Source organism: Varanus komodoensis, unplaced genomic scaffold, assembly GCF_004798865.1.
Source record: "Varanus komodoensis strain SLA01 unplaced genomic scaffold, ASM479886v1 scaffold9, whole genome shotgun sequence".
NCBI classification, from domain to species: Eukaryota; Metazoa; Chordata; class Lepidosauria; order Squamata; family Varanidae; genus Varanus; species Varanus komodoensis.
The window spans coordinates 7,395,591-7,464,625 of NW_025336598.1; the positions used below are offsets into that span (position 1 = coordinate 7,395,591).

Consider the following 69,035-nt stretch of genomic DNA (forward strand, 5'->3'; position numbering starts at 1 on the left):
GCAAAGGGGACAAAATGGACCCCTGCGGTACTCCATGGCATAGCTGCCATGGCGCAGAGCCATAGTCCCCCAGCACCACCTTCTGGAAACGGTCATTGAGATAAGAGCGGAACCACTGCAGAGCAGTGCCTCCGACCCCCAATCCCGCTAGCCTATCCAGAAGGATACCATGGTTGATGGTATCGAAAGCCGCTGAGAGGTCCAGAAGAACCAACCGGGATGCACTCCCCCTGTCCTTCTCCCTGCACAGGTCATCGTACAGGGTGACCAAGGCAGATTCAGTACTGTATCCGGGTCTGAAGCCGGACTGAAATGGGTCCAGATAATCAGTTTCATCCAAGAGTGCTTGGAGTTGTCCCGCCACCACCCAGTCCAACACCTTGCACAGAAACGGGATGTTGGCCACTGGTCTATAATTAGTGGCCATCTCTGGATGCAGTGACGCTTTCTTCAGGACCGGTCGGACTACCGCCTCCTTTAAAGGGGCAGGTACCCAACCCTCCCTCAGACAAGCATTAACCACTTCCAAGATCCAGATCCCAATCCCGTGCTTGGTGTTATTTATTAACCAAGATGGGCAAGGGTCCAACAGGCAAGTGGTGGGACGTACTTGTCCAAGCACCTTGTCCACATCATCAGGCCACAATAACTGAAATTCATCCATTAATTTTGGACCAGGCGGCGGCATTGGTATCTCCCCAGAAACCTCTGAGTCACTAGTAGTCTAGCTCGTGACGAATCTGAGCGATTTTCTTCCTGAAATGCTTGGCAAAGTCGTCACAGCGGGCCTTCGAGGGTGAAACCAGATCTTTCTTAGGGCCAGGGTGAACCAGGCCATGCACCACTCGAAAAAGCTCTGCCGGACGGCATTTTGAGGAGGCAATGGAAACAGAAAAGAATTTCTTTTTCGCCGCCCTCACCGCCACAGCATAGGCCCGATAGTGGGCTCTTAGGTGTGTTCGGTCAGATTCATCCCTTGATTTCCTCCACCTACGCCCTAGCTGTCTCCCAGCCTGCTTCATCGCCCGTAATTCAGGTGTATACCAAGGGGAAGAGTGGGCTCTGCCTGGTGGGAGAGGGCGCTTAGGAGTGATCGTGTCAACAGCCCTGGTCATCACCCCGTTCCACAGTTCGACCAGAGCCTCGCCAGGAGCACCAGTCTTGTCAGCCGGAAACTCCCCCAGGGCCTTCAGGAATCCATCCGGATCCATCCGGCTCCGAGGGCTGACCCACACAATCGGGTCTGCATCCTTACAGAGGGAGAGGCTGCTCTTGAGCACAAACCTCACCAGGAAGTGATCTTTGCACCATGTGAAGTATCTGGACCGTCTTCAAGGACAGCCCCACCTAGAGCGCGTTACAGTAGTCCAAACGGGAGGTAACCAGTGCATGTGTCACTGTTGCTAGGCAGTTCTCCTCCAGATAAGGACACAGCTGGTGGATCAGCCGGAGCTGAAGGAAAGTGCTCCTCACCACCACTGTCACCTGGGCTTCCAGGGACAGTTCTGGGTCAAGGAGCACTTCTATGTTGTGGACCCTGTCCTTTAGAGGGAGTACAACCCTGTCCAGGGCAGGGCCCAAGTCACTTACCTGGAAACTCAAACCACCTACCAACAGGACCTCTGTCTGAGCTTCAGTTTATTGGCCCTCATCCAGCCCATTACCTCAGCCAGGCACTGGTTCATGACACCCACTGCCTCACCTGGATTAGTTGAAAAAGAGAGGTAGAGTTGGGTGTCATCAGCATACTGATGACTCTGTAGCCCAAACCTCCTGATGATCTCTCCCAGCGGTTTCATGTAGATGTTGAATAGCAAGGGGGACAAAATGGAGCCCTGCGGTACTCCATGGCAGAGTTGTTATGGCGCAGAGCCAAAGTTCCCCAGCACCACCTTCTGGAATAGGCTGACAAGGTAGGAGAGGAACCACTGCAAAGCAGTGTCCCCAACTCCCAATCCTGCCAGCCTATCCAGAAGGATACCATGGTCGATGGTATTGAAAGCCACTGAGAGGACCAGAAGAACCAACAGGGATGAACTCCCCCTGTCCCTTTCCCTGCATAGGTCATCATACAGGGTGACCAAGGCAGAATCAGTACCGTAACCGGGTCTGAAACCGGACTGAAATGGGTCCAGATAATCAGTTTCATCCAAGAGTGCCTAGAATTGTCTCACCACCACCCACTCCAACACCTTGCCCAAAAACAGGATGTTGGCTACTGGTCTATAATTGGCAGCCATCTCTGGATCCAGGGACACCTTCTTTAGGACAGGCCTGATCACCACCTCCTTTAAAGAACAGGGACCTGGCCCTCCCTCAGTGAGGCATTAATAATCTCCTGGATCCAGGAACCAATTCTGTGTTTGGCTTTGGTAAGTAACCATGAAGGGCAAGGGTCCAAGCATCTTGTCCACATCATCAGTCCTCATTAACTGAAATTCATCCAATAATGCTGGACCAGATGGAGTTCTGGACACCTCCCCTAAAGGAACTGTATCAACTGTGGAGTCCAGCTCATGATGAATCTGAGCAATTTTCTCCTTGAAGTGCTGGGCAAAGTCGTCACAGTGGGCGATCAATGGTGGCACAGGATCTTTTTTAGGGCCTGGATGTATCAGCCCACGTACCACTCGGAAAAGCTCTGCTGGACGGCACTGTGGGGAAACAATGGAAGTGGAGAAAAATTTCTTCTTTGCTGCCCTCACTGCCACAGCATAGACTCAATAATGAGCATGTAAGCGTGTTCAGTCACATTCATCCCGTGATTTCCTCCACCTGTGCTCTAGTCATCTCCCACTTCATCGCCTATAATTCAGATGTATACCATGGAGATGAACGGGCTCTGCCTGGCAGGAGAGGGCGCTTAGGAGCGATCATGTCAATAGCTCTGGCCATTTCCCCATTCCACAGCTCAACTGGTCCATCTAATCCACCGTTCTCTACCTTAAAAACCTCTCAGGCAGAGCATTCTGCCAGCCCTGCTACATGAGATATTTGCAGGATATAAATGAATTTATTGCAGCTAGAGCATGACTAGGCAATCTTTACATTATTTTAATTATTTAAAGTGGATTTAGAAATATGATATGGATGTCTGTCATAATTTGTAACAAACTTTTCATTTCCAGAACATGTCACACACCATATGAACTAAGGCATGACATTTGCAATTTATTTGCATCAGTCTTTTTTTCATTCAAAGGGGAAAGCACACAGTGGTTGCTCTTTCCTGTCCCCCAGAAGCCACTTCAAAAGTGAAGACAAGACTGAACTATGTTTCAATATACAATTCTGCCTTTTCAAAAGCATGAGGTTTTGGTCCAGAATCAGATTTGTGTGTGTTTTTCTGCTTATTCTGGCCATAGTTCCTGGCCTATGACCACTCTCTTCCTGCTTTTTTTCCCTTCCAGATCCTGACCACCACTTCTGTGCCTCTGTTACACCATACCACTGTGCTCTGAGATGCTCACAAAATATTCCAGAGCTGATCCCTCCTGTCCTGACTCGTCCCTACCTTTGTTGCACTTTATTCTCAGCTCTGGTTCCACTATTGCTGCTGCCACAGCCTTGATGTCACCAGTTCCTCCTGTCCCACGGAGGCAAGGGTGCGTGGGGGCTGGGGAAAGGCAGCTGCAGGCAGGAAATTGTATAGAGCTTCTCTAATCCCTGATACAGTGGGAACATCCCTATTTCTTTTCTTGGTGACCCTGAACAGAAAAATTCCCACGCAATGTGTCTAGTGCAATGCTTTACTTTTGTATTTGAAACAGGGGGCATGTCCTTCAGGCAAATATCTTAACTGCAGTGGATCAGAAGTGGCCAGAACAGCAGACACACTACAATAAGCCCAATTTTGAGATGAGAATGATAAGAGAGTGGCATTCACAATGGACAGGAAACATGCCCATGATCCCAGTGCTTACAAACTGAGTGCCAGAAACCTTAGCAGCAAGCCTTCAAAGTGAAGATCAGTATTAATGGACTTCCTGAAGGCAATTTCATTCCTATCCTGAGATGAAGGAAGGGCTTACGGGACTGCAAAAAAACTTCTCTGGATTTTGCCCTGAATTCTTAAGGAGCTGTCCGTGGTGCCAGACCTGTTTTGGAGATGGGGTTCAGAAGTGTAAGTAGTTCCTTTAAAGTCTGGTATAAAATCCAGAGCAAATATACAACCCCACTATCATTGGAAGCACAGCTTCCACTCACTTCTACTGACTACCTCTCCCATTAAGAACAGCCACCATCAAACAAACAAACCCTAATGAGAAAAAGTTGCAGATTGTCTTCCGAAATGAATCTCTGTAGAGCTGAGGTTTGTTCTAGGCACACAGCATGATAATGAGGGGTGGCAGGACTTGCCAGTGCCCCCATCCTATGTCCTGCAATCCATAGAGATTTCATACAGAGAAGTTGGTATGGAAAAGGAGTGGGCTAAAAATAAGATTAGTGATCCATCACAAGTAAGTGCCAGGTGATGCGTAGAGGGGGAAGAGCCCTTTCCTAGGCACTCAAACATGTGCTGATGCATTCTGCCCTGGTGGTGACTGGCCAGGAAGGAGATCTTGAGGATGTGGTGTACACTGTATAGCTCAGTGAAAATGTTGGCCTCATGTACCACAGTTATTGAAAGGCAAATTAGGGATACTTAGGAAATGAATTGAAAATAAAATTGATCATCTATCAAAGAGTAAATAAGCCATTTCACCCCAATATTCAGCATCACATGACATTCAAAAATATGTCCTCTTCACCATTGCAACCTGCTTGATCACTGACTTCTTGTTCTGGTCTACAGAACAGTGATGGTAAGAAGGAGAATCAGAAGATGCTTTCAGCTTGTCAAGCAAGCAAGTGATGTCAATTATGAGGAAAAGAATGAGGAACAATAACCAGTATTGACAAAGAGTTGGTAGCTCTTGGGATATCTTACAAAAGTCCACAAAAAACAGGTGGGCATTCTCCAAGGACCCCTCTCTCATTTGCTGTGAACTCATTAATTTATCCATTAAAAAGCATCCCACTGGATCTCTTAAAAGGGACCAATAAGATGCCATGAATGGCATGTATCAAGGCACTTTCTATCTTCTGGAGACCTTTCTACCTACAAATTGTAGCCTTTATCCCTGCACCCACTTTTCTATTGTGTGCTTGTGTAAATGTATATAGATATTTGTTCTGTTTGTCTGTGGAGAGGCTGGCTGAATGCACAATGTGGCATTAAACACAATAATAATAAAGATTTGGAGAGGAAGCAGAAGGTAGTGAGTGGCACTAGGCACTAGAGACTGGTACATGTGTCTGTACCCATGTATAGCTTGCAGTTGGTGAAAGAGCTGTGTAAGCGCCTTCCTTTAGGGAATCTAATTGCCTTCAAGCCATGCAGCTTCTTCAGAACCACCACCACCTCAATATTTGATGCTTCACACATGTCCATGACCTAGTGTTCCATGTATAACCATCCTTGGTTCAGATGCTGAGTAATTTTTGGAGCTATTCCCCCCACATTTGAGATGTTATGCATGGACAGGTATGCTATCCATTGTGCTCTACAAGATGACTATGATAAGGACTATGATCTTATAAGAACTGAGTGCCTTACTATGATTATTGTAAAAGCCTAATTCTTGATGATTGATCTCATATACATTTTGATTTTTGTTGAATAAAATCAGGTTCTCCGGTTTTGAGAGAGCTGTGTGTGTTCATTCTATGTTAATATTAAATGATTCCTTAAATACATGTATTGCTAAATGTGAGGGCATTTGTACACATGCCTGCAGAAGTCACAAATTCCGGTTCCTGACTCTTGGCAGGGCAGGGCAGGGCAGGCTGCCCCAGCTGATCTAGAACCTCTGGGAAACAAGCAGCCAAGCTCCCAGGATGCAAGCAACCAGAGTGAGTGAACAGGGGGAACACATAGGAGTTCGGTGGTGGAGTCTGGCAGGGAAGGTCAAGGAGGAGGTCCCTAACATTTCCCCCCTTTCTTTTCTCTTTTCCCTTTAGTTCCCCCCACCCATTTGTTTTCTTTCTGTCGCACACTACCATTTACCTGCAGGACTGGACTGTCAATCTATAGTACAGACAGAGAAAGCACCAGTTGTCGCAACAGTCCGCCAGGACTGACTCACAAAAGTAGCACAAAGAATGAACCAAGAAGACTCCATAGTGATGGTAACTTGCAACATCTGTGCAATGCTTGTTACCTGAGAGCAGCATGACCTACATGTGCAACAAGTGCAAATTAGTAGCCTTGCTAGAAGAAAAGGTGAGAGCACTAGAACAGACAATGACCACCCTCAAAGTAATAAAAGATGAAGAGTTTTTAAACAGAGTGGTGGAACTGTAATAGATGAGAGTACAACAGAAGCTAGAAGTGCATCAACAAACTGAGGGAGAAGAAGAAATCTCTGAGGGAAGGGAAAATGGGGAAACTCCCAGGAAAAGGGTGACAGATGCAGAAGAACTAGAAGATGATCTGCACCAGTGGTAAAGGTGCAATTCTCAAACTACTTCAAAGTTATTTGAGGAAGAGCTTAGTGAGACACCTGCTTAGTGAAACCTGCTATACAAAACACTGAGCGACTCGGAAAAAGAGACAAAAAGTCAATCAAGTAAGGAAAAGGATACCAAAGCTTGCCACAACAAAAGGAGAAGATTGACAGTTGCTGGAGATTCCCTGTTGTGCAAGATGGAAAAAACGCATGTATTGGGAAGATCCCTGGAATTATCAAGTGTGCTGTCTCCCTGGAACAAAGATCAATGATATAGTTAACAGACCACCAATGCTCATACAACCTACTGATACACAACCCACTGACACACATCCCCTTCTTCTCGTTCATGTGTGAACCAATGACACTGTCAACAGAAGCTCTGAGGAAATTACATCAGACTTTGAAACATTAGGGAGAATAATTAAGAACACTGGGCCCCAGATAGTTTTCTCCTCAATCCTTCCAGTTTGTGGAAGAGAAAAAGACAGGATGAAAAAGATACTCCATGTGAATTCCTGGCTACAGTGGTTGTGCAGTTATGAGAGATTTAGATTCTGGAACCACAGGCTAAGCTTCCGGGCAAGCAATGGACTGCACCTTACAAAGAAAGGAAAGGATGTACTTGGCCACCGTATAAAGACGTATATAAGGAGGGCTTTAAACTGAATTCTATAGGGAAGGGAGATGTACATCTGGGAGCAACATCAACTGACACAGGATTATGTATTGCAACAGTGAAAGAAACTCTAGCTGGGCCTAACACTAGTCTCCCAGAAAATGTAGGAACCAAGCCAGGAAATACTGTAATTAATGTGGCCTTAGATGTCTATACACCAATGTCCAAACTATGGGAAACAACAACATGAGTTTGAACTCTTTGTACAAAAGGGCAAATATGATCTGATAGGCATAATTGAAACTTGTTGGGATGACTCTCATGAATGGAATTCAAAAATTGCAGGATATAACCTGTTCAAAATCAACAGAAGTAACAGAGAAGGAGGCAGAGTTGCACTTTATATTAAAGATACATATCTCTGCAGAGAAATACAGGAAGAAGAGAGCAGTAATCCCATCAAGTGTTCTGGATTAAAATAGATCGAAGCAGGAATAAAAGGAGCAAAGTAGTCAGAGTCTATTATCATCCACCCGGCCAAGGGTGAAACTTTTGAAAAACAAATGGCCAGTATTTCACAGAGGCATGACGGGGGACTTTAAATTCCCTGATAGCCATTGAGAGTCAAACTCTGCCAAACATAGCCCCTCTAAAGGATGTATGTATGTATTTATTTAAAACTTTTCTATCCCAGCCTATACATATAAGTCTCAGGACAGTCCAACAACAAAAGCATAGCATCACATCCATAATTTAAAAAAATAGATAATAAAATAATCTAGACTCAGATGATGATAAAGACCATGGGTCCTCAAACTACGGCCCATGAGATGGATCCGGCACGCCATGCCCATTCATTCAGCCTGCGCCACCACCCGCCGCCCATGCACGTGCTCGCAGCGCAGGCTGGCGGCGGTGGCTTGCTTGCTTGGAGAAGGTTTTGGACTCATTGGGAGATCTCCCTAGCGAGTTCAAAACCATCTCTGAGTGAGCAAGCTGCCGCTGCCTACCTCCCCTGCACATGCGTGGTCGCCGCTGCCTTGCAGCGCGGGCTGGAGGTGGTGGCTTGCTCGCTCAGAGATGGTTTTGAGCTTGCTGGGAGATCTCCGAGCTAGTGAGCCACTGGCGCGCATGCCCAATGCCACCTCGTGCACACCTGATGATGGCTCATCAGCCCACGCGCCCAGCCTCTCCCCCTTACCGGCCCGCATGTGTAGCCACTGCCTTTCAACTGGCCCCCTATTGAACAAGTTTGAGGACCCCTGATAAAGACGATGCACAGGATGCAGCTGATCCAGGGCTGTCAGTGTCAGCAGACCCAAACTTTAGCCCACCGTATGCTCCTCCTGAACCACATCTAATTTCACAGAGTGAACTGAATGACCATTCTTATTGCTATATCACATTTTGCAGAAAAGTTATGGAGGACAATTGCAAACCCCGCTCGTAATTTTGAATTATTTTGATGCAATTTTGATCTGAAGCTGTATCTTGGAAACTGGAGCCAATTAAAATTAAGACTCAATTTTCCTTTATTAGTGACTCAATTCTGGTAAAATTTAGCTACTTTCATTCACGGGGCTTTCTCCTTTTACACCAGTGTTATCTGGGGAAGTTGTGGGCTTTCCCTCACTAGATGTTTTCAGAGTGTTTGGACAGTAATCTAAATGGGATGGTGTAACTTAGTGTCCTCTTCTCTACTATTCTATGATCCTATGATATCACAGTATTAAAATGTGATATATCTATGATGTGACCACATTTGAAATGCTGTGTAGCATTTGAAATGCTGCATCTTAAAAAAAAGTGTGCGTGTGGAGGGTATTACAATGCTGGGAAAAGTACAGAAAAGAGCAATCTGCATGATCAGAAAGCTGGAACAACTCATCTACAAGGAGATATCACCATGTTTGGGTCTTTTTAATGTGCAAAAAGATGAGCAAGTGGGGACGTGGCACAGAGATATAACACTATGCATGGTGGGTAAAGATAATTTTTTCATCTCTCGAAAATTTTCATACTTAAGGTGTCAGCTTAAGGTGGGAGATTCAGGAGACAGAAAGGGGAGTATTGGTTCACTTAGGGCTACTGAAAGATGTGATATTCAGTAGAGCTTTTCATAAATTCTCATGCGTTCCCTGAAGGAAGAGCCTCTAAAAAGCTTAATACATACAAGCTGTGTAACATTGACTGGATGATTGTTTCTGACATTGATCCCGATGTTCCAAATGCTCAGTAACATGTATGCAAGCTGAACTGGTGGTTGGGAATGTACATTCTCATCTGGACCACAAGGGGGATAGGTATTGGTGTATGTTCTGAATTCTAGGGATACTACTGAAGTTTTATTTATTTATTTATTTATTTATTTATATCCTGCCTTTTTCCTACAAAGGGCTCAAGGCAGCTTACATCATCTCTCCTCCTCCATCTTATCCCCACAACAACCCTGTGAGGTAGGTTGGGCTGAGAGTCTGTGACTGGCCCAAAGTCACCCAGTTGGCTCCATGGCTGAGCAGGGACTAGAACCCAGATCGTCTGAGTCCCAGTCCCACGCTCTTAAGCACTACACCACACTGGCTCCATTTTGTCCATTAATAGGCTCGGATTCGCCATCGAAACAAAAAAAGCAGCAAATAAAGGAATTCTTACATTTATTCAAGTTTAATTTTGAGCAAAAAAAACCCCCCGATGGTGGTGATTTAGTTTTTACATATTTTAAAATTAGCCTGACAATGTCTATCTAGCCGTTTACCACACGACCAGTGCGGTTTACGATGTGTGTATAACGGGGAGCTGACGAAGAAGGTCGAAGAAGGTCGGAGACTAAACCAGCCATGCTTAAATTCCCTGTTTTCCGCCATTGCTTTTCATGGGTAGTTCACACGTCCTACCCCAAGATAGACTAAAGCTGGCATCCCAAGTGGACTCGGGAATTTCCGGGAGATGGGATTATTCTCAACGCGTCGAGCTCTATGCGCCCGCGACGCATTGCCAGTGCCCAAGATGGCTCCTCGGTCACTTTCGTCACCACAGCTGGGTGCAGAGGCAGAGATAGGATTACTAGAGTGACTCACTCCACTGATTAGGTTGAAAACGTCCTGGTTCCTTTATGACACAATCCTGTGCATGTTCAGGCATACCCAGCTGGGGAAATTTGAGAGTTGTAAGACTTTTTCTGGATCCTTAGAATGCTTCCCCCCCCCCCCACTTTCCCTTCGGGAAGCAGTAACAAGTGAAGAAACAAACAAACAAACTAGCATGGCTGTAATTGGGCAGTAACGTGTCCTCCCAAAAGTAAAAAAAAGACGCAAAAAGAAGTGTCCTGGTTATTTAATCACGGTCTTATTTTTGAGAATATGCGTGTGAAATCGTTTTAAAATTAAACTAAATTTTCCGGCAAAATTCAGTTCTTCACAAGATTGCAACGTAGAAATAGGCTCACAGGCCAGTCTGAATTTATCGAGAGACAGAAAAAAGACCCCTCCTCTATTCCAGCGCTTTGTTGCACGCAAATGTCTAGTGCTGCGTTAAGTGTTTTTAGCCCCGTTGCACTTTTACAAGCTTTAAAAAGCTAAACGAAACACATCTTTATACAGAACAAGACCAGAGTCACAGGAAGGTATTCTCCAGCTGCTTCCTTAAGCTGCTGCGTGGCCACGTTGCAGCCAAAAACCCCTATATTACAATTTCAGATTTCCTATTAGGCAACTGTTTCTAACGCCCGTGGAGAGGGAAAAAAAAAAGGTCTATGTACAACCCGGAAGTCGGCTGCCTTTGCGAATCTATTGATTAATTCTGCATGGAAAGGCAGACAAACTTCCAAAAACCAAGATGGAGTCCGGCACTGATCGTGACTGGGCAAGATGGCTGGTGGCAGTGCGAAAAGCGTGCCAGTACCCAAGATGGCGCGCACCAGCTCTCCTACAGACATGATCGGCATCATTTCCGTGCCAGCCCCGAACAAAGGTGGCGGTCGGAAGCGCGCCCGGTTACCAATTTCCTTTCCCGTCTCTTTTCCTTCCATCTCCCCGATACGCTAGTCTGAGACTCGAGATGATGGCGACGGCGGCAGCTGAAGTGGAGTACGAGTCAGTGCTGTGTGTGAAACCTGATGTTAGCGTCTTCCGGATCCCCCCGAGGGCCTCGAATCGGGGATACAGGTAGTAGATGAGGGATAGGGATGTTGCCTGGTTACTGCACGCCCCGCCGTTTAGGAACGTTTTTTAACCTCTGTTTCTTACGCACATGCACGTGATACACGTTCTCCTCGCATCTTGTAGAAACAATACGATACAATACAATAGTGCCATGAGATAGAGGCCTACCTTACAGAGCTGTTGGAAGAATTACGTGACTTGGCAATCTGCATAATCTTTATTATCAAACAGTAAGGTTGTAACAACATAGTCAACATAATACACTGTGCTTTATAGCGTTTATAAGAGGAATAAAGAGACACATGTGCCCATGGGTTTATCAACTATTTTGACAGTGGAGGAGATTGCAAAGGTAGGGACAGAAAAGATGAGACAAAAGTAATGAAGGATAGAGATGTGACAGTTGGGAGAAAAAAAATATCCTCTGCCCTTCATATCATTAGTATGAACTGAATGTGACCAAATCCAGTGAGCCACTGAGAACACTCAGAAAAGCACTTACTGCTGTTGATTTCTAAAGTCTTTAAAATCTACTGTATTAAAGCAGTTTTCCATCCATGCAGCCTTCTGTATCTGCAAGGAGAGAGTAGGGTTCTGTTGTGATTGCTTCCAAATACTCCTAAGGCTCCCAAGTCCATTTCCTATAGGTAGGAAGGGGCTATCCATAACTAACCATTCTAGTTATGGATAATTGTTCCCCAATCTTGTCAAATGAGGCCGGCTGTACAACCTGCTTCAGACCCTTCCCTGAAGGCTTCATGGAGCTCAGAATAGGATTTATGTTTCCATTTCCTCACCACAGTCTTATGAAGTCCTTAGTTTGAGAGAGTGATCTGTGGGTTAAGTAGGAGATTTTATTCTGCTCTTCCCAGTCCTAGCCCAGCAGAGTTGTAATACCGTGTGTGAATGCTATCTTCCTCATTAATAATCTTTCAGTTCCCATTGTTTTAATCCCCCATGTTCAGGCATCAACTTGGAGCAGTCCCTCTTGTCACCAGTCTTTTACTGGCCAGTATCATACAGCTCAGAGGATTATGGGCATCCTATTGCAGATGGAAGGGGAACAGAGGTGACAGTCTCCTCCCCACTTCTTCTGCCTCATGAAACATTTAGATCTCTGATTTGGGCCTTTTAGGCATTTGCATTAGCTTCTCAGGAGGATGGATTGAGGGTTGGCCAGGATATACTGTGGGCCAGTGGAACCTCACTCCCCCTTCCCCATTCTCCTGGAAACTTCACTCAGCACTGACCCTAAGGTTGATCTTCCCATCTTGGAGCCACAGCTGGTATGAAAAGAATCATGCTGACTGCAAGGGAGTGGGGAAGGCGCATCAAGTTTGTGCTTGAGTGGTCACCCTGGAACACATTTCTGAAATCAGCTGGTCTGATCTTTTCTATGGCTGTCTAGACAGTGTCTAGTGTAGGATTGCTCCTTTAGTGTTGTTGGAGGAAAGCAAATGCCAAGGAACTTGACAGGACAAAGGATGCTTAAAAGAGGACTATCACAAATCAGATGCTTTCTGCTTTTTGATAGCTTCTCTCCTTTGTTCAAGGTAGCTGCACAGATGGATTCACTCTCTTTTGCTGATGTTAGATTCTTGAGCAGGATTTCCTCCCCTCTCCAAGCTTCTCTGTTTCCTTGCTGTGTATGTGTGAATGCATGCATAAACTGAGCTATCCTGCTACAGTGACAAATTCACTCTTCCACCTTTTATCCTGTTGCTAATGGTCACGGAAGAAGCTGGATTATTTTCAAGTGTATTCATCAGCGCTGACTCTCTTGGTCTGGTAAACACAGATGACCAGACAGTAGATACTCCAACACAGTAATGCTTGTTTCTACTGGCCCTTCCAGCATATGCACTTTGTGAGTTTGACATAGTTTTCCTTTGCTTGTTGAGGGAGTGGAGTGATCGCAATGATATCTTGCAGCATACTTTCCATTAGAAGACTCTGTTTCTTCCTGAGTTCAAGGCTGAAATATTCTGGTGTCCCCTTTGCACAATTAAAAGCCATTATTGCCAACACTTCTGGAGAAGGCATGGGAGAGTCCCACTGTAAAACAATGCAAGATGGAGACAAATTGGAAAATAAAGCACCTTATTTGTCTGTCTCTCAGAATTCTGTGAGATATTTATAAAGTTGGGTTTTAAAATTAAAAACAAGTAATCCACTCAAGATAATATTAGACAAGCAGTTTCAAAAATTTGAGGAATACAGATTGTCTTGTATAATAAAGATAATCTTTATTTGGTCTAAATAGGAATCTGTGCAACATATTGCTTTCCAATATGGTGGCCACATCATTACAATGCAGCCTCTGATTCTCTTTGCTACATGATTGCCTCAGATTGATGTGTCTTCTACATCAGGTTAAATAAATTGATGAATGGTTGAAAAGATATACATGCTAAAATATTGAAGAATGGAGAAGATTCTCCAAATGCACATTTATCTCCTATTTACTGCAATATATGAAGATCAGAATAAAAGTTCCAAATCAGAAATTAGGAATCCTTCAGAGGCTGATTAAAATCAGTAATAACTTTTACTTTTATTTTTTCTAGTTATACTATTACTTTATGAATATATTACTTATTGAGATGCATCATGATATAAAGACCCAAGATAGCTCATTTCCTATGCTGCTTTTAGCCCTGCTCTTACGCATATTCTTCAGAAGCAAGTCCAACTATATATAGTATGGCCTACTCCCAATTATTTATTCATTTGATTCATGTACTGTTGAGAATGCTTAAAATTACAGCTTTACTGGGTTTCATTCGCTCCAATGACAAACCATCATTTTCATTATGAGAATGTGAAGGCATGAGCCTGGGGAAGGTGGATTCCATCCTCACCTAGAGATTAGAATTTTAAGTTTGTGCTTCTCCAAAAACCAGAGGTGGCTGTTTCATATGAACACATCACACCATAGTTTGCTTTTACAACAGGGTTACAAGTTGTATTCTGTGTATGGTAATAGTATGCCAAGAACTAAACATACTGGCATGGAATTATATTCTGGGCCTTTTCCTTAAAAATAAGGCATGATGGAGAACCTACATTCTATTTCAGCCCAGGTACTAAAAACTTCCTTTTGTTTACTACAATGTTGATGACAGTGTTGATTTTCAAATTTCATTTCTCCCATTTTCTTAACGGGCTAAGGCAGGGGTCTCAACTTACCTGGGGGCCGCTGGAAGTAGAGTCTGGGTGAGGCTGGGCCGCATCAAGTATTCCACCACCGCGGGGGTGGTGGGCCGCTCAACCCGTGGCCGGCCCGGGTGCCGCCGGCGCTTTGAAGGCCACATGGCCCCTCCCTCGTGCCCCGCCCACCCCAGCAATTGGCCCGCGGGCCGCGAGTTTGAGACCCCTGGGCTAAGGGAATGATCAAATACCTCTAGATCAGTGGTTTTCATTTCTCTGTGGAGGGGGGCACATCCTGCTTGCCATGGACTGGCATGGGGGCTGGCTGTGCTCTACCACTTCTTCCTTGATCTGACATTGCGTTTGTGGGGGGTGCACCGGTGCTGCTGGTGGGGCCAGAAAGGGGAGAGGTCACTTTTTGTTTCTGCCTCAGCGGTCCCCTCAAGGTGGTTTTCCTGTTTCTGCCGGTCCCCAGCTGTGGAAAGGTTGAAATCACTGCTCTACACAGTGTTTGAGCAGCCATAAGATAGTTGAGATACCTGGGGCATGCAATTGGAGCTCCACTGCTCCTCCCATACCCCTTCATGGCTATCATGGCAAGAACCACACTGGTTGTTCTCTGATTTCAAAAAAGTGGTTTCATAGGTATTGGTTCAAGGGAAGGGAGGACATTGGAGCAGCCAAGATGCTAACATCATTTCTCCCTCCTGCATACTGAACCATCCCAACAAGACAGGTGAAAAAGCCTCTCTAGGAAAATTCAGCTACAGAGGGGTGGCAATTGCTTCTGCTTCTCTTCCCACTCTGCACTGGGTGCCTGTAAGTCATTTATTTCAGGGGCATACAGGCATCGCAATAGGACCGAGAGCACACTCGAAAGTCCCAGCTCTAATGCAAGGGAAGCTTGTAATTATTGTTTTGGGCAAAATCCTCCTGGGGTGATACTCTTAAATATACCAAATGATACATTTTTAATTGCTGTGTTTATGTAGGGTCCATTTTCATGATAACTAAGTTGACACTTGACATGAAGATAAGTTTTACACTTATTTGTGGAAGATGCAGACAAGCAGAAGAAAAATGTCCCACCCTCCAGTACTTGGACATTTTATATCACTGAACACCATTGTTAATGAGCCTCACTAGATTATTGATCCTTCTTACTGTCATTTATCACTGAACAAATTTCACAACCAGCTTAGGCAATCCCACAGAGGATCCAGATAAATACTCCTTCCTAGACAAGAATTCATGCAGTTTTCAAAACTATTGTTTCCTCAAGAAAATCTTAGTTGGGCTTAACAGCTTACTGCTTCTAAGTAACCAAGGGCCATCTCAGCAGTTTATCATTCTCAATGCGGATGCAGTCTGGCTGTCTGGATGCATTCATGGGGTGAGTCCAAGTACTCAGCTGTGAATACTAGTACAATATTCTGGAATTTGTTTGAAATAATACATTCATAGAAATCATTCTGGGAAGGCCCCCATTGTATTTCTGTGGAGGAAGTGTGCCACACTTTGGATTCCCTTGCAAATATATGTTTGCTCAATGTTGAGCTCACCAAATGGAAAATAATATCAATTCTTAAAACTTACAATCCACTATCTTAAAAAAGCGAGTTACAATCAAATTCCAATTAAACATACCAATAAAAATGATACCGTTGTAACTCTATAACTAATCGAATCCTCAGGCAAGAGCAGCAGCAACTTCTATAATAAGAACACCCTAAAATGTTGGCTCAGCCTGCTCTAACCCTTTGGTGTCTGCACCATAAAGCCTCTGTTGTGGGCAATCAGTAGACCCATTCTCTGTAGAGATGGATTGAATTGTATGGCCTTGGCAGGTGTAGGACCCCACTCAAATATTTCAACTCAAAAGCTTCTGGCTATAAGTATAAATAACATGTTTAGATTGGTTATTTACTGAATGCAAATAATGAAAACTTTCTAAATTAGGTCTCTCTAAGTCATTTAAACATTATTCAAAGTAAATTGATCTTTTTCCTATGCAAATTATCCAAAACAAACAGAAAATTTTCCAATGCAAATGGACCTACTTTGCATTGCAAACATTTCCTAGATTTCAGTTCAAATTTCTTCCTTGAAAACCAACATCACTGAACAGACTTATTTTTAAAACTTTTGTGCCACATGCTGGTTTTTAAGTGCTACAGAAAGACTAAATATTGCATTAACAGCAATGATGCCATTTGCTTTGAAATGAGAGTAACTGGGGCCAGTATATAATAACCAAAACATGAAACATGGTGGGATAATTCTCACAGTTGGAATTCAAAAATAGATGGATACAACCTCTTCAAGAAAAATAGAAGGGATAAAAGGGGCAGGGAGTTGCACTATAGGTTAAGAATACAGTGGTACCTTGGCTCAAGAACTTGCTCCGTTCCATGACTCTGGTTGTGACCCAAATTGGTTGTGACCCAAGTCAAATTTCCCCATAAGATTCAATGTAAATAAGGTTAATCCGTTCTGTAACTATTTCTTTAATCAGAAAAATTTGAATCAAAGTGACAAAGAACAACAAAGTGACAAAGAACAACAGAGTACTGTACAGTACAGTGGAGAACACTAACCTAGGAGGGGGGAGGTTATTGTTTTGAGGGAGAGTCCCCCTCCATAAGGACACTGGGGAGATCTCTTTCAGGGGTTTCCTCTTTTCTTTGTCTCTTAGCTGCAGGGTCAATTTTGGTGAAAAATCTGTCTATAGTCACTTGTTTTTTCCTGCACTGCATAACCCTCCGGAAATGAGAGACCACATTATCGTTCATCAGATTCAACGCTCTGTTCATTACAGTTATATTGGGGTGGTGCTTCTCAAAGAAATCCTGGCACTCCTTCCATTTTTCCATAATGGATTGTATCACATCACTGCTAACCTCCTCCCTGTCTTCCTATTCCTCAGTGGAATCCTCCTCAGCAAGTGCCTTCTGCTGCTCATGCTGGAGTTCAGCAAGTTCTTCTGTCATCAGCTCCTCTATGTCTGCCCTGCATGAACGCAACTGCGATCGTGGCCATCTCTCTACTCGGGGTGGTGGGGGGAGATGGCTGTGATCTTGGTTGCCACCCAATGCGGAGTTTGCGACCCAAGTCAAAATTTTCGTGCAATTTTTGTTTGTGACCCAATTTGGTTATGAACCAAGGCATTTGTGAGCTGAGGCACCACTGCACTTATATCTATGGTGCATTACAGGAGGAGGAGCCAAAAAGCCACATTGAGTGCATCTGGGTCAACTTAAGAGAAGCAAAAAACAATAGCAACTTAGCCATCGGCATCTACTACTGCCCACCAAATTAAAGAAAAGAGGAAGACATTATCTTTGAAAAACAATTAGCCAATGTGGCAACAAGACATCATGGGCAATCTCAGCCTCCCTGAGATTTGCTGGGAGACACCTTCAGCCAGACATGCCTCCTGAAGAGGTTCCTCACATGTGCAGCAGAAAGTGGAGGAAATGGATGAGGGGAACAGGTGCATTAGACTTAATACTGACTAACAAAGATGATCTGGTAGATCGAGTATCAACCATGGGTTTTCTGGGTGAAAGTAACCACACCATTCTTGAATTCTCTATTAAAGGGATGACAAATGTCTGCTGCAGCCAACTTCAGAAGGGCCAATTTTAAGACATTCAAGTCAACAATATGAAAAAATCACTTGGCAACTCACTCTAAAGGAGAGGGGAGTCAAGGAAGGATGGGATATCTTGAAAAAAAATTCCTAAAGCACAGTAACAACTCATCCCAACAAAAAAAAAAAAAAAAAAAAAAAAAAAGCATAGAAGATTTCAAAGGAAATCCTCATGGCTCTCTAAAATGTTAGGAGACAACTTTAAAGCTAAGGTGATAATGTAGAGGAAGTGGAAAGGAGGTCAAGCCTCAAAAGAGGAACATAAACAGATAGCAAAAACTTTCATGGACAGAGTCAGTAAGGCTAAAGCAAGTTCCAAACTGAGACTAGCAAGGCATGCTAAAAATAATAAAGCCTTCTACAGCTATGTACAGAATAAAAGACAAAAGAGAGAGGCATGCAGCAGCTCAACAAGGATGTCAAAAAGATAACGGGTGACAAAGCAAAAGCAGAGGTGCTCATCTCCTACTTCAGCTCAGTCTTCTCCTGCAAAATAAAATGTAATCTGCTTAAAGAGGAGGCAATGCAAAATGAAAGGGAAGGATGGCAACCTAAGATCAACAGACAAATAGTCAAGGAGCTGCTTGAAGAGCTGGATATATTCAAATTTCCAGGATCTGAAAGTCTTCATTCTAGAGTATTAAAGGAATTGGCACAAGAGCTTTCTGAGCCACTATATATCATATTTGAGAAACCTTGAAGAATGGGAAGGTGCCAGATGACTGGAGGAGTATAGATGTGGTGCCCATCTACAAGAAAGGGAAGAAATATGAACTGTGGAACTGTAGACCAGTTAGTCTAACTTCAGTCCTGGGAAGTTACTGGAGCAAATTATAAAAAATCAGTCTGTATTCACCTTGAATAAAATGTAGTGATAAGCAGTAGCCAATGCAGATTTCCTAAGAAAAAGTTATGCCAAACCAACCTAACCTCATTCTTCCACTGGGTAACCACCAAATTGGACACGGGAAATGCAGTGAATGTTTTCTACATAGACCATAGCAAAGTCTTTGACAAAGTTCCACATGACATCCTAATAAATAAATTAGCAAAATGTGGACTTGATAGTACTACTACTAGGTGGAACCAGAACTGGCTTCAAGACAGGTCACAGAGAGTGTTAATCAACAATAGTTTCTCAACCTGGGGAGAGGTCACTAGTGGGGTACCACAGGGCTCAGTCCTGGAACCAGAGTTCTTCAACATCTGTATTAATGATCTTGATGAAGAAATCCAGAAAAAGATAATGAAGTTTTTGGACAATACTAAACGGGGTGGAATATCTAACAGCCTGGAAGACACAAGACCTAGGGAGACCTAGACAAGCTTGAAAGCTGGGCAGAAAACAATAGAATAGACATTCAACAGGGACAGATGCCAAGTTCTCCACCTAGGCGAGATATATCAGCTTCATTGATAGAAGATGGGAGATACTTGGCTCAACAGCACTGAGAGTGAAAGGGACCTTTTAGTCGTAGTAGACAGTAGGCTAAATATGAGCCAGTAGTGTGAAGCAGCTGCAAAAAAGTTAAACACTATTTTGGGATGTATAAATAGAGATATCACTACTAGAAATAGAGAAGGTACTCATTCCCCTCTGCTCTGCCTTAATCTGACCTACCTGTACCCAGATCCAAAAAGGATGCAGATAATCTGGAGAAGGTTCAGAGGAGGGCAGCAGAGATGATACAGGGCCTGGAAAATATGTCTTATGATGAGAGGCTGAAAGAACTGGGCCTGTTCAGCCTTGAGAAAAGAAGACTACAAGGTGACATGATAGCACTCTACAGCAACCTCAAAGGCTGTCACAAAGAAGAAAGAAAAGAGGTATTCTCACTCATCCCAGATTGCAGGACACTAGACAATGAACTTAAACTGCAGTACACCAGGTGCAGGCTAAACACAAGGAAGAATTTCCTGCCTGTGAGAGCTGTATGACAGTGGAACCAGCTGCCAAGAGAGGTTGTGTGCTCTTCTCCACTAGAAACATTTAAAAAGTAATTGGTTATCTGACTGGGATGGTGTAACTGGCATCCTGCAGTAGCACGGAGTTGGACTCAATGGCCTTCTTGGACCTTCTGACTCAACCATTGTAGGAATGAATTCTATGAAAAAGGTCCCTTTCCTCTTGCTTCTGAAGCTTGCTCTACAGCAGGAAGGCAACCACAGTGGTACCTTGGCTCACGAACTTAATCCGTTCCGTGACTCTGGTCGTGACCCAAATTGGTCGTGACCCAAGTCAAATTTCCCCATAAGATTCAATGTAAATAAGGTTAATCTGTTCTGTAATCATTTTTTAATCACAAAAATTTGAAACAAAGTGACAACAACAAAGATCACGGCCATCTCCCCCCTCCCTCCCCCCCACAAGCACGACCGTGGCCATCTCCCCCCTTGAGCACGACCGCGATCATGCCCTTGCAGGGAAGACGGGCACGATCACGATCGCCACTCGATGCAGAATTCATGACCTGAGGCACAATTTTTCTGAAATTTCTGTTCGCAACCTGATCTGGTTGTGAACTGAGGCCTTCATGAGCGGAGGTACCACTGTAGATGAGTGTATTAGTGAAGAAACAGGCTGAGATGCTCAACAGCTGCATTCTGCCCTGATATCTAGGAAAACCTAAAGCTAAAGAAACCATCTCTGGGTGAACATGTGGGGCTATTGCCTCAGGTAGGTCTGCTGTCCTCTTATCAATTAATATTCCCATATTTGTTTACTGTGCAGGGCCTCTGACTGGAAACTGGACCAGCCAGACTGGACAGGACGCCTCCGCATTACCTCTAAAGGCAAAATTGCTTACATAAAACTTGAGGATAAAGTTTCAGGTGCGGAAATTATTGGGTTTTGTTGGGTATTATTTGGTCCTGAAGACATTGTTTTCTTGATAATGAAAGCTCTATGGGTTGTAATCAAGTAATTTTGAACTACTGCAGTGCTGTTGGAGGTACTTTGCTTTATTGCCATTCCTGCATCATAATCTTCTTTTCCTTCAGTGGCGTGAGTGAGGCTGCTGTGCACATTTTTTCTGGGGTAATTAACCTACTGGATGGTGGTTTAGATTAGCACTGTTGTGAATTATTGGGTGAACACAGATCTAGGTTAACAGAACATTTCAAACAACTTTTGTGGTAACCTATGTCACCCCATTTCTTTTTTTCTTTCTTTTTTACCCCTTTTTCTTCTTTAATACAGAAAAAAACACAGATGCAAACATCACAGTATGAAAAATATGACATACAAAAGCTCAACTAATAATTGAAAAAGTAAATAATACAGTACCCTACCACCCCAGAGACCAATAATACCTCCACTTTCATTCATATATCATAACAATTAATAATATATAATATACTTCAATTAAAGCGCTCCTTCAGGTAACCAGGACCCAAGCCGTTTAGGGCTTTATAGGTCATCACCAACACCTTGAATTGGGCCCGGACTTCAATGGGAAGCCAGTGAAGCTGACGGAGAACTGGAGTCATGTGGACATAATGCCCAGTCCTCGTCAGCAGCCTGGCAGCTCTATTTGAACCAATTGAAGTTTCCGGACCGTCTTCAAGGGTAGCCCCACGTAGAGTGCATTACAGAAGTCAAGACGGGAAGTCACCAATCCCTTTCCCACATCTCCAACATATATTAGAGTATTTACCATCAATCATCACCCCATTTCTTGGAAATGTTACAGTTCTGATTTACAAGCAAAAATCTGTGCTTGAAGTGTTATGGTAAGCCTGATTTCAGGTGGTTTAAAAGGTATATAATGCAGTCTACACACTAATCTTCTTGCTATGTTACATGATGACAGTTACCCACAGTTATACTCATTTGTATTTGGGATCAAAATATACTAACTGAACAAATGGTGAGGCTCCTGCTAGCATGTTACTGGCTTTTAAACTGACTGAAATACACACACACTGGGTAAATTTATTTATTTTAAGTATCTAATCTTGTGAATTAAGGGTTAGCAATAAAAGCTGGTGTAACTGTGATGTTGATTAGATGTGGATGATTCATACCCAAAATGACTGTTTTGATGTCTCCAGAAACTGAGCCAATGACAAGCCACCAATTAACTGAAACTTACCTCTCCAAGTTTCTTTGTTTTGCAGAATGCTACATGTAAATTAGCATGTGGCCCTTCCAACTCTATTATTCTATAATGTTGAATAAGTTGGTTGTTTCTGTATTTGAGGAAAGCAAGAGTATCCAGTATCTCTCTAGGGAGAAATTGGTTTTGGTCTTGAACATGGTGCTTCTCTTATGTACTCTTAGGTGAACTTTTTGCCCAAGCTCCGATAGAACAATACCCTGGGATTGCTGTGGAGACTGTGACTGATTCCAGCCGGTACTTTGTCATCCGGATTCAAGATGGGAACGGTGAGAAGGGATTTATTCTCCTTCAGCTTAATTAGAATGAATGGAATGGTCATAAGGAGTCTCTTATCCAGCCACCTTCTGAGTGATATGGTTGAGTGGTGAGGAGTGTTTTTGGTGTGTGATTGTAAAAGATGGTCCTATGTCACATTAAGTGGGTCACAGTAACCTTGGCACATACCTAGATAACTATCTGCAGCCCTCTCCTGTGTGCCTAACATCAAGCAGTAGTACTGAATATTGTAAGCTGTCCCAAGACAGTCTGTAGGGGACGGGATGGAAAGGCTTTTCATAAATAATTAATACATAAAATAAACCCTGGTAAAGCAAAAGTGCCATATAAAGAATGTAAGAGATTAAAAGAAAGGGCCATTGAAAATGGAAGATTGAGCCAGAATGAACTTTACATCAGGCATATATAAATGTTCAACATTTCTCTCTCTCTCTCTCTTTAGGCTTAAGGCAGAGACTAATTAAGGGTGTGGTCCCTCTGCAATGTCCATAAGCCCCTAAATATGGAGGCTTATAGTCATCCAGTAGACTGGGAGGAACAGCAGAGGTGCTGTTAGGTTCCCTGTCCTCCTGACCTACACTTTCCAGTAGACAGACCTTTGTTGCCCATGTAGCTGATACATTTTGGAGGGAGCGGAAGGAGACTGGGGTGGCTGCAAGATACCTTGTATTCTTCCCAATCTCCTCTGCCTCCCATCCCCACCAAAGGCTCCCTTTTACCCTTCTCTGAGTTTTCTTTCCTGATTTCAGAGAGCAGCTGGCCCAGTTCTTTCCGTGCCAGCTGCAAGGGGTTGGTGCTCCCATTCCCAGAATTGGGAGTAGGGAGATGTTTTGGAGCACAGCTCACATCAGTCCCAGCTAACATGATCATTAGCAAGGGATTACAGGAGTTGAAATACCAAGTTGCCTACCCCTGAATTTAGAATAAGGTCCCTTTAAATTAAAGTCTGTATTCCATTGTTTAAAGTAGGACAGGTGCCACATCCCATAACTTCAATAAACTAATTTTGCCTCAGAGCAGCCATCAATATTAATCTAGTGCTGCAGAGCTAAGTACTCATCTCCTGTACAAGAAGGTTAGTACTCACCTTTTGAATTCATAAACATTTGGATAAACAGGAAAACAATGTAAATCAAGGCAAGAGAAAAGGGCACCTGTTGAATGGATATATGTTAACAAAAGAAAGTCTATAGCTTCACAGACAGATTCAAATTCTGCCATGGGACTGCCATGCCACTTATACCCAACTCCCCAAGATAGTCTGGGGATGCTAAATTGTTGGGAGCTTTGTTACCACTAGTTATGCCACTGACGTGTTGCTCTATCTTCCCTGTCAGGGCGAAGTGCCTTCATTGGTATCGGCTTTGGAGACAGGGGGGATGCCTTTGACTTCAATGTTGCCCTGCAAGATCATTTCAAGTAAGTGCTCCTTTCTGCTCTGGCATTTGATCTTCTAAGGGTCACTTCTCTTCCATACGAGTCAGAGCCCTGGTTCATCTAGCCCAGGACAGGGCACACAGGGCTTGGGGGCCATATCTGATCCTCCTGAGGTCCCTAATCTGACCTCTGGGAGTCCTTTTCTCCTGGCCCTGCCCAACTTCCTCCCATCTCTGATGGCTGCTTTGTTTCCTGACGTTTGTGCGGTTTTTCTCTATCCTAAAAGGTTGAGGAGTTTCTCCTAAACCTTACTCACTGGCAGTAAGAACTTTAAGCTACAGTGTGCTGATATTGTTTATGCTTTGGCTCCAGCCCTCTTGCTTTTGGCCTTGGTTTCCTTGCCATTAGAATGTAGCCCTCAATAGCATCTCCAAAACTGAAGTTGGCCCTTGGGTTGAATGACCTTCCTCACCTGATCCCCTTTCTTGGTCCTGCTGCTAAAATCCTCGTGACCCTAATGCAGAATGTTCCAGATTCAAAGCATGTGCTTGGCCTCTTAATTGTTGCTCAGTAGCTGGGAACCATTCTCATTCAAACTTCTCAGCTGTTGATTCTAAAGGGAGACACTTTTAGTTGGCAAAGGGCTATCTGATGTAGAGAGGTAGGAACTGATGGGATGAGTCAAGCTTTTGAAGACAAGCAGAAGAAATTACTCTGTCTTCTGGTTACTTCTTCAATGTGTTTTATGTGGAACTGTCCTTTAAAATAGTAGTGCAGATTTCAACTGGCTGTCTCATAACAGAAATGGCTCTAGAAACATATTACCCATAATTATTGATGTGCTTTACTGGCTTTCAGAGTGCTTCTGGGCCCTATTTACAGTATGGATTGCATCTATAAAGTCCAAAATTATTTGTGCCTTGCGTGTTTCTAGGACATCTTCTCCCAATATGATCCTTGTGATCCCACCCACGTGATCTTTAGGAAGTGAGAACTTGTTTTCTCGTCTGAGGGCTTTCTGAGAACTGGCACTGCAATTATAAGTACCCTCCCCAGCTTTAGCTTGTTTTTTAAACTTTGTTTTTGAGTTTAGTGTCATGGATGAATTTCTACATCTGCAAGCATGTTTAAAATAGTTTAATGTGCAGTTTTAAAGCTGTATATACCACAAGGTACTTGCCAGAAAGGTGATTCACAGTGTAAACTAGTTAAAAATAGAGAAGGAGTATGTTCGTCTGCAGTAACAGCAGTGCTGCAAATGTTTCTGAGGTGAGGTGAGGAAGCCATCCCAAGATGTGGATATTAAGCACTCTGCTGCAGAAAGTTGCAAATATTGACTGAAATGCCCATTCATGTGATGATGAAGGCATTAGTGGAAACTGCTAGATCAGCTGTCGATGGCAGATTTGGCTTAGATTGAGAAAATATATAATGCAGGGGATGGCAATCTGAACTTCTTGCCTAATTTTAAGAAAAGCCCGCATGCAGTCAGTTCAGACTTCTGTCAAAAGTGAGCTCTCTGGTGGCCTGGATGAGAAGAGGAGAGAGAAAAGGGATGGCACCCCCTCATTTCAGCGTTGGTTCCACCTAATGCTTGCTCTGGTCTCCCAGTAGGTTATATACAAGGAATAGAGAACTCTTTCCTTCCCAGCAACCTGAGCCACCCTCTGTTTCATACACACACAGCTTCATCCCCACAGCATTGCTGCTCTTTCCCTCACTTTCCCTCTTTTATCGCTTTCCTTCCTCACTTCCCTCCCTGGTGCAGCAGCAATGCTTTTAGAACTAATTGCCTTCTTGGGTAGAGGGGGTTTTTGGTCAGAGAGTCACAGCATGTGACAAGTTTTAAGACTGCCTTCCTCAGCTGTGATACCCACACACCTTGAAATTGCCCCCCATACCACAGTTGGACTTTTACGCAGCTTCCAGTGGTGCCTCTTTTCAAAGGATAGGTGGCTGCTGGTTCTCCATCTATGGGTTAGACCAATCTTCCCCAACCTAGAATTCTGTTTTGGTCTTCAACTCCCAGCATCCCTGACCATTAGTCATGCTGGCTGGGGCTTATGGGAGTTGAAGCTCAAAACAGCTGGAGGACACTAGATTGGGGGAGGTTAGAGTCTGAGTGTTAGACTTCAACCAGGGTGATCTGGGTTTAAATACCTGCATTGTTAGGAAGATCACTGGATGGTCTTAGCCCAAGCATTCACGTGACTGTAAGGACAGAACAAGGTAAGACTGAGCAAGCCACTCCTCAATCCTTTGAAGGAAGGGTACGATACAGAGTAAGAATTGTGTACATGCCTTATACAACCCCTTGTGGGTAGGATACTCATGGAGAGAAGCCAAAGTACATGCTGTAGAATACTTGTTTGAGTTCTCTTTGCATCTTCTTTGTCTTTGCAATCAGTCTTTCTGCTTCCTGTATGTTTTATTTCTTTCTTCACTCTACAATATAGGTGGGTGAAACAAGAGACAGAAATTTCCAAGGAGTCCCAGGAAACAGATAGCCGTCCCAAGCTTGACCTAGGGTTCAAGGAAGGGCAGACCATTAAATTGAACATTGGGGTGAGAACCTTATGGATCTTGACTGTTTCCTAGCCTGTTCAGGGGTTTCTCTGGTAAACTTCTGTTACTTTGAGATATTTCCCTTGATACTGTGTGTCTCTTTTCAGAACATGCCAACAAAGAAAAGTGGGTCAACCAAACCACGTCCAGCTGGATCAGGGGGACTAAGCCTACTCCCACCACCACCTGGGGGCAAAATTGCCCTCCCTCCTATCCCCCCTCCTTCCTCGGCTGCCATTTCTAATCATGTTACCCCACCACCGGTGCTGAAATCCAGCAATGTGGGCAACACAGGTAACTGCCACATATGCAAGAAACGATAATCTGGGATGAACATTTTGTCCTGAATATACAGAAAGCAGGGGCTGGCAAAGACACTGAGCTATAAAGCAGAATCCCTGGTTTACATCTAATTTTTCTCATGCTCATACTAGGTAGCCAAATGGAAGTCACTTTCTCTTGCCCCTCTCTATAATATGAGGAAAATATTTGCACCCCCTCCCAGTGCAAATATTGTGAGGAACACAGTGAGAGAATGAATGAAAAGTGCTATGAACTCCCCCCTTGTTGCTGAGCACTGGAGCACAACCAGAACTATGTGGCTGATGGCCAAGACCATTGCAGCATTTGAATGCCCAACTCTATACTCCTCACTGTTTGGGAGACAATGGGATTCCAAGGCCATGCTTCATGGGGTCAGTGTGCATGCCTATTATGTGTAGTAAGAAATCACTGTAAGTGTTAATGCCCGTAATACCCAACACCTCTCCTCTCAAGGGAAGCAAGAGGAAGGACATGCTGCCCTCTGATAATTACTGTTGCAGAGATTGAAGAGGCCTCATATACTATGTATTTTCTATTGTAAACCTGTAATGACACCTGATGCCTCTGCCTATCAAAGAACTGCACACTCCAGGAAGCGAGGATTGCCTGCATCTCCTGACTGTGCAAATAGGTGGTAGCAGATTGCTGTCATGTAATATGTGAAGCAGGCCTAAGACTTGACTCTCTGGAGTGGACAGCAGGCACCTGTCTTCTTTTTTGTAATAAGAGGATGTGTATCTTTCCATTGCCCAGGACTGTGAAACTTGATATCTAAGAATTGGCATGCATACTAAGGAGACCATGGCAATAGCCACTGCAAACCTAGTTTGTTTCTAAACTCTGTTTGTTCGTTTTCATATGTCCATGTCTTTTAAGCCTGTACTAACATCTTCAGCCACTAAGGGCAAGTGTCTAATCAGCTTTGCAGTCCATACAGTTTGAAGCCAGGGAAGATTAGGAGACCAAGGGGCAGGGCTCTACACTTGCTCCCTCCCTCTGCTGTGGAGCTGCTCTCCCTCTTCAGGGGAATAGATTGGATAGAACCCTTCTTCTGAGACTCACGTAGATGGACCTTGACAGGGAGTGGGTTAGGTTTTCCAGATGGGGTGAGCACTTTCTACTAAAGTTCCCTTTTAAGTCACTTGATGGGGAGAAAGATGTTTCTCAATATTCAAAGGAGGCACAGCAGTATTTGTTTCAGCTGTGCTGCTAACAGCAGCAGATTTTGTAAGCTGTTGAAGGAAAGACTACTAGGGAATTGGATGTGTGCTGTTCTAAGTGTGGTATATAAAAGTTTTAAGATGCTTTGCAATGTGTAACAGAGGTGGCTGGTGAAACTTGTTTGTAAAAGTTCCAGCTGGCCTATGGAAATTTCACTTAACTCTTCTTAGTTCCCTCTCTTCAGTTTCTGCTTGGGCTAGCAGTGGCTAACCATAGGCACACAGAAGCTGCCCTACCAAACCAGACTGGCCCAGTATAGTTAGCACTGACTGGCAGAAATGGCTCTTTAGGGCTTCAGTCTTTCCCAGCCACCCCTGGAAATTTTAAGTTTTGAAGCTGGGACCTTTTGCGTGCAAAAGCATGGATGCTGCCATGGATCCTAGTTGTAGTTATGGTTTCCCAACAATATCTTGCTCTATATAACCTTATTAGCTATTGGGAGCCAAGTGATTTAGTTTAGCGTAGGTCTCTAGTCTCTCTTAGAAGTTGTACAAGACTTTTTGATACACCAAGAAATGAGAGGCAAGGAGAAGAAGGTTTGCTTCACCTGGACATGAGGTATAAAATCATCAGGATAGGAAGGCGAACTAAGCCATGGAAAGGGCATGTTCTAATGGTTCTGATATTGCTAATAAGAATTGGGAAATTGATTGAAATATGTGCTCCCCCTCTAGTGTCAATACTATAGTTTTAGCAATAAACACAATATTCCAAACTCTTTGAAATATGAGTGGGAACTCTTCCTCTCCTCAGTTTTCATAGAGAAGGGGCTTGGAAGGGTGCAAAAGGAAAATGTAAGGTAAGAGAAGAACCTTCCCTCCTGCTCCTTCTCTTTTGCAAATTTTCCATCTGTACCAGAGGTGTGTGCTTTCAGGGGCCACATAGCCCCTCTGGATTCAGCTGGCAGCCTCCCTCCCACTTGCAGAAACCAAAAGAAACCAGCCAAGCATTGATACATGGGGAATACATGGCTTAACAGAACTGAAAAAGAAAGACCTCGGAGTTATTGTGGATAACTGACTAAATAGGAGCCAGCAATGTGATGCAGCTGCAAAAGGGGCAAGTGCTATTTTGGGATGCATCAATAGAAGTATTACTTCCAAATCATGAGAAGTAATAGTTCTATCCTCTTTACTAGTTAGACCTCATCTAGAATAATGTGTCTTTTTCTGGACACCAAGATTTGAGAAAGATGCAGAAAAACTAGAAAGGGGCAGAAGAAGGCAACAAAAATGATCCAGGCTTTGGAAACACTGTCCTATGAGAAGAGACTGAGAGAACTGGGCATGTTCAGCCTTGAGAAGAGAAGACTGAGGGGGCACATGATATCCCTCTATAAGTACCTCAAAGGTTGTCACAAAGAGGAAGGTCAAGATCTCCTCTCTCACACCAGGGTGCAGGACACGGAATAATAAACTCAAGTTGTGACAACCCAGATTGAGGCTTCAATTCAGTGGAACCAGTTGCCTAGAAAGGTCATGAGCTCTCCCACACTAGAGACTTTCAAGATGAAACTGGATAGTCATCTGAGTGCGATGGTGCAAATTGATGTCCTGCAACAGCAAGGGGTTGGACCTGATGGACTTCTTGACCCCTTCCAGTTCTACTATTCAAAGATTCTATGCTGCCACACAGCTGAAAAAAGCAAAATCACTTTTTGTTTGAAAAAACTGTATGCAGAGTATGTACCTTGCTTTAAAGCAAAAATGCTGTGTTCTTCACTACTGCATTGCTGAATTCAGTCTCCAATTTCAGAGATATGGGAACCACAGAATTGCTGGGGGTGGGGGGACATGTAGTCTCTGTTACCTGTCCCAGAGTTACACTGTGCAGATCCCCTCTTTGTGCGGCAAGAACTGAGCTGGAAATCTTAATGCTGTAGCAGCATTAAGACTAGGCAGGTGTGCCGTTGATCAATACTTTGATGGAAGGACGACATGGGAAATCTGTGAATTGCATTTATGCATTATTTATGCAATTTCTATATTTGCCCAGTAACCAAAGAACACTCTAATACAGAAGCGTAATGAATGTTTGCTTCTTTTGACCTGCAGATATTTTGCTTGACTTGGACTTGCCACCTGCTGTTTCAAAAGTACCTGCGCCTGCTGTGGTTCCAGCTACCACAGACCTCTGGGGAGACTTTAACACTGCATCTAGGTAGGTAGTCAAGAAAAGGATGTGGGAGACTGTTAGCCTGGGAAGTTGTGAGGAGTGTGCCTGCCAGAGGTGGGTCTCCAGGTAACTAACAAGCAACAACAAGCAAATTAGGTTTTTTTTAAAATAAAGTACTTCACCAAAAATTGCTAAAACAGCATGAAAAGGAACACAACTTCCTGGATTTCAGGATGGCTGAATTAGTTAACTGTCCAGCCTGCCCCGCTTTTCCTTCCTTAAACAGCAGGGATCAGAAATGTAGCTGTCTCCTCTGTTCCCATAACCTTGTCAGGCAGAGGCCTTGTTTCTGCCAGTTGCTGTTCAGTACTAGGATTCCAGAGTGAAGATCTTGATAAAGAGCTGTGAAGTGGTGCATGCTAGAGTGTGCAGGTCCCAGTGTTTCCATGCCCATAGCAGTACCATGAGCTGGGGCCAACGACTGCCGTTCTCTTATTTGCTAACACTCTTCTGCCTTTTTTCACTCCCAGCACTGTTCCCAGCCAGTCTCCCCAGCCACCCAACTGGGTCCAGTTCTGAAGAATCTGAGCTGGTGATATAGGCATGGACCAATTACCAAGGATCCTCAGGCTTCAAGTGGGATGGGAGTGAGCTGATGACCTTGGCTTTTCAGTCAGAACATGATTTCTGGATGATCCTCCTGTTTTTGTTCATGTTTCCATTTGCATTGCATTGACACATTTTCTCTTGTGAAGCAAACCTACAAAAGCTTTGGGGAATGCTTCAGGCCACTAACCTGAAGTAAATTAGAAGTGTGGGAACAAAAAGTTGTGACTGGCTTCCATAAATCTATTCACCTTCATGGTGCCGCTGCAGAGGAAATCTAGACTGATACTGCGTGGAATAGGAGAACACTGAGCAGATGTGGCATTCATTTCGTTTTGCTAGCCAAGTATAGTCCCCTTTCTCTTCTCAAGATCTCCCATAGCAATTACAAGCCAGCACAAGTAGATCTGCACAATATATTTGACACTAGTATTGATATAGCAACCAAGGTGAAAAGCAAAAGCCATTTTTAAAGAACTCATCTTAGAGCTATCCTCTCTATCTAGGACAGGTTGCTTTTTCATAGTATCTTTAGGATGGAACTAATTCAGCCCTTTCTCAAATATTCTTTCTCCCCTTATATCTATGGTAGGGGAGGTTTAGAGTTAGAGTCTGTGCATAAACCTAGGTGTGGTGCAATTCGACTTGCATCGTCTTTATTTTCTATTGAGTGAGCACCAACAAATCTCACTGACTATTCCCCCCTTCCTGGCTCATGTCCCTAGCACTGACTATACTGCAGAACATTTTAAAACTGGAAATGTGTAAAAACAGCAGCAACTACAAGAAACTACTCTCCCTCTTTACAGGGAACAATAGCAAGTCCATCCACACATCAGACAGCAGCAATCCTGGTTCTTCTAGGGATCCTGTATCTAGAAAAGACAGCTCAGCTCTGACCCGAGCTTGGTGTAGCTTCTGCACTGTGGGAATGTCAGCTGATGTGCAAGGCCAAGCATTTCACTGATTACTTATGGCCAATGGAAGGTGCTGTCACCTAACTGGCCAAAGCAGCAGAAATGCATCTGATGCATACTGCCAAAAATGAATGTCAAAGTTTCAAGGAGTTTACATTTGGACTGTCTGGCCAGTGTGATTTAACTTCTTGTATGCTAATAGTATCTCCTCAGCAAATATTAGTGGACCATGAAGCCTTTCCAGACATTGTCTCTTCCTCTTCCACATTCTTTTCTAAGATTTTTATTTTATGGGCACCCAATCCTTTCCTTCCATGAGCTGCTCAGGTTATTGTGCAGACTTACCTTTGTCCTCCCTGCTTGCACTTTAGGGCCAGAAATGGCCAATAAAGTCTGTAGTAGCAAGGCCTCTTCATTTTGGAGCACCAGAGTGGTACAATTAATGTGGGCACTTCTTGCGATACAGTCTCAGATGGAGGCCTGTACATGTGCACACAGATGGTATCTTCTGCAGTCACATGGTTTTGTGCTCTTAGATGTGTATGATTGAATGAGGGCACATCTTCCTGATGTTTATCCCTTGCTCATGGCCCTGACAGCTCTCAAATCCAACAGATTACTTAAATCCTAGAGCAGCAGTGGGGAACCTGGTCCATTAATAACCAGAAAGGAAATACCTTTAAACACTTCTGCAATGTTATATGCACATCTCACTTATGGAAAAGGGGAGCTGGTGTCTGCTTTCTAAGGCTGTACATACGTTAAATGCCCAGTTATTCATCACTTCTCCCACTGCCATCTTATTTTTATACTTACCTGTTTCTACAACTACATTATCTCTCCATCTGCTTTATTTCACTACTGGTTGGTTGTAAACACTTCCCGTCTTCTTTAAGCTCTTTCCTTGTGGTATAAGCCAGCCCAAGAATCCTAGAACCTGGCTGAATATTCCATATCAGTGACAGGTCCTGTCATTTCAATAATTCTGTGTCCAGACATGAAGAGACTTATCAGGAACTTCTCCCTGTTGTGATTCTGTTTCTGTCTGTTTGTTTTTTAAAATAGTATTATCAAGATAATATATAATGTATTGGCACAAACTGAAGTAAAACTTCGTGTGCATGTATATAAAGCATAAGATGCACTGGTTCAATAATAGCAAATAAATTCAAGAATAAAATTGGACAAAGCATGTATTTCTGCTGTGCATGCCTGGCATGTTTCTATCCCATTCTAAAGAGTCTGGTGGCTTCTGTGCTGTCAGGACCTCCTCATGCTGCAGTCAGGGTGATGCTAGGATGCCTCCTGATTCACATTTAGTGTGTCGTGCACAGGGACAGGGACAGGGCCACAGAACATACACAAACAGTTGTTCCCGATAGTTTTGTTGGGAAAGCAAGCTCTGGCAGCGAGGACAAAATGCTTGCGGAGCCTCAACAAGCTCCAGTATCAGGTCAAGGTGAGGGAATGACTGGGGAGCAGGGAAGGAGGTTGTTAGTCCAGGATGCCAAGGGTGATGGCCAACTGGCCCATGAGAATGAAGAGATAGCTGCATGGGAGGGGCCACTGACAGGAGACCCAGTCTATACCAGTAGCAGACCTGCAGGAGGAGATGGGGCTGGATGGGTCTCACAGTAGGAGTTGAGCAGCTGGTCTGACACAGCGATCCCTCCTCTTGAGGAGGTGACACCTTGCTAGGAGGCAGCATTGGCTGGAAATTCAGTTAACAGTGAAGTAAGAAGATCACAAAAGGAGTAGGTTTCTGAGTGCTCTGCCTGTGGGGATGTGCAGGTGGTGCGCTTATAAAGAAGAGGAAGACTAAGGGAGCTTAGAAAGGACTCCAGATTTCACTCTGGATGACCTCAGAAATATGTGACAATACAGACTTGTGGAAAAGGTACTCTGGAGTCCTGTGTTTACTCAGGAGGAGAGCTATGCCTCCCAACATAGTGCTGGTCTCAGCTTCACTTCTTTAAAAATGTGCCTCTGTATTAGCCATCCGGGGGAAGGTGAAGGCAGTCCAGAGCCACATGATTAGTGTACTGAAAACTCATGGATTCTGCTGTGAAGGATACATTCCTCATATCCTACCTTTTTTAAAAAAATCTGAAAAAATAGCTAGGAGTGGGCTACTTGGCATGGACACTTGTCTAGTTGGATACAGTTTACAGGCAACTTTGTAGCCCATTGCTAGCTTTTTTACAAAGTGCATGCAAAGTACTTTTTTTCTTCTTGCAGCAGAACTCTCTGGGGTTTGGGGAACGCTTATGTGGCTCTGAGGTGCCCTCACTTTACCAAGAGGCACAAGGGTCCTCCTCATATCCTACCCAAGCACCTGTACAAAAGAGTGTTTTGGACAACATCACTTCAGTTCTCTCTGTCTTCCAAGCAAAATTGCTGCATGGAGTTTCCCAAATTTTTACACAAACACACACTGCTAGCAGTGGAGAAGCAGTGTCAACACTTTTTTGGGTGGGGAGAATCTCAGGGCAGCAGACCTCTTCATTGAAACTTGGGATCATGCTGCAAAATCAGGTAACCACCTGATCATACTTGGAAAGGTTGTCTTCCTTGCAAAGGGGAATGGGATACTTGAAAAATTGCAGAGACGGTGTCAGGAAGGCTGGTGAATGAACTGGGGCTAGGAATGATCTAAGGCTAGTGAGGGATGGTAAAAGCAACAAAAAAGGCTTCTTCAGATATGTCTAAAGTAAAAGTGAAAAAACATGGGAGTTCAACTACTCAGTGCTGATGGCAAAATGATAACAAATGACAAGTGCTCAATTCCTGCTTTGATTCAGTCCTTTCCCAAAAGAAGATCTTTGGCCTTCCTGATGAAGGGGAAGTACAAGCTGAAGGAGCAGGATGACAGCTCAAGATTGATAGCCAACTGGTGAAGGATTATCTAACTGGGCTGAATTTCAAATCTCCAGTGTCTGATGAACTCCATGCTAGAATCATAAAGGAGCTGGTGAGAGAACTCTCAGAACCACTGTTGATTGAGAAATAATGGATGGTGGGTAGTGCCAGATAACTGGAGAAGGTCTAACGTTGTCCCCATCGTCAAGGAAGGTAAAAAAGAAGAACCTGGAAACTACAGATCAGTTGGTCTGATATCCCTTGGAAAATTCTGGAGCAGATTGTAAAGCAATCAGTCTGCAAACACCTTGAAAACAATGCAGGGTTTACTAGAAGCTAAGATGAATTTGTCAAGAACAAATCCTGCCAGATTAATCTGACTTCATTTTTGATTGGGTAACTTCCCTGTGGGAATGCTGTGGACATAGTATATTTTGACTTCAGCAAAGTTTTTGATAAAGTACCTCATGATAGCCTGACTAGCAAAATAGCTAAAAGTGAGTTTGGTGGAATAACTGTCAGATGGATCCACAGTTGGCTACAAAATTGGACTCAAAGAGTGCTCATCAATGGCACCTTCTCAAACTGGGGAGAGGTAACAAGTAGGGTACCACAGGGTTCAGTCCTGAGCCTAGTACTCCTTGGCATTTTTATTAAAGATTTGGATTAAGAAGTGCAGGGAGCAATTGTCAAATCTGCTGATGACACAAACTGGGTAGGATAGCTAATACCCTGGAGCACAGAAAGAAGATTCAAGGTGATCTTGATAGGTTGGAGCACTGGGCTGAAAACAATGAAATTCAATCAGAAAAATGCCAAGTTCTGCACCTAGGAAAAGAAACCAAATGCATCATTACAAAATAGGGAATACTTAGCTTAACAGTACTGCAAGTGAGAAGGATCTTGGAATTGTCGTAGATCACAAGTTGAATATGAGTCAGCAATGTGGTATAGCTGCATTAATAGAAGTATCCCTTCCAAATCCTGTGAAGTACTTTTTTGTCTTTACTGAGCACCGGGTAGGCCTTCTCTGGAGCGCTGGGTCCATTTCTGGGGACCACACTTAAAGAAGATGCAGACAGGCTGGAAAGGGATCAGAGGGGGCAACAGGGATGATGCCTGCACTGGAAGCAAAGCCCTATGAGGAGGGATTGAAAGAAATGGGCAATTCAGCCTCACGAAAAGTGAAAGGAGATATGATAGCACTCTTGAAGGGCTGTCACAAAGAGGAGGGACAGGATCATCCCAAAGTGCAGGACATGAAGTAACCTTGTATATGTAATGCAAATACCCCAGGAACCTGTGTACTGGCCATTAACCCACTGCCCACAGGTGCCTGCTTGCTGCTCAAGGATGAGGCGGGACTTCCAGGTTTGCTAGCTGGGGTCGTTCTTAACTCAGGTATTCATAACTGGAGACTGGGTGTAATTTGGGGTGGTTGACTGGGTGTAATCTGGTGGGCAAGTATGATACAGTTGCTCTGCTTAGATACCATAGCAGGAAAAGTTATGAAAGGAAAATAAGCTGGAAAGTAATAAACTGCATCACCATGGCAGTTTACAACTTGCCAAGATGCCTAGCCAATGTGTGTACTACAACATTCTTGTGCTGGATCATATTTCTGTGACCCCAAGTGGCCAAATTATGCCATAGCTAATATGAAAGAGCAATTGGGCTACCAGGAGTTGGGAGGGGAGGGAAGAGATCTTTGGGGGACAGCCATATTGCTTTCCTCTCAATTAGTACACACCCCTCTTAAAACAACAGCAATAACCAGAAAGGGCTGCTTGGATCCAAGGGGCTGTGAACTGTCTCCACAGGCCTTTCAGAAGCACACATTGCTGGGCATTGGTATATGATGTGGAAGATCGGTAATTTTGGAGTACATGAATGCTACTTCTTGACTGTATGGACAAGAAGCTTGGTCAGAACTGATTAATCACTTGTGGTGTCTTCCTGGCAAGGAGGGGGTGTCTGTCAGGGTGTAGAAAGTTGTAAATGCTACCTTCTTAAAAAGAAACCTAATCCCACCCGTCCAGAAAAAGCCTAGCGTAGATTCAGATGGCATTGGGTGCTTCCAGAGAAGGCTGTAACTGTGCCATCACCCTGCCTCACTCATGTAACTGCACATAGCATCCTGATATTGTCATCTTCATCTTCTGCCATGTTTCACCGTAGTTTCTGTCTGTCTCCTTACTGAAAAAAGATGGCATTGCTGTGCCATTGTTAACACTACGAAAACCTTCACCCATTCACATCTATAGAGCAGTGGCTAGTGCTTGCTTCCTGAGCAAAGTGATTGAGAGAGTAGTGGGTGGGCAACTCCTCAGAGGTAGCTTGAAGTACAGTTTGTGACTACCAGCCAGATGGTCTTCTCAGTAGTGGCTCCCTAGTTATGGAACAGCCTTTGCAGATATATTTGCTGTGCACCAGCCTTGCAGTCTTCTCAGCACCAAGTGTGTTGCAAATCTTACACACGAAATAGGGCATACTAGCTTGCCAGGTAACTTACAGAAAGAAATTACTAATTGGGTGGGTTCAAATGTAACAACAAGCCATGCCCCTGTGGTTTCATGACGTCTTGTTACATCTGAACCCAGCATTCATGGTGAAGCATGGCACATTTAGTCTCTGTGGAACCACACAAAGAAACAATGCCTTGTGGTGAGGGTTCCATGCTTCAGCATGGCTCGTTTCCCTGTCAGAGCCCACTTGCTTTGTTTCCGACCCTGAGCTTTGTGGCAAAAGCAACCACAGCTGCAGCAGATGCTCGGGGCTGCATTTTCCACTATCCCAATTTGCCTGGTAACTGCTGTGTTGGAGCGTGCCATGCTCTGACAGGTGTTCCATGCTCCATTTTTTCTCTGTCCAGCACTGCCTTCCCAACGCCCGGCTTCAGCTTTGGACTCTCCAGCAGCAACAACCATGGAGACAGCACGCTCAGTGCCCCAGGCTGGCTGCTGCACTTTACTGGAGCGTGTGCTTGCGCTACTCCGGGAGCCAGCAGCCTTTTCTTGTGGAGGCTGATTTACACATGAGGAGCACAGAGGCTGTGCATGGGCCTTGCATCAGGGCACTCACTCTGAGAAGCCCACATCTCCCACTCTGTATCCTGCCCTCTCCTCTACTCCCGTCTTGTCCCTGACAATCCCCAGGGCTTGCAATAAGCCCCACTCTCCCCTATCCCCCTGCCATAGGTGTGGGACAAGATGGGCAGCATCAGGAGAGTCTGCTTAGCAGAACACATTCCCTCTGTCCCTGGCACAGTTGCCCGCAGGGATGCCCTCTGAGTGCCTGGCTGTGAGAGGAGGCAGCCTCTGGCAACACGTGCAAAGCTTGTGCACAGGGGAGTGTGGCCACGTGTGCACGGAGGGGTGGGGAAGGTGCAGGTGGGTGCACTTGCACGTTGACACATTGCAAAGTAGTAGTGGGAGGGCTCCTGTAGTTCACTGGAGGGACAGTGCTTCTCTAGGGAGTAGGCAGTTGCACTGCTGAGCAGTAGGAAAAGCACGAAAGTAGGCAGCTGGCTGCAGCCGCACCCAGGGAAGTGTGTGGGCCGGTGAGGGTGAGACAGGCACAAGGAGTGCGCGCTGGGATTGATTTTCAGCTGCAGGGTCTGATGGGGTACTTGCTGCCATGAGGAGGAAAGATGGAGAACTACAGGAACCATGCATGCATGGGAACAAAGCACCTGTCTGAACCCAGGAACATAAGATGCCATGATGTGCAGTTATCACATGGCACGGCTTCGTGTTAGGTGTGAATGCATACAGCATTTGATACAGAAATGAAACAATGTCAGTTGTTCAGCCCCAGCTCTGAGTGGGTGCCTCTTTGACTGTGATTATGGCACAGTGGTTAAATAGGTTACTATTTTGCAACTGCATATACACCTTTATTCTTGGTTGTGGCAGGTCTTCACTTTTCAGCATCTTCAAAAAGTAGAACACCTTGGAATAGATCCCAGAAACGTTCCCTTGTTTTTCTTGGCCCTTGTTGGGCCCTGTTGGATTGTTGATGTTGCTGTCCATCACACTTCTTGTTGTCATTCTTGGTGCGTATAAAGGTGGCAAGAGTTGTTGAAATGAGCACGTATGAAAAGCAGGACCTGTTCCTTTCCGAGCTTGGCCCTGCCCACTGCTGACATATATCCCCCAACATTTTACCCATGAGAGAATGCAGCTCTCAGCAGAAAGAAGTTTTGTCCACCCCTGGTTGCCCCCGAGAACTGGGCAGAGGTCCAGTAATAGATTTATCTACTGTTCACCCCTGCTATGGATAACTCTTAATGAAAGAATTCAGTGGCAGGTGGAGAAAGCCACTGGACCTGAAGCACTTTAAAATATTGTACATTTTTTAAAAACTTTGTCAAGAACAGTATTTCTGAATCTGAGAAAAGTGGTTTTTATGTGAATGAGCCTGAAAGACAATCAGGCTCAGCATGTTGACTTTCCTCCCATCTGCCTCTCAGTCCTCCAGGGGACATCCTTGCTTTGAGAGCTGTGGTCCCAAGCCAAGTTTGGTTCACCAGGGCAGCCAAGCCATCTCTGCCACACAAACAGGGCTCATGCCCTGAGGCGCAGCAGAAAGGGCAAGGTCAGGCTCAAGCAGGAGAGCGTGCCCAATCCGTGCTCAAGGGGAAGAGGGGGAACCCACTGGGCAGCACTGCAGAAAGGAGCGGCACTGTTCAGTTGGTTCCCTCTGCCCCTTGGCACATGCAGAGTGCTGCTGCTTGCACATGTGAATGAACAGCAGCAGGGGGGAGTGCCCAGTTGGGACTGCATTCCACGGTGCGTTCTGCTGCTCCTGACTTGCCAGGGAGGCTTCATGGGCGGCAGCTTGGGAATGCCTCGTTGGCAAGCTGAGACAAGAGAGGGGAACCACTTGCTGCCCCTCGCCCCGCCACATGCTTGGCGCAGCAGCACTCTGGGGCATGCAAAGGGGCCGAGCGGCATCAGTTGAGAGGTGCGCTCTGCTCCGCAGCACTGCTCAGCAGGTTCTTGCCTGGTGCTGGCTTGCGTGCAGCTGCACAAGGAGCTTTGCTCTGGCGAGCAAGAGGGCCATCACAGGGGAATCCTCTCTAGTGCACGGCTCCGGCTGCGTGCCGCTGCTGCCACCCAACTGCTTCTCACCCTCCTGCTGCTGGGAGGGGCTGTCATGGGACAATCCACTGTGTTGCACAGCCCCTGCCAGGCACTCCTGCCCAGTGGAGTCTCGCTGTTTCTACTTGTAAGGGAGCAGTGGCGGGGGAAATGATGGAGTGGCACCGCTCTGCTCCCAGCACTGGCCAGCTGTTCACCCATTCCTGGGCCAGAGCAGACCTTTAGGGCAGGAGGAGAGGGGATGCCTTGGTCAGTTGCACTGAAAAGCAGCTGCCTGGGGTGCTCTCTGGTTAGTCACTTGGCAAGAGTGGCAATGGGCCACTCTTGGTTCTGGCCTCAGTACTACCATGAGCTGCGTTTTCCAGTTTGGCTGACATAATGAGCAACTGTGGTTCCAAGAAACGGTAGAGCAGTCTGTTGCAACCACTTTTGGTTCATAAGCAGCACTGAGACCTATGCAAAAAGCTTCTCTCTTCCTCCTTTTCCACTTTGCAGCCTCTACATTGAGATTTGCTATAGCAGAACCGTGCAAATGCACTGGGAGAGAGCACTGGTTTTCCCACTGTAATTTGCAACGTTGGTTTTCCTGTTTCCGTTTTTATGTATTTGTATTTGTATTGATATTTATTTGTTGGAAACTGCCCCAAGGCGTGTGCGAATGGGGAGGCATACAGCATACAAGAATTCCAAATAAACAAACAAACAAACAAACTGGGGAAGTGCTCTGAATAAGCGGAAGTGAAACTGGAGGTCATGGTGTCATCCAAAGAGCCTGAATAAGGAATCACAAGTGCGCAGTAAGTACCTTGTGCAGAACAGCCCTCTGCCCTCATGACACTTAGGATTTGCCTGCTCTGAAAGGCACTCCACACAGACACTGGTTGTGCCCAATGTGTGTGTGTGTGTGGGGGGGGGACTCATGATTGTGTGCACTGTTTGGGTCCTACAGAATATCTGGCTTTGACATTACTAGTGCTTCTCCAAAAATACAGCCTTCAAGGCTGGTGCCTGGGATCCAATCGGTACTAGAAAGACCAGGGCAGCAATAAGCCAAGACGCAGGGGAGAAGCAAGGGCTCCCTTGGATCAGCAGAGTCAGGTGGGGCAAATGTAGCAGGATCAGTTCCACAGGCCAGTGTCAGACCAAAAGAGGCGGCCAACTGTGTAGCATCCAGGGTCCCTGCTGCCTGGCCCACAAGCACCAGGGGCCACCCAGACAGTGGAGCTCACTCATTTTGGTTGGGGAGGGAGGAGAAGGGTCTCATTTGGAATCAGCTTCTTTGCAAAAAGCTCCTAATGGATGGAACTCTAACTTTGCTGATCTCTTTTGTTAATGACTTCTGCAGTATTTCTTGTTTGTATCGTCAGGAAATCTCAGCTTAGCAGCTGCAAGAATGTATGCTTGGATCTACAGGGAGACACTGTCATCTTGAACCTCAGCAGTTTTATTGGTGAGAACAACCCAGGTCAACCCCTATGCAGAGTACAAACCTACAACAGTGCTGCCAGAAAGAGGTGCACCAACCAACTACAAGTTTCTTGAACATAAACAGAGCATTTTATAGACTTCTAGTCACGTACAGAGGAACAGGGCAGATGATGACAAAATAATGGGTACATAATGTATTAATAGACAATAGACAAAGCAATGTGAGAGATCTGCAGAGGTGGACATAATACAAAGGTACACCAAATGTCAGTGATTAGAGAGTATTGCCATGACAATCAGTAAGGCACATGAATCATTATAGATCTTGGGTATGAAGCAGGGGAACCGTCAGGCCAGGTTGCTGCTGCTAGCAGATTAACAAAATATTAAAGCCTCAATGCAGTGAAATGCTTACCATGTAACAAGTTTAACTTTGCAACTAAATGTAGCATCCACCTCAGGCTGGAGGAGAGTCCAAGTCTCTCAAAGGAACAAATGAATAACAACACTCCAGGGAACGGAAAAGGGAGCCTGGTGTGGAATTCCAGTTCTCTCTGGGCAAGAGGATCAGGGATACTGCAGGCTTGATTTTATGGCACAGAGGCACATCTAAGCAACCTTTCTCTATAAAGATTTATTTGGATTTACCCAGCAGTATCACAAAGTCAGCAGTTTAACACAATAACAACTGCAGTTGGAAACCTTCTGTCCTGTTCTGCTTAGAAGTGTGAATGGGGCATCGGGGGGGGGGGTTGAAAGGAGGCTGACCAACATCTGCTATTTGGGGGCACCTTCCTCTTTTATATTATTCTATGATTTTAATGATATGAAATTTGGTTCTGATGTTTCTACAAGAGTTCCTTATGCAGCACATCCCAGAGGGTTTGAAAAGTGGAAATCTGTGTATTGGCTTCACTGATCAAAATGAAAGAGGTCAATGGCTTTGGCTGGATTATACTCCTACTACCTGTGAAGTACTGTGAGTATAATACCACCAGCAGTAATATTAAGCATCGATGCTGTGCATTTCCATGTTATCATAGGAATCCTTTCAACCATCTGTGGCAGGCTTGTGTTCTCACCTCCACATTGCCGGTAGGGCTGGTTGAGAGGATAGTAATTTGCACTGGGCTATTGACTGTGTGCTCAGGGAGCCTTCATTCTGGAGCTGTTTATATAGCCTCTCACAAAAGAGATGAGACATGCGGAGAGCAGAATGGCATAACTGCCGTTCTATGGTTCACAACATTCAGGAATGGGCCAGCTTGGGTATGTTATGCAAAAAGCTACAAAAATACTTCTCCTCAAGTTAAATAACCAGGACTACCAACCAACTGAGGTGTTATAAGCAATACTTGTGTGCTGACATGGAGTTGAAAAAGAGGGACAGAGGATTATCTGCACTCTATGTATTTGAAACAGCATGCTGTTCAACCCTCAGGGCTAGTTTATATTTAGAATTGGTTAAAAAAAAACCCATGTCAAAACCTATGAGGAAATCTGGAGATAGAAGAACAGGGAAGGGCTAGTCCAGTGCCTGGGGAAGATGAGGGAGTGTTAACATGTGGCAGAGAGAAGTTGCTAGAGAAATAAAGAGTTGCTGGAGAACACCTAGCTACTTTAAAGAAATCTTCAAGTCCAAATGGGCTTTCATCTCAAGCTTCTGAAAGTGCTTGTAGATGTCATTTGAAAGGTTCTGTCTGTCATCCCTGACAGAGAACTTAAGGAGAATAAGCAAAGGCCAGAAGCCTTGGAATAGGTAGGTTCAAGCATTGTCTCTGTTCTCATCTCCATACTGAAAAGGTGGAAAGGCAGATCTGGCAAATCTCAGACCTATCGGCTTGACGTGGACCAGGCAAAACTCTCATGGTCAAGATTAAGTGGTTAGTTTGTCAGCATCTAGAAAGTAATGTGTGGATTACCAGGAGCCAACCTGGATTTATCCAGATTAAGTTGTGCCAGTTCAACCCTTTCTCTGTTCTGTGATAGAATTACTAGCTTGGTAGATCAGAAAAATGACACAGACATAATATATCTTGAGTTCAGCCCCATGTGACATGCTGGTGAGTCAGGAATTACACTAAATGCCAAGTCTTGATTCCACTCTACTCTGCATTGATCAGATTTCATCTGGTGCAGTGTGTCTGGTTCTGGTCATCACATTGACAAAACTGAAGCTTATCCAGAAGAAGGTGACTAGGATGGTGATGGGTCCAGAAGTCAGAAATTGCTGAGAGCTAAGTATGTTTAGTCTGAAGTACAGCAAATTAAGAGCAGACATAGCATCTTCCCTCAAATAGCTGAAGGGCTCTCCTGTAGAAGATGGAACAGACTTGTACTTTGCTACATATGTAGAAGGAAAGTACTAGAAAGGCTAAACGATAAGAGCAACATCCTAATGGTAAGAGCTGCCGTGGGAAACAGTCTGTTGGGGACACTATCACTGCATTCTGCATTGAGCATGCATTGAGCTAGATGGCCACCAAAGTCCCTCCCAACCATGTGGTTGTCATTTATTTATTTATAACATTTGAATGCTGCCCAATTGTGCCACAGCACCATCATTGCAAGTGATGTTGTCATCACATAAAAAATAGGCTTATCTTGCTATTTGGGAATCTCTTACACATCAGGTCTGGTCACCCTTCAGGTCCCATGAATTGGGTGAAATCAGGTTGCTCATGAAACAATGAATAATCTGATCTGTGGTCATTTTAGCAATTCAGGTTTGTTAAAGGGAGACATGAGGGCCAGAAAATTATACCCCTCTCTCTCTCTGCAGACATTTTAAAGCTAACTTACCTCCAAACACATGTGGGAAATGATGCTGTGCCACCTAGCCTCAGCTCTGGTGACAAATGTGACATCAGTGCATGGGTACAAAAGCACGGAGCACATCTTTAGATCAGGGAGGCCTATGCATGATCAGCTGTTGTACATACAAAGGCCTCCCTGTCCAGGTATTTATGTTCTGCGTGCAAATGTCTGGGTGGCTGCTCCACACCATACATGCATGCAGAAGGGAGGTGTTTTAGAACGCCCAGACAGGACTTCTCTCTCCCACTCACTTCCCGTTCCTCTTTTGCTTACCTTTTTTTTTTTTTTTTTGGCCTGGCATCATTTTCTGTTAAGTTTCCCTTTTTCAGATTCTGGAGAAAGGGTCTACCCAGGGTAAACCCAGGATGTGGGAACTGTGTTCTCATGCATATAAATACACAGGAAGAACTCAGGAAGAACGGCAACTGGAAGGATGCCAGATGTGATGGAGGCCTCTCGTTACTGCATTTGTGACTCCGTGAGCATGGAGAAAGAAACTGCTCAGGTTGCAAGAGAAATGGGATCAAGGCACCAGCCCATTTCTTCATCCTGTGTATCAGGAGTCCTGACTGGAGGTCCCAGACCTCTACTGGACTAAGGCTGTATGTACGAGGTTGTATGTACGAAGGCAGTGCCTCCCAGTTGCGTGCCTTTCACTGCTCAGTAGCTCTTGCAAGGCTCCGTCTTCTTCCAAACACAGAAGCACTTTCGCACATATGCAAGACTAAGACTTTATAATGAAAAGAAATCATTAAAGTGCCTCGCCCTTAAAATATTTCTTGCATTCAACAAAGGTGGCAAGCTGGTGACAGCTCCTCCAACGGTGTATGAAAAGTGCTCTTCAACATAAACAAATAAATAAATGGAGTAAAATGGAGAAAAGCCCCAGTGAGTGCAAAACAGCTCATGAGTGCAGCAGAAAAAGGAAACACAGCAGCTTTAGTCACCCTTCACATTAGTGCAGTTAAGTTATTTGTTTAGTCTTTCATAAAATAGTTTATTTGCATTTAATGTTAATGGTTCAAAGAATGTCAGGTTGAATGGTTAGCCCCACACATTTTCACCTCACCAAATCTGGCCCTCCATGCAAAAAGTTTGGACACCCCTGACTTAACCAAGCTCACTGATTAACTACCGCCTCCTTTAAAGGGGCAGGTACCCAACCCTCCCTCAGAGAACTGTTAACCACTTCCAAGATCCAGATCCCAATCCCATGCTTGGTGTTGTTTATTAACCAAGATGGGCAAAGGTCCAATAGGCAAGTGGTGGGACGTACTAGTCCAAGCACCTTGTCCACATCATCAGGCCACAATAACTGAAATTCATCCATTAATTTTAGACCAGACGGCAACATTGGTATCTCCCCAGAAACCTCTGAATCACTAGTAGAGTCTAGCTTGTGACGAATCTGAGTGATATTCTCCCTGAAATGCTTGGCAAAGTCGTCACAGTGGGCCTTCAAGGGTGGAACCAGATCTTTCTTAGGGCCAGGGTGAACCAGGCCTTGTACCACTCGAAAAAGCTCCGCTGGACGGCATTTTGAGGAGGCAATGGAAACGGAAAAGAATTACTTTTTCGCCGCCCTCACCACCACAGCATAGGCCCGATAGTGGGCTCTTAGGTGTGTTCGGTCAGATTCATCCCGTGATCTCCTCCACCTACGCCCTAGCCGTCTCCCAGCTTGCTACATTGCCCGCAATTCAGGTGTATACCAGGGGGAAGAGTGGGCTCTGCCCGGCAGGAGAGGACGCTTAGGAGTGATCGTGTCATCAGCCCTGGTCATCTCCCCGTTCCACAGTTCGACCAGAGCATAATGATAATGAGCCCTTACTTTTGGAAATAGCTTCCCTAGGAAGCTTGTGTGGGTCTGCTTTTGGATTTGCTTGGCATTCGAGTGATGGTTTTGTGCTGGCTTTTCTATTTTAATTGCTGGTACTTTATCTGTTCCTGTATTGCCTTTGCTTTGTAGTTTGATACAAGGACTTATTGACCTTTTTTTTAGCCCCCTTGGGATTATTTTCCCATAGTAGGCAAGAAACCCAAGAACATTAAGCAAATGCAAATCCTGGAAAACTCAGTTGATGAGATGCCAAATATGTCATAGACTCCATTGTAATCCAGTGAGGAGCTTGTTCCATAACTGGGGTGCACCTCAGAAAAATACTTCTCCTTGTTGCCACCAATTAAGCCTCCCTTGGAGGTGGCAATCAGAGACAAGCCCCAGATTTTGATCACAGAGTCCAGGTACACTGCAGCTGGGAGAGGTTCTCCATCAGGTATTATGGTCCCAAGCCATGAACTTTGAATTGGGCTCAGAAGCATATAGACAGCCAATGCAAACAGGCTGGAACTGGTCTTGTGTGTTCAGACCCACAGGTCCCAGTTATCAATTTGGTTGCTGAATTCTGCATGAGCTGTAGCTTCTGAACCATCTTCAAAGGGAGCCCTATGTACAGTCCATTCCAGTAATTTAATTTAGAGATTGGCAGAATGCAGATCACTGAAACCAGGCTAACCCTATCCAGATAGTGGTTGAGCGCTGCCACTAGCTGAAGCTGGTAGACGACACCCCAAGCCACCAAGACCAGCTGAGCTTCTAGTGGCGATGATGGATTATGCAGCTACAAACTTGTTCCTTCCTTCTAGGTGAGTGCAACCCCACCTAGAACAGGTTGAGCACCCCATCCATTCAAACCAACCACTGACTGGCAGCATTTCAGTTTTGCTTGGTCTGAGGCTTGGTTTGTTAGCCCTCATCCAGTGCATTGTCACGGCCAGGCACCAGCTTAGCACTTCCACAGCCTCACCCACTGAAGATGAAAAAGGGAAACAGAGCTGCATGTCGTCATGGTGGGCATGTCATGAGCAGAGCCGGCTGGGGCCAGGGATCAGACTAGATGGCCCAGGAGACCCTTTCTGACTTGCTCTGTTTCTATCATTGTACTGATGATAACACAGGCCAAAATTCCGGATGAACCCATTCAGTGGTTTCATGTAGATGTTAAATAGAATGGCTGTAGTATTTGGTGAAGGGAGAAGAACATCACCCCTCCCTCACAAGGTGCCATGGTATAGTGTCCAAAAAACAACTCTGGTTCTGCCAATACTTTGGTTCATTGGGGAATTAGCTCTTGGTCAGCAGTTGGCAATGTTTCCACCCCAGTGGGCTCACTGACCATATCAGGAGAGGCAAACTCGCAGAGTGCATTGGTTCTGTCTAGGGCAGGGAGTGACGTCCCTCTGACATTCCCCTCACGGCCTCCCGCCCCCAGAAGGGTTGGGCGCCCGTCTTGCCTCTTCCCCCGCCGTTCCTTTCCCACTTGAGGAGGGAGCACCGACAAACACTCCTCCCGGCTCTGTAGCAGCTCTGGCGAGCGCCTTAAAAATCTTGCCGGGTAAAGCACCGCTCTGGCGCAGCAGCAGCAGCCGCCGTCCTGTGGCGCCAGCGCCGCCAGCCCGGGGCAGTGCCCCAGCTTTCGCCTCCTCAGCTTCTGCCGCCAGCAGCCACGAGCCCGCACCTTCCACCCGCGTCTCTGCCACGTCCCGCTCCCGCACCTCCGCGCGACCCCCAAGCCTTCTCCCAGCCTCCCTTTATCCTCCCGCCTTTTCCACGCCCCCGCCCAGGTGCTTCGCATTGCGCTCCGTCCGCTCTGTGGCGAGGCTGCAGCCAGCATCCCTCCCTCCGAAGCCTCTCCGAGGGAAAGCAATCGTCCCCATCCTGTCTTGAGCTGCTTGTTTCACCCTTACCTGCTTGCTGGGCGCCGAGTGGGAGGCGGCGAGCCCAACGACCACTCACAATCGGGCATAAGACTGACCCTTGAGGAACCCCATGCTGGAGAGTCCCGAGGGACAGAGCAGTATCCGCAAAGCAACACCTTCTGGAGCTCGCCCCCCGAGTCGGAGCAGAACCACTACAGTGCAGTCCCTCTCACTCCCGATTCAGATGGTCACCCCAGAGGGATACCATGGCCGATGCTACTAAAAGCTGCTGAGAGGTCCAGAACTACCAACAGTGTTAAGCTCCCTCTGTCTCTCTCCCAGCGTGGCTCATCATGCTGGACAAGCAATGTTATTTCCGTGGCACAACCTGACCTGAAATCCAACTGAAATGGTTACAGATAATCTGTGTCATTCAGCCTCCATCTTAATGGGTCCCCTACCTCTGTAGAGAGGAACACTTGCTATTAGTCTAAATCTCAGCAGGCAGTGATCTACCCATGACAAAGAGATTGCTTCAAAGTCCCCCACCTTAAGATCACCGTCCCTACATGTAGCTGGAAAAACAAAACTTATTTTATTTTGTTACTTATTTTATATTGTTATTTTTTTGTATTTTAACTTTATGTTGTGAGCCGCCCCGAGGCTTCGGCGAATGTGGCGGCATAGAAATGTTTTAATAAATAAAAAATAAATAAAATAAAACAGTGTATCCTGCCACATGCTTTGGGCCAAGGATATGCTGGGACAGTCCCATGGTTGTCATGGAGTCCATGAAATCCTGAGCTGCCCCAGATATGGATGGGGACATCAGCATGGATGTTAACATCCCTCAAGGTGTCTCAGAAGCTATTTTCTCTCCATCATTCTAAAGATTTGTGTTCCTTATCCCCTTAGAAATAAAAGGGCACTTTGTTGAATGGTCTCCAAATGGTAAGCCATTTATGGGAACCATGGATGGAAGCGTCTTGCTGCACTCCCGTCATGGCATGAGTTTCCTGTGGGCATAATGGGCATTGTGGGAACAAAATGCCGGGTAGAGGGGTCCTTGGCCTGAGGTAGCGTGGCTCTTCTCACTTTTCCTGGACTTTTCTAGAATGGCATGCAGTGATGGGAAAAGTGCCACCCATTGCCATTCTGTCTGCAAGACAGTGACTGCTTTTTCTGTGGGTCAATATCCCTTCATAAGAAAAATGATTTCCAACTAGCCTCATACTTTGGACCAAAGAGGTCCAATAGGGATAAGATGTCACCTGGCCTGGCCAGTTTTCCATGCAATAGAGATATATGTTGTGTCTCTATGTACAGTAATTTGCATCTATATACAATTATGGACATAGGCAAATTTAATGGACTTCTAAACTGCTTTTGTGGGTTTAGCAAAGAGTTCAATCCACATACATTGTACTAAGTCCAGAAATGATTTTGGCACCTAAATCTGCCTTCATACCCTGTAGGATGTAAAAATAAGACACAGAACCTGAATGAAAACTACCAGAAAAGCTCTTCTTTCTGAAATAACAACATCTTAATTTGTGACAATGACAATAACTGTTGCAAGTCAGAGTCTACAGAACTCTGGGTAAGTATTAGATGGGGGTAGATATGAAATGTATAGGAATTTCCATGAATTCATCAAAGACCATAAATAATTATACATAAAACATGTAAAAGAGCAGCCATATATTGGGGCAGGGAAGAAAAAGACTCAACCATAAATGGAGCCGCTCCAACAAACATTCCTAGCAAGTGGTTGTGTGGTCAAATGTATTTATGCATACTGTTATGAATATTATGTGACCGTGCAATACTGGTTTTCTCCCTAAGCAATACAGTTCCAGTTCATCCACTCGCATGTGGACTATTCTCTCCAGTTCATTTCAGAACTTTTGAGAAAAGATCGAACGGGAGGAAGATACTTGCAATATTAGCAAAAAGAAGAGACCACTGCCCTCTTGTGGATACTACTCAGGATTAACTTGAGGACATGTTTTTGTTTTTCCTCTCACTTAGGCTGCACTTATCTAGAAAAAAATCCGATAGAACTCAGTGGGGCTTACTTCTAAGTAGATATGCATAGGACAGTAATATTTGATCATTGCTTAAAAATAAGGTTACAATAATGCCGCTGGTGATTCCTCCCAGGACTCAGGACTTCACTATTGTTATCCGCAAAGACGCTCCAGCTTTGGGGAGGCGCCCTGGCAATATTCCTCTTGGGCGCCACTTTGAGATATTGCTGCTACTATCTCAGGAAGCAAACACAACCCCCCACTTCCTCCCACCCAGTACATGGGTGCAGATGCAGAGTTTGCTGGATGCCCACAACTACCATCCCCAGCCTGCTGGGCAAGTGACCAGCGGCAAGAGCAACACTAGTCACACCGTTGTCCTCTTCCGCTCCTGGGTGGTGATGGAGGATCCCTCCAGGGCAAAGAGCAATTGCAGCAAGGACAGCAGCCCTCCCCCATTCAGCTGCCTTCTCCTGGGCAGTTGCTTCTAGCCAGCCTTGACATGTGCTTGGCTGCATTAGGAATCCATGAAGCTGGATTCCTAATGCAGAAGCCACCAAGGCTGTTGCAGTCAAACCCTTTCCATGTGCACAGACTTATGGGATATTTCCTTCCATGTTATTCACTTTCCAAGTTACAGGTGCAGACTAATTTGCATTCCATGTTACTCACTTTCCATGTATATTGCCCATTTTAGTATCTCCCACTCACAGAATCATAGAATAGTAGAGTTGGAAGGGGCCATGAAGGCCATCAGGTCCTACCCCCTGTGTTGCAGGTGTCAGAATCCCGGAATCTCAATTTGAGAAGAGGAAATAAAACTTGGGGTAATAGGAAAGATGAATTGTTATGAACCTCACGATAAAGCAATTACCAGGCTAGCAGAGATGAACTCGCTGCAAAGCTTCAATACCATTACAGGGCATTTATAGGTACACAGGTACAGGGCAATTGATGACAGAATGCAGAGATTACAATAAGATTCTGAGGTCATCACATACAGAACAGATAAAGAAATGTCAGTCAATCACACTGTAACAATGAGATTAGTATTGACACTTTAGTTGAGTAACTTGAACCCATCTCCAGGTCTGCTCAGACATGCAAATTCAAGCCACTAGAAACTATTCATGATAAGCTCAGACCCCTATCTCAACTCTAAACATTCTGCATGATCAGGGCACATGAAGCCCTCTGGGCTATCAAAAGATTATTGTAAACTGAATTCCAACAATGACTATTTATAATGGATATCGGGGCTAAAATGGCCTACTGTAGCCTACAGCTAAAGGTGAGAGAAAGGAGTGGGGGAATGCCATTTTAAACAGTGACAGCTTGGTTTTGAGAAGAAAGACAGGATTTGATCCCACAATGCAAAGGCACACAGGAGTAATGCTTTTCAGACAGGATTTACCCAAATTTTCCCAACACAGGACACCAATTTACACCATCCCACTCAGACAGCTGTCCAGTTTTGCCTTGAATGTCTCCAGAGCAGGAAAGCCCACAACCTCTTTGGGCAACTGGTTTCATTGTTGTATTGCTCTGACAGAGAGGAAAATTTTCCTGGTATCTAGCCTGAATCTGGGTTGTTGCAGATCAATGAGAAGAGAGCTTGACCTTCTCTGTGACAGCCTTTGAGGTACTTATAGAGGGATCCCCCCTAAGTCTTCTCTTCTCAAAGCTGAAAATGCCCACTTCTCTCAGCCTTTCCTCATACGACAATGTTTCCAAACCCTGGATCATTTTTGTCGCCCTCCTCTGTGCCCTTTCTAGTGTTCCTACATCTTTCTTATTCTTGGTGCCCAGAACTGGGCACAGTATTCCAGATGAGGTCTGACTAGTGAGGAGAATAGAGGAGCTGCTACTTCTTGTGATTTAGAAGTAATACTTCTATTAATGCATTTGCTCTTTTTGCATCGCATTGTTGGTTCATATAAAGCCTGCTGCCCACAGCAACTCCAAGGTCTTTTTCTTTTTCAGTTCTGTTGAGCCACATATTCTGCCAACTTGTATTGATGCATTTTTATTTCTCCTAACAGGGCTACTAGCTTGCACTAGTTGCTTCTATAGGCCATGTTGCTCTCAGGTAAGAAAACAAGCATGGCACAGTTGTTGCAGGTCATTGTGCCATTCTTTGTGCCTCTTTGTGCCATTCTTTGTGCCACTTTTGTGATTCTGGTGGTCTGTTGTGACAACTGGCGCTTTCTCCTGTCTTCACTAAAGGTTAACAACACAGTCCTACCAGTAAATGGGAGTATGTTACAAGGAGAAAAACAAATGTATGTGTGTGGTGTGGTGTGTGTGTGTGTGTGTGTGGGCGGGGGGGGGACTAAGAGGAAAGAAAGAAGAGAAAATAAGGGGGGGGGAATGTTAGGGACCTCCCCTGCTGAACCCTTCCACCAAACTCCTGTTTGCTCTCCCTGTTCACTCGCTCAGTGGGAGCTTGGCTGCTTGTGTCCCCAGGCCAGTGGGGGCAGCTTGCTCTGTTCTGCTCTGTTCTGCTAGGAGTCAAGAACCAGAAATGGCCTGTCTCATGTAAGTGTATCTCCCAGTGACTTTCACCGTATGATTGTAATCTGTTCAGAGGGCCCTTGAGCCAATTTAGCAGAAAATAAGTTAAATAAATAAATAGTTTATTTCGAGGTTTCGGCAAGGGGCGGCATAGAAATGTTATAATAATAATAATAATAATAACAATAATAAATAAATAGTTCTGTAGCTCAAAATAATGTCAGTTCAGTGGTGCCCCTTGGAGCTATGCATGTTGCTAATTTTGCTGTCTTTTAGGTGCCAGGCAACCCATTTTTATTTGAGCAGGCATCTTGAAACTTTCTACACTATCACAGGCTATAATTTTATACTCCCTTGTTGTTGCTGTTGTTGTGTGCTGCCATGTTGTCTCTGATTTATGCTAACCCTGTGCATGAGAGTCCTCCAAAATTTCCTAACCATGATAGTCCTGCTCAGCTCTTGCAAGCTCAAGGCTGTGGTTTCCATTATGGAATCAATCCATCTCCTAGTTGATCTTCCTGCTTCTTCTGCCTTCGACACTCCCTAGCACAATTGTCTTCCCCAGGTAGTCTTGCCTTCTCATGATGCATTCAATGTATGGCTGCCTTAGTTTTGTCATATTGTCTTTCAGGGGCCTTGATTTGGTTTAGGATCCACTTGTTCCTCTTTCTGTCAGTCCAGGGTATTTGCAAAGCTCTCTTCCAGAACCATGTTTCTGACACATCAATTTTCTTCTTGTTAGCTTTCTTCACTGTCCAGCTGTCACACTCGTACGTAGTGTTTGCAAGTACCATAGTGTGGATGATCCTGGAGCTGGTTTTCAATGAAGTGTCCTTATACGCCAAGTGCTAGTCTTCTTCAAATTTCTTGGCTGCAGTCTCTGTTTGAATTGATGACTGAACCAAGATAGGCAGACTCATACTTTCAATTTCTTCATTCTTTGCCTTAAAGTTGGGCAATTCTGTAGTTGCGTTTTTTTCCCCTTAATATTCAGCCACGGTTCTGCTTTTGCACTTTCTTCTTTCACTCTCACCATGAGTCCTTTCAATTTAATGCCACTTTCCACCTACATTATGCTCCCTTACTTCAGAGTAAATTCCACTGAGCTCACCTGGACTTCCTTTAGAGTACATATAGTATAGTGTTCCATATTGCAAACTCTCCACTAATTTCATTGTATTTTATCGTGTTGTAAGCCGCCCCAAGGTTTCGGCAAGGGGCGGCATAGAAATGTTATAATAATAATAATAATAATAATAATAGTTGTGCTTTTATTTGCTGCTTTCTTTTGGCTAGTGTTGATTGTTTTATTTTTTGCAAGCCATCATGAACTCTGATGAAATGCAGGATATGCCTGTTTTCAAGAAGAGACCAAGGGTAGAGGACAGTGCCTGCTGCCGCTCCTCTCCTCCGCAGAGTCCAAGGGTGGATTTGCCTAACAAATGTCTCCCCTGCCCCTGCTGACATTCTACCACAGGCACGAGGAAACCTTCTCTTGGCGGCCTGGGATGCGCTTGGGCTGAGGACAGAGCTTGCTAGCACATAGCCCACGGTTGGCACCTAGCCTGTACTGCTCAGCTGTCATGATTTTTAGGGTTCATAGTCAGCCAGACGTGTGGGCCATTGTAACAGCCTCTCCCCTCTTTTTTGCTTTGGTCATTGTGCTGGAGTCTGTTCTGCCAATGACTTTGCTTTATAGATTGGATTCTGCTTGCATGTCACTTTTGTCTGGGGAGTCTATGGCTCTTTCTCCCCCATGGGGACTCACGGATGACTGACCAGTTACCAAAGTTATCCTGGAATCTTTTGCTCAGATGGTGTTCTTCAGCCAGCACAGTGCAACTCTCTTGGTTACAGCTCTGTCCCTGTTCACTATCTGTGACACCCTCTTGGACCCTACACTCTCCACAGTGGCCCTTTGCCAGTCTCTCACATGTGGTCTTGTTGCCTGTACCTGCACCTCTTCTGCGCTGCTCAGAGGCCTCAGGTCATTGGCTTTTTTCTTATCATGTGTTACTTGGGAATGTTGCATTTTTAATTGCTTCCATGCACTGTCGATCTATAGAAACATAAAAACAGAGTGAGAAGTCAGAAGGGGTATCCTGGGCCATCTAGTCTGACCCCCGGCTCCAATGGCTCCGCTCATGACATGCCTACTGTGTGCATGTCTAGTCTATCCTTGAACACCCTCACTGATGGGGCTCAACCACCTCCCATGGAAGCCCATTCTATATGCTAGGGGTCCTAACCATCAGGAAGTACTTCCTGGCATCCACCTACAATCTTGGTTCCCTGACCTTTGCTCCATTGGGATGCATCCTACCCTCCTCTGCAGGGGAAAAAGGGTTACGGCCCACCTCTACATGCACCTATATGTTCCCACAGTCAGTTCCCAGTCAGTTCCCTGGGAGACTCAGTTCCCACAGTCTCTCCTCATATGGCTTCCCCTGAAAACCAGCCACCATCCTTGTGTCCCATTGCTGTACCAATTCCAACCTTGCTTTAGCCCTCTTGTAATGGGAGCCCCAGAACTGAACACAGTACTCCATGTGAAGAATCCTGCAATGGGCCTCCCTCTCCCAGTATACCCCTTTGTGTATTTGCCCCAGTGCCCATTTCCTGCAGAGGTTCCTCTTATGCCTAATGCCTCTTAGAGAGAACACTTCTCTTCTCATCTACAGCAGCATCCCTTCTCACCTTGCTAACTAACAGTATCGTCAACACTTGCACCTCCAAGACCTCCCTTTTTAGCACCATCCACCCCTCCTGAACTCCCTTGCCTTCCAGTACCCTCTCCCAGAAGACTTTCCCCAGTCTGGCCTTCAACTGACCAGAGTCATCTCTTGTGAAGTTCCAGCTAGTAATACTTGACCTTCCAGTCATTCCCATTCCCCTGATCTCAAAGCAAAGGATGGAGTGAACATTCGCATTCAGAGCTCCCCTGATCTGCACCCCATCTATCAGCACCTCCATGTTGGTCAAAACCAAGTCAAGAATATTTCCTCCCACCTCTCGTCACCTCCCAGACCACCTGCATGAAAAACCCTCACTTTATAGCATCTAGGAAGCGACATGACCTGGCCATCATTGCTGAGTGAGTCTCTGAACTAATATCTGGGAGACTGAAATCTCCCATAATTACCATGTCCATCCCCTGATATATCCTTTGAATCTGGTCTGTCAGGACATCATCCAGGGTCTCAAGTTGTTGTTGTTGTTGTTGTTGTTGTTGTTGTTGTTGTTGTTGTTATAACATTTCTATGCCGCCCCTTGCCGAAGCCTCAGGGTGGCTTACAACACTTGGTGGGTGATAACATGCCTCCACTGTCAGGTCACTCCACTTGTTGAAACCCTTTAGTTTTACCCAGACCACCTCTACCTAATCCCCATCTGTGCCACCTCCTATCTCATTGCATCCTATCCCTTCCCTGACATATAACACGATACCCCCTCCCCTCTTTCCCTTCCTGTCCTTTCTAAACAGGCAATACCCCTCCATGTTTACATTCCAGTCTTGCCTTTCACCCCTCCAAGTTTCCGTGATCCCCATCAGGTCATACCTTCCTATTCCCAGGAGAGCCCCAAGCTCTTCCTGCTTATTACCCACGCTCCTAGCATTGGTATACATGCATCTTAGCTCCTCCCCACAGATTCCTTTCTTTGGGTCCTCTGGCCTTCTCCTTCCTCCCATATTTCCCTGATACCAGCCCCCTCTCCATAGGAGTCCTGCCAGCCCCAATCAGGACAAGTTTCTGGGGGGCTGAACTCCCCCCCCCCCCCCGGTTCAGTTTAAAGCCTTCCAGACAAAGCTCACTAGAGCATTTCTGAAGGACCTTTCCCCCATCCTCACGAGGTGCACCCTGGCCCTAGACAGAAGTCTGTTGGCAAGAAACTGGGTGCTGTGGTTGAGGAACCTGAAGTGTTCCTTCTGACACCACACCCTAAGCAAGTCGTTCACCTTGGCAACCCTCCTTTTCCTGGCTGGCCCAAATCCCCGGACAGGCAAGATAGAGGAAAAGGCCACCTGGGCCATTAGGTCCCTAAGTCTCTTGCCCAGAGCTTCAAAGTCTCTCTTGATCCCACCTACCCCCTGCCTGGCTGTGTTGTTCGCCCCACATGGATCACCAGAAGTGGCTGGTGACCCTCCCAAGAGAAGATGCTCTCCTCTATCTGTCACATGCCAGATGCAAGCACCTGGCAGGCAACAGACCTCTCTTGTCTCAAGGTCAGGGCAGCACAACAAACTAGGGAAGTGGTCTGAATAAGCGGAAGTGAAACTGGAGGTCATGGTGTCATCTAAAGAGCCTGAATAAGGAATCACAAGTGCGCAGTAAGTACCTTGTGCAGAAAAGCCGTCTGCCCTCATGACACTTAGGATTTGCCTGCTCTGAAAGGCACTCCACACAGACACTGGTTGTGCCCAATGTGTGTGTGTGTGTGTGGGGGGGGAACTCATGATTGTGTGCGCTGTTTGGGTCCTACAGAATATCTGGCTTTGACCTTACTAGTGCTTCTCCTAAAATACAGCCTTCAAGGCTGGTGCCTGGGATCCAATTGGTACTGCAAAGACCAGGGCAGCGATAAGCCAAGAGGCAGGGGAGAAGCAAGGGCTCCCTTGGATCAGCAGAGTCAGGTGCGGCAAATGTAGCAGGATCAGTTCCACAGGCCAGTGTCAGACCAAAAGAGGTGGCCAACTGAGTAGCATCCAGGGTCCCTGCTGCCTGGCCCGCAAGCATCAGGGGCCACCCAGACAGTGGAGCTCACTCGTTTTGGTTGGGGAGGGAGGAGAAGGGTTTCATTTGGAATCAGCTTCTTTGCAATAAGCTCCTAACAGATGGAACTCTAACTTTGCTGATCTCTTTTGTTAATGACTTCTGCAGTATTTCTTGTTTGTATTGTCAGGAAATCTCAGCTTAGCAGCTGCAAGAATGTATGCTTGGATCTACAGGGAGACACTGTCATCTTGAACCTCAGCAGTTTTATTGGTGAGAACAACCCAGGTCAACCCCTATGCAGAGTACAAACCTACAACAGTGCTGCCAGATAGAGGTGCACCAACCAACTACAAGTTTCTTGAACATAAACAGAGCATTTTATAGACTTCTAGTCACGTACAGAGGAACAGGGCAGATGATGACAAAATAATGGGTACATAATGTATTAATAGACAATAGACAAAGCAATGCGAGAGATCTGCAGAGGTGGACATAATACAATAGTACACCAAATGTCAGTGATTAGAGAGTATTGCCATGACAATCAGTAAGGCACATGAATCATTATAGATCTTGGGTATGAAGCAGGGACACCGTCAGGCCAGGTTGCTGCTGCTAGCAGATTAACAAAATATTAAAGCCTCAATGCAGTGAAATGCTTACCATGTAACAAGTTTAACTTTGCAACTAAATGTAGCATCCACCTCAGGCTGGAGGAGAGTCCCAGTCTCTCAAAGGAACAATGAATAATAACAGTCCAGGGAACAGAAAAGGGAGCCTGGTATGGAATTCCAGTTCTCTCTGGGCAAGAGGATCAGGGATACTGCAGGCTTGATTTTATGGCACAGAGGCACACCTAAGCAACCTTTCTCTATAAAGATTTATTTGAATTTACCCAATAGTATCACAAAGTCAGCAGTTTAACACAATAACAACTGCAGTTGGAAACCTTCTGTCCTGTTCTGCTTAGAAGTGTGAATGGGGCATCGGGGGGTTGAAAGGAGGCTGACCAACATCTGCTATTTGGGGGCACCTTCCTCTTTTATATTATTCTATGATTTTAATGTTATGAAATTTGGTTCTGATGTTTCTACAAGAGTTCCTTATCCAACACATCCCAGAGGGTTTGAAAAGTGGAAATCTGTGTATTGGCCTCACCGAGCAAAATGAAAGAGGTCAATGGCTTTGGCTGGATTATTCTCCTACTACCTGTGAAGTACTGTGAGTAATAATAGCACCAGCAGTAATATTCAGCATCGATGCTGTGCATTTCCATGTTATCATAGGAATCCTTTCAACCATCTATGGCAGGCTTGTGTTCTGACCTCCACATTGCCGGTAGGGCTGGTTGAGAGGATAGCAATTTGCACTGGGCTATTGACTGTGTGCTCAGGGAGCCTTCATTCTGGAGCGGTTTATATGGCCTCTCACAAAAGAGATGAGACATGGGGAGAGCAGAATGGCATAACTGCCGTTCTATGGTTCACAACATTCAGGAATGGTCCAGCTTGGGTATGTTATGTAAGAAGCTGCAAAAATACTTCTCCTCAAGTTAAATAACCAGGAGTACCAACCAACTGAGGTGTTCCCTTCGTTTATTGCAATAGACAGGGAAAGCCCGCTCTATCAGAATCTCCCCAAAGTACTAACACACAAAACAGATCCCTTTACCCCTCACCTGTCTGCCACAGTCCCCCCCTTTTCCCTCACTGGGTAAGGTACCAGGAAGTTACAGTCTTTCCGTCCGCCTACTTCATATCTCCCATCCCATCCCACTACATACATCACATGTGCAGTATAATTAGCCCATTGTCTATTCAAAGTGTGTGAGTTAATATTCATCAACCTATTTCGCCTGTGTGCTTATAACTGCAAGTTCACTAGTTCACCCCTCTCTCACTTCACTTTGCCCTACAACCCCCAATCTCAGATAGGAGGTAGCCTTCTTTCTGTTAACCCAAGTATCTTTCCTCCTCTCCACATTCCTTCGGATAACCACTCCATGACTGGCTCCTCTGTTTCTCAGTCACTGTACTTTCTTCAGGTACATGAGTTTGCTCTGCAAAGACGCTCTGTGCATGCACATCAGTATGTCTGCAGAGCCCAGTCACACATGAGGAACTAGGCAGACAGCAGGTAGCAGGACTGACCTGTAGCCTACCCAGGTGAGGTCACCTGGGATGTTAAAGCACAACTTTCAACAAACATGCCTCTTCGTTGTGCATCAATTTACAATGCTAACAACAATTCTGTGCCACAGAATGGGTCTCCAGAGGAGCCACCTGGAGTTCTCTTCCATCTGATAGCAGGATGTGATGAATGTGCAGCTCCACTGGCTTAGGGTCAACAAAGACAAGCTTGCCACCTAAAACGGCAAAAGAAATAGCAGTGATTAACAGTTGTAAGATGAAGTAGTGAGATGCAGCACTGGCAATGCAGCAGAACAAGCTGGAGCACACCAGCTGATTTTTCAATGAAACACACAAATGCACTTTAATAGCAGGCCTAGGGCTGATGCACAGATGGATGGATGGATGGGTGGATGGATGGATGGGAATAGCTTTCACCCTGTCAATATGGGAGGATTTTTAAAGACATTGTGGTAATAAGGGAGCCAGTTGCACCAATTCTGATCACTTTCCTTCCCACATACCACCTAATTTAGGTCTTTAAACATCAATTTTCCTACTTTCTAATATATATTTTGAATATATAAGTACTTATCATTAAAGACAATACAAAGGAACATTTGACTAGGACTTCTGGATGATCTGAGTTTTGCTTCTGCTCTTACCTCATGATTTCTGAGTTGCCTACAATGAAGTAAGATGAGCACTACAGATAAAAATATTATAAACAGGCATACCCACCATGTCTGAAGATCTTGCTTTCATGGGTGTTCAGGATAATGCTTGTATGCATATTTTCTAGAGGAATCATATTTCTGCTTTGTATGTTAAACTTACTGGTATAATTTATAAGCAATACTTGTGTGCTGACATGGAGTTGAAAAAGAGGGACAGAGGATTATCTGCACTCTGTGTATTTGAAACAGCATGCCGTTCAACCCTCAGGGCTAGTTTATATTTAGAATTGGTTAAAAAAAAACCCATGTCAAAACCTATGAGGAAATCTGGAGATAGAAGAACAGGGAAGGGCTAGTCCAGTGCCTGGGGAAGATGAGGGAGTGTTAACATGTGGCAGAGAGAAGTTGCTGGAGAACACCTAGCTACTTTAAAGGAATCTTCAAGTCCAAATGGGCTTTCATCTCAAGCTTCTGAAAGTGCTTGTAGATGTCATTTGAAAGGTGCTGTCTGTCATCCCTGACGAAGAACTTAAGGAGAATAAGCAAAGGCCAGAAGCCTTGGAATAGGTAGGTTCAAGCATTGTCTCTGTTCTCATCTCCATACTGAAAAGGTGGAAAGGCAGATCTGGCAAATCTCAGACCTATCGGCTTGACGTGGACCAGGCAAAACTCTCATGGTCAAGATTAAGTGGTTAGTTTGTCAGCATCTAGAAAGTAATGTGTGGATTACCAGGAGCCAACCTGGATTTATCCAGATTAAGTTGTGCCAGTTCAACCCTTTCTCTGTTCTGTGATAGAATTACTAGCTTGGTAGATCAGAAAAATGACACAGACATAATATATCTTGAGTTCAGCCCCATGTGACATGCTGGTGAGTCAGGAATTACACTAAATGCCAAGTCTTGATTCCACTCTACTCTGCATTGATCAGATTTCATCTGGTGCAGTGTGTCTGGTTCTGGTCATCACATTGACAAAACTGAAACTTATCCAGAAGAAGGTGACTAGGATGGTGATGGGTCCAGAAGTCAGAAATTGCTAAGTATGTTTAGTCTGAAGTAGAGCAAATTAAGAGCAAACATAGCAGCCTCCCTCAAATAGCTGAAGGGCTGTCATGTAGAAGATGGAACAGACTTGTACTTTGCTACATATGTAGAAGGAAAGTACTAGAAAGGCTAAATGATAGGAGCAACATCCTAATGGTAAGAGCTGCTGTGGGAAACAGTCTGTTGGGGACACTATCACTGCATTCTGCATTGAGCATGCATTGAGCTAGATGGCCACCAAAGTCCCTCCCAACCATGTGGTTGTCATTCATTCATTCATTCATTCATTCATTCATTTATTTATAACATTTGAATGCTGCCCAATTGTGCCACAGCACCATCATTGCAAGTGCTTGATGTTGTCATCACATAAAAAATAGGCTTATCTTGCTATTTGGGAATCAGATCTGGTCACCCTTCAGGTCCCATGAATTGGGTGAAATCAGGTTGCTCATGAAACAATGAATAATCTGATCTGTGGTCATTTTAGCAATTCAGGTTTGTTAAAGGGAGACATGAGGGCCAGAAAATTATACCCCTCTCTCTCTCTGCAGACATTTTAAAGCTAACTTACCTCCAAACACATGTGGGAAATGATGCTGTGCCACCTAGCCTCAGCTCTGGTGACAAATGTGACATCAGTGCATGGGTACAAAAGCACGGAGCACATCTTTAGATCAGGGAGGCCTATGCATGATCAGCTGTTGTACATACAAAGGCCTCCCTGTCCAGGTATTTATGTTCTGCGTGCAAATGTCTGGGTGGCTGCTCCACACCATACATGCATGCAGAAGGGAGGTGTTTTAGAACGCCCAGACAGGACTTCTCTCTCCCACTCACTTCCCGTTCCTCTTTTGCTTACCTTTTTTTTTTTTTTTTTGGCCTGGCATCATTTTCTGTTAAGTTTCCCTTTTTCAGATTCTGGAGAAAGGGTCTACCCAGGGTAAACCCAGGATGTGGGAACTGTGTTCTCATGCATATAAATACACAGGAAGAACTCAGGAAGAACGGCAACTGGAAGGATGCCAGATGTGATGGAGGCCTCTCGTTACTGCATTTGTGACTCCGTGAGCATGGAGAAAGAAACTGCTCAGGTTGCAAGAGAAATGGGATCAAGGCACCAGCCCATTTCTTCATCCTGTGTATCAGGAGTCCTGACTGGAGGTCCCAGACCTCTACTGGACTAAGGCTGTATGTACGAGGTTGTATGTACGAAGGCAGTGCCTCCCAGTTGCGTGCCTTTCACTGCTCAGTAGCTCTTGCAAGGCTCCGTCTTCTTCCAAACACAGAAGCACTTTCGCACATATGCAAGACTAAGACTTTATAATGAAAAGAAATCATTAAAGTGCCTCGCCCTTAAAATATTTCTTGCATTCAACAAAGGTGGCAAGCTGGTGACAGCTCCTCCAACTGTGTATGAAAAGTGCTCTTCAAAATGAATGAATAAATAAAGGGAGTAAAATGGAGAAAAGCCCCAGTGAGTGCAAAACAGCTCATGGGTGCAGCAGAAAAAGGAAACACAGCAGCTTTAGTCAAGTCCCTTGTGATTCTGGCTGGAGGAGCAAAGGTGGAAAGAGTGGAAGACAATCCACTGTGAGCCAGATTGTCTATCAGATGTTCTGCAAACAAACAACCAAGTCACTGCTGGTTATTTGCCCAGTGGCTTACAGTGACATGCAAACATGCCAACTGCTTGATTCACCACTTAGGATTTGGCCAGCTTGTGAGAAACCTCAGTATTAATAAGGTTATTTCCAGGCTTGAAAGAAAGGAGTTAGATATTTGTTCACTTCCTGAGATCACTTTTCTGCTCAAAGCTTCACCTTGGAGTCCCCATTTGAGATTTGTATAATTCTTTGTACTGGGCAATGATGTCCATTTAGATTTTCCATCCAAATGAATCCAGCAGCTAAGAGCAAGAAATGTGTGTCCAGCCTTTTTCTAAAGTAATTTACAATGTTTTCTTTGTGCACAGTCTTGTGCTGCATTTTCTAGAGTATATTGTAGGTTTTTTTTAGTTGACATAACACGACATCTGAATGTGCTGAACACGAGCCTTCAGGGGCAAAATGCAGTGGCGAGCCAACTGCATTCACATATCAAAGCCTTTGGGACCAAGCTGCTACTTTTCCAAAGGCACCTGTCACAAACACAGCCCAATACTGCACATTTCCCATTGCTGCAGGAAATAATGACCAGTTTTCCACAGAACAATATGAGTGCGCGAATAAGGAGGTATGAAGCAGACATCTCATCTCTGGCTGAGGAGTTTCAACTGCGCTTTTGGGATTTTGCAGCTATTGAAAAGGAGATCACGCTTCTCTGTGGACCCTGATGACGCTCCAGACCACCTGCAGCTGCAGTTCATTGGCGAGTGTCGCAGTCGGCACCAACAGCTCCCTCTTGTCAACTTTTACCGCCAGCTGGATAAAGACAGGTTCAAGAGATTCGAACATTTGCTAAAAAATGCTGAGCTTGTTTGGTTCGACATACTTGTGCGAGAAGACATTCTCGGTTATGAACATTAACAAGAACTGCATGAGGACGAGACTAAGTGACTTTCACCTGTGTGACATCTTGCGCATCAAAACCACTGTTTTTTAGCCAGACCTGGCCTATATAATGCAGTCGAGATCTCAGTATTGCCCTTCACATTAGTGCAGTTATTTGTTTAGTCTTTCATAAAATAGTTTATTTGCATTTAATGTTAATGGTTCAAAGAATGTCAGGTTGAATGGTTGGCCCCACACATTTTCACCTCACCAAATCTGGTCCTCCTTGCAAAAAGTTTGGACACCCCTGACTTAACCAATCTCACTGATTAACCTTGACATTTTAGTAATGCATCCAAATCCATCCTCTTCACCTTCAAAGTCTGAGCTTTCTAGTTTGGTATGTTGTATTTTGAGAGAAGCATCTTGTCTGGGCACCAAAGGCTTAGTACACTCTTCCATTAATTAATTAATTTTTGGGCTTGGCTCCTTCCATTCCTTGGGAAAGTATGTTGCAATGATCCAGAAGAACGAGTAAGGATCTCTTGCAGTTCTATTGGCTTGCAACTAGAATTTCTTGGCTTCTTTACTGCTGATACTGCTGATACCTTGACATCAATTCAAATGAAAATTGCAGCAAAAATTCAAAGAAGATTCAGACTTGGAAAGGCAGTAATGAAGGAATGAAGGAACCAGAAAAGATAATAAAAAATAAAAACGTTTCACTGGAGATTCAAGTTCATCCACACTATCGTATTCCCAATCACTACGTAAGGCTCTGAACTCTGGACAGTGAGAAAGCTGACAGGAAGAAAACAGATGCATTGAAAACATGGTGCTGTAGGAGAGCTTTGTGGATACCCTGAACAGACAGAAAGAGGGACAAATCAAGCCACAACTCTCCCAGAAGCAAATATGATGAAACTGTAATTTTGGCACATCACTGGAAGGCAAGACTCACTGAAGAAGTCCATAATGGTAGGGGAAGCTGAAGGCAGAAGAAGGGACCTGCACCATAAACCTGGAGTCTCAACAGCATCCATTAACTTTCTCAACTCAGCAATTATGATTTCTAATTGTATTGAAGTGCAGACAGGGCTAAAGGAGAGTGTTGAGAAACTGATAGTGTATAATTGCTTCAACTGGTTTGGTTCTGCATTGGGAGTGTTGAGCCTCTTTCGGTCCAAAGGGGTGAACTCTGTTTTGCAGAAGCCCTTGGGGGCTGCATTCCAGTGGTGCTCGGGCAAAGCCAAACCTGATGGAGCCCAACCCGCCCCCCTCCCCCGCCCCACATTCTTTAGCTTACAACTTTTATTGCCAGTGAGTAAGCTTTAAGAAAGGCATTTCAGTCTTTCAGGATAGGCAGGGCACTGCACAAAAGCCAGGAAACTATTCAACAATTTGTGGGTATGGGAAAGGGGGCTGGGGGACAGTGGGTGTAAGTGGGGCCGGGGGAAGGGGTGTGGCCATCTTAACAACCCCAGGAGGCCGACAGGAAGCCTAAGAGGGCTGGATTTGGCCCAAGGTCTGAGGGTCCCCACAGCTGCTTTAGATTAATGTTGCTTGTTTATAAATTCAATTACATTATTAAGCAGCCATAAAGCCAGAAGTATTTGAAATTGCAACAGATATGCATGTAGCTAGGATATGTCATATTTTCCTCCTGAATGAGTCTTCAGCAAGGTGTGGGCCTGTGGAAACTCAACCTGTATTAAAGAATTGCAATGACACACATTTGAAAAGCTCTAAATCAAATCCTGGTAATACTGCATAAAAATGGGAAAAATGGAAAATCACCAACAAAAATGTTAAAATGTTAAATACCAAATGATCTACATTATTGCTCCCACAGTGATTAATGTACTGGCATTTTCCCAGCCTGCTGCAATTTAATAGCCTTTTTATTATTTCTAGAGCATAATCAAATATTATTTCATTGAAGAAACTTGAATGCTTGTTAACAAAAATATCCAAATTAACTGTCAACATATGTTGCTTTCACTCTTTCAAATCAGAGTACACCAACCATCTCTAATTGGCTTCCTGATTAATAAGTGAATGGGGAACCAAAAAAATTATATTAAGGATAATTTGCAGTTTGCACAGGTTAGGAGGTAAAAATATTTTTTCAACAGGAATCAAATAAATCTGCAGAACATTTTGTTTTGTTTTACAATGATGTGAAAATATGCAAGACATCATGTTGTTAAAAGGTGGCTGTGCCAGTGGAGCAGGATGAATAAATACCCTTGGCCATATGAAAACTGCCAGTTAAATGAAGATCACAACATTGTTTGTTGCTATATAAGGGTTATTTTTGCTATTAAGAGAGTAATTTCAATTTACAGAGGCTTAAGGCAATTTTCCATCTAATTTTACATTTTATAGTATCTGCTAAAATCCCGGTGCCTTATTAGTTGTGTGGCTGAATAAAGTTTTCAGATTTCAAGGCTGTTGGTTCTTCTTGGGGTGAAAGAACATGTGATTAGATGGGTTTGTTTAAATATGGAAACTCATGAAGTTGAAATCAAGGTACACTTCAAATTTGGCTATATAGACGTAGAACCACTGAACTGATGACTCTCGGCATTCTCTGATTTAAAAAGATGATGTTTTCTTTCATCTAGCAAGTAGCTGAAAAACTTAGAGAATACTCATATTTTATAAAAAATAGTCTAATTTAGTGATAAAGAGATTTGGAGCACAATCCAGGTTCTTCTGCATGAGCTCCACTGACAAGGATGAAACTATGCAAGGGCATAGAAGGGAAGTTCCTGGTAGATTGTGTCCCCTTGTTGCCACAAAAGAGAACACGAAGCACTTGGGTTGCCAAAGTGGCTTTAGAAAAAATCTGGGTCTGGGTGATTTAGGGGTTTCAGCCAACTCACCAAAATATACGGCAAGGAGATGTAAAGACAGTGAAACTGCTACCTCCTTTTCCTGTGTGTTCATGCCTGTGTGACTGATTGTTTAAGCGTTTGTTAACGTTTCTTCCTCCCACATTCACCTTCCTGAATCCTGAGCTCTTCTCAGAAGTCTTACTCTGTGCCCCCCTGTCACTCTGAGTGGCCACTAGGAAAAGGGCCTTTTTGATGGTGGCACTCAGTTATGGAACAGTCTTCCCAGAAAGGCTCACCAAGCATTATTTCTCTTTTTGATTTTTGTTTTTTTCAACAGCAAAGATCTTTTTATTCAACCTGGCCTTTTATATATTTTTCCTCTCCTCTCCATTCACCTGGTCCCCTGTGTTTAAAAGTCTGTCTTTTTAAAGGGTTTTAGTTTTAATATTTTATATTGATTTATACTGCATTTAATGTTATATTTATGAGCCATCCAGAGAACATCTGTTATGAGTAGCTATATAAATCCAGTAATAAATAAATACATACATAAATGCCACAGTTGTAAGTAATGGTTCATTTAAAAAATCTCTCACACAATAAGACAGTCTCAAAGATGCTGTAGTGCCTTGTGCTCCGGATCATCCACTGAATTCACAAGATTCTTTCTCCTCAGAATAGGAAAGGCAAGAGGGAATCAATCACTAGGCTATGGTATGGAGCATCCATAGGACACCTAAGCAGGGGAAATGAGGGGCCCTCCTACTGTTCCTGGACTGCAATTCCCATGAGCCCAAGCTAGAATTGTGAATGGTGAGAAATAAAGAGACTTCACATCTGGAGGGCTGTTCCCTTGCTATATATGAATTCCTCTGTATGGGTGAAAGAAGGGAACCTATCTGCTCCGCCACCATTCGCACAGGAGTGCCAGTGGAAGCAACATATGAATGGGGCATTTGTCAATCCAGAATAAGTGCAGGTACTGACTGGACTAAGACACTGCAATAGCCTCTGTTCAAACACTGAACATGGGTTCTGTGTGAGTTTTTATTGAATCATGTGTTCTTGTTGGTTATTGTGTTGTCTGAACATAGGCATGCTAACAAACCATAGTTTGTTAATCAGAAATAACTCATGGAGAGAACCAATGTTAGGTTCATGGACATGGAAAGTTCATGGCTGGCTTCAGACAACTTGTTTGTTTGTTTTTCATTTCATTTCGCTTCCGTAGCTGAAGCTCTCAAGATGGTTTACAGCAAAAACCACATTTCAACAAGAGCCTTTTGTTCAATGACAATTTACACTTAACCCACATTGTTGTTGTTGTCAGTCGCAAAGTCATGTCCGACTCATCACGACCCCATGGACAACATTCCTCCAGGCCTCCCTGTCTTCCACCAACTGCCGGAGTCCACTTAAGCTCACACCAACTGCTTCAGTGACTCCATCTAGCCACCTCATTCTCTGCCATCCTCTTCTTCTTTTGCCATCTATTGTTCCGGCGTTAGGCTCTTCTCCAGGGAATCCTTCCTTCTCATTAGGTGGCCAAAGTATTTGAGTTTCATCTTCAGGATCTGGCCTTCTAAAGAGCAGCCAGGGTTGATCTCCTCTAAGACTGACCGGTTTGATCACCTTGCAGTCCAAGGGACTCACAGGAGTCTCTGCCAGCACCACAATTCAAAGGCCTCAATCCTTCGGCACTCAGACTTCCTTATGGTCCAGCTTTCACAGCCATACATTGCAACTGGGAAAACCATAGCCTTGACTATATGCACTTTTGTTGGCAGGGTGATGTCTCTGCTTTTTAGTATGCTGTCTAGATTCGCCACAGCTTTCCTCCCCAGGAGCAAGCGTCCTTTAATTTCTTGGCTGCAGTCCCCATCTGCGGTGATCTTGGATCCCAGGAAAATAAAATCTGTCACTACCTCCATATCTTCCCCATCTATTTGCCAGGAAGTGAGAGGACCAGATGCCATGATCTTAGTTTTCTTAATGTTGAGTTTCAAGCCAACTTTTGCACTCTCCCCTTTCACCCGCATCAAGAGGCTCTTTAGTTCCTCTTCACTTTCTGCCATTAGAGTGGTGTCATCTGCATATCTGAGGTTGTTATTTCTCCCAGCAATCTTAATTCCAACTGGTGATTCATCTAGTCCCACCTTTCTCATGATGTGCTCTGCATATAAGTTAAATAGGCAGGGCAACAGTATACAGCCTTGCCAAACTCCTTTCTCAATTTTGAACCAATCAGTGGTTCCATGTCCCGTTCTCACTGTTGCTTCTTCACCCGCATATTGGTTTCTCAAGAGACAAATAAGATGGCCTTGTACTCCCATCTCTTTAAGAACTTGCCACAATTTGTTGTGGTCCACACAATCAAAGGCTTTAGCATAGTCAATGAAGCAGAAGTGGATGTTTTTCTGGAACTCCCTAGCTTTCTGCATGATCCAGTGTATGTTGGCAATTTGATCTCTAGTTCCTCCCCCTCTTTGAAATCCTGCCTGTACTTCTGGTAGTTCTCGATTCACATACTGCTAGAGCCTAGCTTGTAGGATTTTGAGCATAACTTTGCTAGCATGTGAAAAGAGTGCAATGGTGCGATAGTTTGAAAATTCTTTGGCATTGCCGTTCTTTGGGATCAGAATGTAAACTGACCTTTTCCAATCCTGTGACCACTGCTGAGTTTTCCAAATTTGCTGGCATATTGAGTGTAGCACTTTTATTGCATCGTCTTTTAAGATTTTGAGTAGCTCAGCTGGAATACTGCCACCTCCACTAGCTTTGTTGTTGCTCAGACATCCTAAGGCCCATTTGACTTCACATTCTAGGATGTCTGGCTCGAGGTCAGTGACCATCCCATTGTGGTTATCAGGGACCTTAAGCTCTTTCTTGTATAGTTCTTCTGTGTAGTCTTGCCACCTCTTCTTAATCTCTTCTGCCTCTGTTAGTTCCCTGCCATTTTGGTCTTTTATCATGCCCATCTTTGCATGAAACGTTCCCTTCATATCTCCAATTTTCTTGAAGAGATCTCTGGTCCTCCCTATTCTAATTTTTTTTTCTATTTCTTTGCACTGTTCATTTAAGAAGGCATTCTTA

General features: G+C 44.7%; 1 protein-coding gene across 1 annotated transcript; it reads left to right on the plus strand.

Moving 5' to 3' along the window:
- Positions 1–11,038: 11,038 nt before the first annotated feature.
- Positions 11,039–32,790, plus strand: NECAP1 (NECAP endocytosis associated 1). The gene is made up of 8 exons (XM_044418318.1): positions 11,039–11,273; positions 20,804–20,904; positions 22,355–22,459; positions 23,807–23,888; positions 26,303–26,411; positions 26,519–26,705; positions 30,011–30,116; positions 30,602–32,790. Exons 1-8 carry the CDS (start codon positions 11,167–11,169, stop codon positions 30,648–30,650), a joined length of 846 nt encoding a protein of 281 aa, XP_044274253.1. The 5' UTR covers positions 11,039–11,166; the 3' UTR covers positions 30,651–32,790.
- The last annotated feature ends 36,245 nt before the right edge of the window (positions 32,791–69,035 follow it).

Coding starts and splice junctions, on each gene's coding strand:
- NECAP1 (XM_044418318.1), top strand. CDS start 11,167: ATGATGGCGACGGCGGCAGCTGAAGTGGAGTACGAGTCAGTGCTGTGT. Junction 26,412..26,518: donor CCATTAAATTGAACATTGGG/GTGAGAACCTTA, acceptor GTCTCTTTTCAG/AACATGCCAACAAAGAAAAG. Junction 30,117..30,601: donor GACTTTAACACTGCATCTAG/GTAGGTAGTCAA, acceptor TTTCACTCCCAG/CACTGTTCCCAGCCAGTCTC.